This window comes from Triticum aestivum, chromosome 3D (assembly GCF_018294505.1).
Source record: "Triticum aestivum cultivar Chinese Spring chromosome 3D, IWGSC CS RefSeq v2.1, whole genome shotgun sequence".
In the NCBI taxonomy this organism is placed as follows: Eukaryota; Viridiplantae; Streptophyta; class Magnoliopsida; order Poales; family Poaceae; genus Triticum; species Triticum aestivum.
In genome coordinates, this window is record NC_057802.1 from 431,165,585 (window position 1) to 431,237,673 (window position 72,089).

The following is a 72,089-nucleotide window of genomic DNA, read 5'->3' on the forward strand; positions in this document are numbered from 1 at the left end:
TATCCTCGATGGCAACAATACAATACGTGTCATTTCCCTTACTGTCACTGGGATTGAGCACCGCAAGATTGAACCCAAAGCTAAGCACTTCTCCCATTGCAAGAAAGATCAATCTAGTAGGCCAAACCAAACTAATAATTCGAAGAGACTTGCAAAGATAACCAATCATACATAAAAGAATTCAGAGAAGATTCAGATATTGTTCATAGATAAACTTGATCATAAACCCACAATTCATCGGGTCTCGACAAACACACCACAAAAGAAGATTACATCGAATAGACCTCCAAGAGATCAAGGAGAACATTGTATTGAAATCCAAAGAGAGAGAAGAAGTCATCTAGCTAATAACTATGGACCCGAAGGTGGTAAACTACTCACACATCATCGGAGAGGCTATGGTGTTGATGTAGAAGCCCTCCGTGATCAATGCCCCCTCCGGCGGAGCGCCGGAAAAGGCCCCAAGATGGGATCTCACGGGTACAGAAGGTTGCGGCGGTGGAAATTAGGGTTTTCGTGGATGCCTCTGATGGTTTGGGGGTACGTAGGTATATATAGGAGGAAGAAGTACGTTGGTGGAGCAACATGGGCCCCACGAGGGTGGAGGGCGCGCCCAGGGGGGGGGGTAGGCGCGCCCCTGCCTCGTGCTCTCCTCGTTGAATTCTTGACGTGGACTCCAAGTCCTCTGGATCACGTTTGTTCCGGAAAATCACGTCCCGAAGGTTTCATTCCGTTTGGACTCCGTTTGATATCCTTTTCCTTCGAAACACTGAAATAGGCAAAAAACAAGCAATTTGGGCTGGGCCTCCGGTTAATAGGTTAGTCCCAAAAATAATATAAAGTGTATAATAAAGCCCATTAACATCCAAAAACAGAATATAATATAGCATGGAACAATCAAAATTATAGATACGTTGGAGACGTATCATAGCATATTTTTGGCACTGTTAAGTTTTACTAGCATAATAAGCATTAATATTTACAACTTGCTTTGTCCTAGAACTTCCAAAACATAATCACTAAGGGTACATCATTATCAAAGTAGGTTCAATTTGTTGAACAATAGTGCAGAGACTAAGCTTTCTAAGTATAAATGCTTCTACAAAATCATCATCAAAAAAATGGAAATCTTTCAAGAGATTAGTGAGGTCCAGAAATTTTAAGAAGTATTAAATAAAGTATTCGAAACCAGCATGACCAAGGAAACTTCTCATACCTTTGATATCTTTAGGACACGACATTTTTTCAGTAGTGTCAACTTTAATTAGCTCTGTCAACTTCAATACCTCTTTCGGAGACTTTATGCCCCAAGACAATACATTTAATAACCATAAAGTGACACTTCTCCCAATTCAAGACAAAATTAGTTTCTTCATATCTCTGCAAAACTCGATCAAGGTTGCTTAAGAATCATCAAAAGAAGTTTCGTAAATGGAGAAATCATCCACGAAAACCTCAACAATCTTTTCACAAAAGTCAGAGAATATAGTAGTCATACAAGGTTGCAGGTGCATTGCATAAACCAAAATGCATACGTCTATAAGCAAAGGTACCGAAAGGGCAAGTAAAAGTAGTTTTTTCTTGATCCTCTTGTGACACAGGTATTTGGGAAAAACCAGAATAACCATCTAGAAAGCAGAAGTGTCTATGTTTTGATAGTCTTTCTAGCATTTGATCAATAAAAGGTAGAGGATAAGACTTTCTTGTAATTTGCTTCACTAACCTAAACTAGTCATTCAAAGAGTATACTTACAATCTTGCAGAATCAATTTTTTTTCATGTTGAGCAGATGATTTGTGACAACCAAGTTTTTATTTGGATTTTTCAAAAGATTTTATTTGACTTGAGGGAGGTGATTTAAATTTTTCTTCAAAAGAACTCTCCCTTTCAAATATTTTTTTATGGCAAAAGTTTTATTTGGATTCACCCAAGATCTGTCTTTGGTCTTGGAGGTTCTTGCTTTTCATTTGGACTCAAGACAAAATACTTTTCACTTGGAAAATGCCTTTTGAAAATCTCTTTGAAATTTGCACTATGGCTTTTGGAATAATCCTTTACCACTTTCAACATTCCCTCTTGCCATGGCCTTAGTGCAAATCCTCTCTCCTAACCCTCCCCTCATCTTTGGATCATGTTTGGCATCTAATCCAGCAAGTTGAACCTCCCCTATGTTTATTTTCCATTTAAATCTTATTCAAATAAATTTCTGTCTTCTATTCTATCCATTGGTGATTTACAAAGGAACTCTACTTTCTGTTTTGATTTTTGCCCCCAAACCAACTCTCCTCCCTAGTCCTTTGAACCCTCAACCAAGATCCATGAAGATCCACTGGTCTTCAGTTCAAATTTTTCAAACTACACTTGCTGCAAGTTTGGACCAGATTTGTCAAATTTGGTGAAATTCATTCAAATCCTTCTCCAAAAATTCCAAGTAAAATCAGGCAGCCTCTGGGTGCATTGAGTGGTCACCTCACGAAGTTACAGCCCCAGAAAAATTTATCTCATAGCCAAATCTTTCTGTCGAACACCTGCAGTGCATTGTCATTGTCAAGTTCAGTTAAGTTCAGAGAACAGTTCAGTGGCTTACTGTCGTTTTCTTCAGAGATGGTTTCGATCTCACCAGTGCCACTGTGTCGCCTTGCTCCTCGTCCCCTCCCCCTTGTTCCTGCACCGCACGAACGCCTGGCACCTTGCGGACGTCGGCGACGAGCAGCAGAAGGTGCGCCGCCCCGTGACCGACGCCAGCGGCGGCTTTGCGGCCGCCAGCGGGAGGCACAGCGCTGACGGCGCCACCCAGCGCCGCCCAAACCACCGGAGCTCGCCGCGTGGCCTTCCACTCCCCCGAACGCGCTGCCGCTCTCGTCGTGAACCGCAGGGCGCGGAGCGCGCTCTCTGCCGCCGTCGAGCCCGTGCGGCCATCTCACCGTGGACCGACACCATTACGCCAAGACCAACTCCGTTTAGCTGTGGAATGACACCAGTAACCTCCACTGATGCTGCCTGGCCACTCAAACCTCCTGCCAATCCACTGCATCGCCGTAATCGCTCGCCGGAGATTCTCCGTTCACGGCCACCCCGTCGATCCGCCTATAAATAGAGGCCCCGAGCTTCAACTCGAGCACCCACCATCCCTGCACTCCACCTAGAGCACGCCTAGCCACTGGAAGAGCCCCGAGGAGGTCTCCTTCCTCGACTCCGGCCGCCGCGACCCGCCACGGGATCCAGCTCGATTCGCCCCCGTGTGTGCACCTCCGCCTCCCTTCTCTTGCCAGTAGCTTCACTATGCATCCCTCCTTCTGACCCGCGCTTCAATTCGAAGTTTGCAGCCCTCCACCGGAGTTCCCCACCATCACCCGAGCCGCCGTCCGCCGGAGATAGTGTCGCCGTCGACGTGGTGCTCCCCGTTGGTCGAGTCCACCACCCACCGACGCGGAAGAACACGCTGAAGCTCTTGGTACCCTCCGATCCTCCTAACTCGCCGTGGTTCGACGCCGGCGTCCACCGCAGTCTTCGGGCGCCGGCGAGCTTTTCAAACCTGACATGTGGACCCCGCATGTCAGCCTCTGTTATATTCTCCTCGAACCGTTTTCTGTTGGCGCCTTCGGGCAAATACGCTTTCCCTCTTGAGCTTGCGCATTTCCAATCGAACCGTTTTCTGTTTTCTCAGTTAAAACCCTGGAACTTTTCTGTTTCATTACAGATAAGTCCCTGGACAGAAACCTTTATAACTTTTTAATAAAAAGGGATTTTTGAGTGATTCTTTTTCTGACAATCTTCAAATTTTGTCTAGTTTTTTATGGGATTTATTTGAAAAATATTTGGAGAAGTTTCTGTGCACCCATTGGTTTTCACGTTAGTACCCGTTTTCGTGATTGCCGTAGGTTCCGGAAGAGGTGACGGAGCCGCGAACTTCGCCGAGCTAGACTCCGACTTCTCCGAACCAGGCAAGCATGTTTGAACATTTGATATGATAAGTGTTTTGCATGTTTGCTTGAAAGTTTGTGCGTGGCATATGAGTGTCGGTAAATACCTCGTTGCTTGTAAGGCAACTACCCGCATGTTCCAAAGTTGCGATGATCTCTGATGAGAGATGGCCTAATCATGTGGTGACATGAAGGGCAGCAAGGTGGTACTGTTGTAGCATACCAGCCTTGCGTCATCCGACTTTCTCCGACGTTAACGTGGACGGAGTCACGTTATCGTTCTTTTCCCCGCATGTTCCAAAGTTGCGATGATCTCTGATGAGAGATGGCCTAATCATGTGGTGACATGAAGGGCAGCAAGGTGGTACTGTTGTAGCATACCAGCCTTGCGTCATCCGACTTTCTCCGACGTTAACGTGGACGGAGTCACGTTATCGTTCTTTCCCCCTTCCGTGCTACCACATGTTTCATTTGCCAGGATGCGGTTTAGTAAGTTGGTAACCTCTTTCCGTGTACACACCAAACAGAGAGGCCGGGATGATGGTACCTTGGCCCAGGATTAAAGCCAGTCATCCGGTCAGGGGGCATGGGTGTTTCCGGTTGGGACCGAGAGGGGGGGCACCCCCTTAGAGCGCGCGTATAGAAATTTGATCCCATGCTACGCGAGGTTGTAGCCTCCCCGTCTCAAGGTTTTTCTTGAACGTTGCCGAGGGTGATCCCTGGCTTCGGAAGGTTGAATTGGGTGTGTACTGGTTAGACGTGTTTCTTCCAAAACACCGTAAACGGAACTAGTCCCCGTGACTACTGAAATCCGTTGGCTGTGGTTAAGTACAAACTCTGCAGAGTCAATTCCTTCCAAGTCATCGTATCCATGATCAAGTAGTGTAATCAGTATATCCATATCTATCCGCGTGGAAAACTTGTCCCCGGTGAACAAGCTCAAGTGGTAAATCCAGTTTAATTATTATTCCTGTGGATGGACTAAATTTTTATTCGTCTCGTACTTGTGATAATTTATGTTCCCGAACTATTAATTATTGAACTGCAATATAAGCCCTTTATGTGACGTCGCTCAGACGTCCGACTGCGGCGTGTCTTTTGTTTCTTACTTTAAATATAAGCCCTTTATGTGATGTCGCTCAGACGTCCGACTGTGGCACGCACTGCCTTTATTTTCTGTTATAAGCCCTTTATGTGGTGTCGCCCGACGCCCGACTGTGGCATTATTATTCTTGCAGTTTCCTCTCGAGGAGTCATTCAGACACTCGTTTGGCACCAGCATTATTATTCTCGCAGTTTCCTCTCGAGGAGTCATTCAGACCCTCGTTTGGCACCAGTATTACTATTCTGCAGTTTCCGCTCGAGGCGTCATTCAGACCCTCGCTTGGCACCCAGTATTTATTATCTCTATGTCTGAACGCACTGGATAAATTGTTCATATGCTTCATGTTTACATTTGTTATATCTTATGTCCGAACTGTCTTGCGAGTACTTTCATAGTACTCACCTGGCTTGTTGATTTGGCCAGATGTTGACGAAGGCGATCTCTTGGATGAAGAGTTTGATAGCGCGTCCGACGCCTAGAGGAGTCCCAGTCAGTCCTGCGCGATCCCGGATATTGGTCACTTGTATTATATACGCTTCCGCCACCCGCAATAAGTCTCCTCGAGCCTCACTCCGACGCTCGAAGAGCTGTAGTCTTCAGGAGTCATATCACTCGCTTCGCGGTGATATTTCCACCACCGTTATTATCGTGAGTTAGTAGTATGCCACCCTATCCGCCGTCTTGTTTTATCGGCGTGCATGTAATAAATTGTTGGGCAGTCTCCGCTCAACCTTGTATTATATTTAGTACTCCTGGTATTTTTCTTCTGTGACCAAGATATTGTCTACCAGTGAGAAGGAATTCTTCCTTACTGGTCCGTAAAAGGGATTGGTCTCTCAATAATTATTTTATTGAAAAACCGGTCGTGACAAGCTTGGTATCAGAGCCAGGCTGACTGTAGGAAGCCACTAGGTGCGATCGCTAATCGGTTATTAGCGTCTTTTGTGCTTTTTCAGCATTTTGCAATTGTAGCTATTTTCTGTTGGTCATCATAAATTTATGACATGACTACTCAGAATTTTTGCCTACTTTTGTAGATGGCTGGCAGCAGCTGTGAGAATCGAGTGTTCACGAACGTGCCCGAGGGGTTTGTCAAGCTCCTCGTCTCCATCACCAAGCTCGCGATCGGGCCAGCAGCTCGCCCGGAGTTCACACTCTACCAGCACAAGCTCAGTGACGACGTGTCTATGCACCAAGCTGTGGTGCAATTCAAGGGAGGACGTTCTGCAGCTCGCCACTTCCGTTTTGTGGGAAGGGCCATGCCTACGGAGAGGCATGCCATGCAGATGGCTGCCCGTGAGGCGATAGCTCGCCTTCGGGACATCCTTCCTACGATGAAGACTCGTCGCTACCGCTACCTCCCATGCCATGTGCCATACACCAGCCACTATGCATTCGCCTGCCATCGGGGAGAGCGAGATGAAGCCATCGAGATGGTTGTGGAGTATCTCAAGGCTCTGGAGGAGTCTTTCGACAACCTCGTGGACGATCTTGTGGCTGCCCGCATGGACTTAGTCCGGGGCGGTCCTGCCAGCAGGAAGGAGCTTCTCCACACGGCGCCGCCTCTGACATTCGTCTCGTCTTCAGCCTCGTATGCACCGGCCGTTTTGGCCACTGCTCGCCGTCTGCCTACCACTGAGGAGTTCGACCGAGTCATCGCTCCTACTCCAGTCAGAGCCGCACCGCCTGCCGCACCCGCTCTGCCACCCGTCGCTCCCGCACCATCACCGCAGCGCAGCGTTGCGCGCCAGGAGCCAGCTAGAGAGGAGGTGGAGGTGGATTCTCCTGGACCGCTGAGTCTTGCCATCGGCAAGGGAAAGGAAATCTTCACCATCTCCGACTGAGAGCACCGAGTAGCCGCGCGTTATGTCTGCTTGTATGATGTGCTGTTTTATCTGTACGCTAGTTTGTATTGGTGTGTTTGCTGCCTTCCGGAGTAGTACGCTAGTCTAAATAACATGTCAGGATGTGTACGCGCATCCTGAGTGCTGTATCGTGTGTTTGCTTTTCGCATGTAAGATAGTTGCTAAGCAGTTCTTCTCCATGCAAAATCGCTTATGTTTTCTTGAAAACCTTGAGATCTTTTAAATTTGTTGCCTTTGCAAGATTTTCCTTGTGCTGCACAGTTTTTCTCATGGGTTTTGCACAATAATACCCCAGACTGGAAAAATGTCTCGCCCGTGGACTCGCTCCATGCCCAATCAGCCAGAAGAGGTTTACGGGACACAGACTAGCAACAATTTCACTCAGGGTCAGTCCAGTCAACAAGACAGCGAAGCAGCCCTGTCTCAAGTATGCCGTCTCTTCGAGCAAAGCCAGCAACAGCACCAAGAGATGATGAACATGTCATCAATATGGGAAACCACCGTGAGCCCTATCAACAGCATTCCAAGTTATCTGAGTTACAGAAGACTCGCCCCTCAACTTTTGCTCACACCGATAGGCCGCTGGAAGCCGATGATTGGCTTCGTGACATTGAAAGGAAGCTGATCATTGCTCAGTGTTCAGATCATGAGAAGGTGCTTTATGCACCACACTACCTTACTGGAGCAGCTGCAGCATGGTGGGAAAATTTCCTACACATGCATCCCAGTGAACACAACATCACCTGGGAAGAGTTCAAGGAAGGCTTCCGTGGGGCACACATCCCCAGGAGCATCCTAAAGATCAAGAAGAGGGAGTTTGATGACCTGAAGCAGAGAGGCATGTCAGTAACAGAATACAATGGTCAGTTTACCCAGCTGTCTCGTTATGCCTACGACGAGCACATGACAGAAAGCAAGAAGATGGAAAAATTCCTGGACGGCCTGGCACCAGCACTAAGATGCCAACTGATTGTACACACCTTTCCGGATTTTAAGACTCTGGTGGACAAGGCCATTACCTTGGAGAATGAGCGCCGTAGTCTGGAAGATATCCGTAAGCGAAAGAGGGACAAGACGACTCTTGCTCGCAACAACCGAAGCAAGGCTGAGGTTCCACGAACAGAAGCAAGGAGATCCACGACTACTGATCCAAGGCCCGTCGGACGGTTTCATGCCAGGGATAAGGAGTACACGTACCGCCCAGGGGTCACCTGCTATGCTTGTGGTCAAGAAGGGCATTATGCTAAACAGTGCCCAAAGCCAAAGAACTCGGCACCCAAGCCAAACAATGGTGGAAACAATCCAGCCCCCAAGCGCAACAATTTCAACCCCAACAACAACCACAGGAAGGGTCACCTGAACCATGTGACCAGGGAAGAGGCGCAGAATGCCCCAGACATCGTGCTCGGTACGTTCCCTGTCAACACAGTACCTGCCACGGTTTTGTTTGATTCTGGAGCTTCCCATTCGTTCGTTTCGAAGAGTTTTGTTTTGCAACATGGTTTTCCGATACTTCCCTTGGAAAAATCTATGATCATCAAGTCCCCCGGAAATAAGCAAATCGCTCAGGGTTACTGCCAAGGAGTGGTCATTGAGTTCGAAGGACTACAATTCCACGCGAATCTCATCGTGTTGGAGAGTAAAGGACTGGATGTCATTTTAGGGATGGACTGGTTGACCACCAACAAAGGATTCATTGACTGTTTCAATCGGACAGTGATTCTCACTCACCATCACGGCAAGACAATAAGAGTTTCCGCTCAAGAAAGGCCACGATCACAGCAACCAAAACTGAACAAAATGGACATTGCAGAACTGAGAAAAGTTCCAGTGGTATGCGAGTTTCCTGATGTGTTCCCTGAAGAACTACCAGGCATGCCACCAGACCGAGAGATAGAATTCAGCATCGAACTAGCACCTGGCACCGCTCCCATCTATAAGAAGCCTTATAGAATGGCACCCTCAGAATTGGTGGAGTTGAAGAAGCAGATAAAGGAATTATTGGACAAAGGATTTATTCGAGCCAGCTCCTCACCATGGGGTTCGCCTGTGTTGTTCGCAAAGAAAAAGGATGGGACACTGAGACTGTGTATAGACTATCGAGCCCTCAATATGGTCACCATCAAAAACAAATATCCGATGCCACGGATAAATGATTTGTTTGACCAGCTCGCACAAGCCAAGGTATTCTCAAAGATTGATTTGAGATCGGGATATCACCAATTGAAGGTACGGACAGAAGATATCCCCAAGACAGCATTCACTTCCAGATATGGGTTATACGAGTTTACAGTGATGCCTTTTGGACTAACGAACGCCCCCGCATATTTCGTCCACCTCATGAACAAGGTGTTCATGAAATTCATGGACAAATTTGTTGTGGTGTTCATTGACGATATTCTGGTTTACTCAAGGACACCAGAAGAGCATGCTGAACACCTCAGAATTGTTTTGGGAGAATTGAGGAAACATCAGTTGTACGCCAAATTTAGCAAGTGCGAATTTTGGTTAAGACAAGTTGGTTTCTTAGGCCATATATTGAACCAAGAAGGCGTGGCCGTAGACCCAGAAAAAGTCAAGGCCATACTTGACTGGAAGCCACCCGCCAACGTTACAGATGTGCGGAGTTTCCTAGGAATGGCCGGATATTACAGAAGATTTATTGAAGGATTCTCCACTGTGGCAAAACCAATAACACAGTTGCTCAAGAAGGACAAGAAATTTGTATGGACGGAAGCATGCGAGCAGAGCTTCCAAGAACTAAAGAAGAAGCTGACAACCGCACCGGTATTAACTGTGCCAGACATTCACAAGAGTTTTGAAGTGTATTGTGACACATCCCGAAAAGGTCTCGGATGTGTACTAATGCAGGATGGCAAAGTAGTCGCATATGCCTCACGGCAGCTGCGAAAACATGAGGAAAATTACCCAACACATGACTTGGAGCTAGCAGCAGTTATTCATGCACTCAAGGAGTGGAGGCACTTTCTGTTGGGGAATCGCTGTGAAATATACACGGACCATAAGAGCCTCAAATATATCTTCACACAGCCAGAGCTAAATTTACGCCAACGACGCTGGTTGGAATTGGTCAAGGACTATGATGTCGGCATTCACTACCATCCAGGGAAAGCAAATGTAGTGGCAGATGCCCTTAGTCGAAACCCCAGCCCGGACAATGACGGTCCGCAAAACTTGAGGCCTGAGTTTCAGCAAGAGTTCACTAGGCTCAACATGATGTTAGTTTCTGAGGGCACCGTATCAAATCTAGAGATACAACCCACCCTGGTGGAACAAATTAAGAAGGCTCAACAGGGACATCCCAGCATCGAAGGCATAAAGAAGAAAATGAACCTTGGTAAGGCTTCAGAGTTCGTCACAGACAGTGAAGGAACTTATGGTACGGAGACAGACTTTGCGTACCTAACATTGAGGAACTCAAGCAACAGATCTTAACCGAAAGCCACACCGCTCCATACTCGATCCATCCTGGAGGAACCAAAATGTACAAGGACATTCAGGAAAGATTTTGGTGGCACGGTATGAAAAGAGATATAGCCACATTTATTGCTTGTTGCGATTCATGTCAGCGCATCAAGGCCGAGCATCAAAAGCCAGCAGGGCTACTCCAGCCAAACAGGATACCGGAGTGGAAATGGGATGAAATAGGAATGGATTTCATCGTCGGACTACCCCGATCACAACGTGGGAATGACGCCATATGGGTCATCACAGACCGACTAACCAAGGTTGCTCATTTCATTCCCGTGAAGACTACCTACTCCACACAAAGACTGGCCAAACTTTATCTCTCCCGTATAGTTTGCTTGCACGGAGTCCCAAAGACTATAATATCAGACCGAGGCACCCAATTCGTCTCCAAATTTTGGGATCACCTACAACAAGCCCTGGGCACGCAACTAGCTTTCAGTACAGCATACCACCCTCAGACTGATGGACAAACGGAACGTGTAAACCAAATCCTAGAGGATATGCTAAGAGCCTGTGTGCTCACCTATGGATCCAGTTGGGAAGAGAGTTTGCCGTATGCCGAATTTGCTTACAACAACAGTTACCAAGCCAGCTTACAAATGGCACCCTTTGAAGCATTGTACGGACGAAGGTGTCGTACCCCACTGAATTGGTCAGAAACAGGTGACAGCCGTATCTTCGGCCCAGACATGCTTAAAGAGGCCGAGGAGAAAGTTAAACAAATCAGGGACAGACTCAAGACAGCACAGAGCCGACAAAAGAGCTACTATGATCAGAAGCATCGTGAGGTCAGCTTTGAACCCGGTGATTCCGTATACCTCCGAGTATCTCCTATGAGGGGTCTACAACGGTTCAAAATTAAGGGGAAGCTAGCCCCAAGATTTATTGGGCCATTTTGTGTAAAGGCACGAAGAGGCACGGTAGCCTACCAACTAGACCTACCCAAGGAGCTGTCAGACGTCCATGACGTATTCCACGTCTCACAGTTGAGGAAATGTGTGAGTAACCCGGAGAAGCATGTACCTCATGAGAACATTGATATGCAGCCAGATCTCACCTACAGAGAAAGGCCAGTAAAAATATTGGAAGAGTCTGAACGGAGGACCCGTCAGAAAACGACAAAGTTTTTCAGAGTTCAGTGGAGCAACCACACTGAGGATGAAGCTACATGGGAAAGGGAAGATTTTCTCCGGGCAGAGTATCCATATCTATTTGAGGATCAGCAGAAATCTCGAGGACGAGATTTTTCCTAAGGGGGTAGGTGTTGTGACACCCAAGTTTTTAATTGGATTTTTTCAAAAGATTTTATTTGACTTGAGGGAGGTGATTTAAAATTTTCTTCAAAAGAACTCTCCCTTTCAAATATTTTTTTATGGCAAAAGTTTTATTTGGATTCACCCAAGATCTGTCTTTGGTCTTGGAGGTTCTTGCTTTTCATTTGGACTCAAGACAAAATACTTTTCACTTGGGAAAATGCCTTTTGAAAATCTCTTTGAAATTGCACTATGGCTTTTGGAATAATCCTTTGCCACTTTCAACAATTCCTTCTTGCCATGGCCTTAGTGCAAATCCTCTCTCCTAACCCTTCCCTCACCTTTGGATCATGATTTGCATCAAATCCAGCAAGTTGAACCTCCCCATGTGATTATTTCCATTTAAATCTTATTCAAACAAATTTCTGTCTTTTATTCTATCCAATGGTGGTTTACAAAGGAACTCCACTTTCTGTTTGGATTCTTGCCCCCAAACCAACTCCCCTCCCTAGTCCTTTGAACCCTCAACCAAGAGCCATGAAGATCCACTGGTCTTCAGTTCAAAATTTTCAAACTACACTTGCTGCAAGTTTGGACCAGATTTGTCAAATTTGGTGAAATTCATTCAAATCCTTTTCCAAAAATTCCAAGTAAAATCAGGCAGCCTCTGGGTGCATTGAGTGGTCACCTCACCAAGTTACAGCCCCAGAAAAATTTATCTCATAGCCAAATCTTTCTGTCGAACACCTGCAGTGCATTGTCAGTGTCAAGTTTCAGTTAAGTTCAGAGAACATTGCAGTGCACTGTCGTTTTCTTCAGAACCCGACGTCGATCTCACCAGTGCCACTGTGTCGCCTTGCTCCTCGTCCCCTCCCCCTTGTTCCTGCACCGCACGAACGCCTGGCACCTTGCGGACGTCGGCGACGAGCAGCAGAAGGTGCGCCGCCCCGTGACCGACGCCAGCGGCGGCTTTGCGGCCGCCAGCGGGAGGCACGGCGCTGACGGCGCCACCCAGCGCCGCCCAAACCACCGGAGCTCGCCGCGTGGCCTTCCACTCCCCCGAACGCGCTGCCGCTCTCGTCGTGAACCGCAGGGCGCGGAGCGCGCTCTCTGCCGCCGTCGAGCCCGTGCGGCCATCTCACCGTGGACCGACACCATTACGCCAAGACCAACTCCGTTTAGCTGTGGAATGACACCAGTAACCTCCACTGATGCTGCCTGGCCACTCAAACCTCCTGCCAATCCACTGCATCGCCGTAATCGCTCGCCGGAGATTCTCCGTTCACGGCCACCCCGTCGATCCGCCTATAAATAGAGGCCCCGAGCTTCAACTCGAGCACCCACCATCCCTGCACTCCACCTAGAGCACGCCTAGCCACTGGAAGAGCCCCGAGGAGGTCTCCTTCCTCGACTCCGGCCGCCGCGACCCGCCACGGGATCCAGCTCGATTCGCCCCCGTGTGTGCACCTCCGCCTCCCTTCTCTTGCCAGTAGCTTCACTATGCATCCCTCCCTCTGACCCGCGCTTCAATTCGAAGTTTGCAGCCCTCCACCGGAGTTCCCCACCATCACCCGAGCCGCCGTCCGCCGGAGATAGTGTCGCCGTCGACGTGGTGCTCCCCGTTGGTCGAGTCCACCACCCACCGACGCGGAAGAACACGCTGAAGCTCTTGGTACCCTCCGATCCTCCTAACTCGCCGTGGTTCGACGCCGGCGTCCACCGCAGTCTTCGGGCGCCGGCGAGCTTTTCAAACCTGACATGTGGACCCCGCATGTCAGCCTCTGTTATATTCTCCCTCGAACCGTTTTCTGTTGGCGCCTTCGGGCAAATACGCTTTCCCTCTTGAGCTTGCACATTTCCAATCGAACCGTTTTCTGTTTTCTCAGTTTAAACCCTGGAACTTTTCTGTTTCATTACAGATAAGTCCCTGGACAGAAACCTTTATAACTTTTTAATAAAAAGGGATTTTTGAGTGATTCTTTTTCTGACAATCTTCAAATTTTGTCTAGTTTTTTATGGGATTTATTTGAAAAATATTTGGAGAAGTTTCTGTGCACGCATTGGTTTTCACGTTAGTGCCCGTTTTCGTGATTGCCGTAGGTTCCGGAAGAGGTGACGGAGCCGCGAACTTCGCCGAGCTAGACTCCGACTTCTCCGAACCAGGCAAGCATGTTTGAACATTTGATATGATAAGTGTTTTGCATGTTTGCTTGAAAGTTTTGTGCGTGGCATATGAGTGTCGGTAAATACCTCGTTGCTTGTAAGGTAACTACCCGCATGTTCCAAAGTTGCGATGATCTCTGATGAGAGATGGCCTAATCATGTGGTGACATGAAGGGCAGCAAGGTGGTACAGTTGTAGCATACCAGCCTTGCGTCATCCGACTTTCTCCGACGTTAACGTGGACGGAGTCACGTTATCGTTCTTTTCCCCGCATGTTCCAAAGTTGCGATGATCTCTGATGAGAGATGGCCTAATCATGTGGTGACATGAAGGGCAGCAAGGTGGTACTGTTGTAGCATACCAGCCTTGCGTCATCCGACTTTCTCCGACGTTAACGTGGACGGAGTCACGTTATCGTTCCTTCCCCTTCCATGCTACCACATGTTTCATTTGCCAGGATGCGGTTTAGTAAGTTGGTAACCTCTTTCCGTGTACACACCAAACAGAGAGGCCGGGATGATGGTACCTTGGCCCAGGATTAAAGCCAGTCATCCGGTCAGGGGGCATGGGTGTTTCCGGTTGGGACCGAGAGGGGGGGCACCCCCTTAGAGCGCGCGTATAGAAATTTGATCCCATGCTACGCGAGGTTGTAGCCTCCCCGTCTCAAGGTTTTTCTTGAACGTTGCCGAGGGTGATCCCTGGCTTCGGAAGGTTGAATTGGGTGTGTACTGGTTAGACGTGTTTCTTCCAAAACACCGTAAACGGAACTAGTCCCTGTGACTACTGAAATCCATTGGCTCTGGTTAAGTACAAACTCTGCAGAGTCAATTCCTTCCAAGTCATCGTATCCATGATCAAGTAGTGTAATTAGTATATCCATATCTATCCGCGTGGAAAACTTGTCCCCGGTGAACAAGCTCAAGTGGTAAATCCAGTTAAATTATTATTCCTGTGGATGGACTAACTTTATATTTGTCTCGTACTTGTGATAATTTATATTCCCAAACTATTGTATTATTGAGCTACAATATAAGCCCTTTATGTGACGTAGCGCAGACGTCCGACTGTGGCGTGTTTTTTGTTTCTTACATTAAATATAAGCCCTTTAGGTGATGTCGCTCAGACGTCCGACTGTGGTATGTTAGTCTTTCATTTTCTGTTATAAGCCCTTTATGTGATGTCGCTCAGACGTCCGACTGTGGCATGTTCGTCTTTTATTTTCTGTTATAAGCCCTTTATGTGATGTCGCTCAGACGTCCGACTGTGGCATTATTATTATTCTTGCAGTTTCCTCTCGAGGAGTCATTCAGACACTCGTTTGGCACCAGCATTATTATTGTTGCAGTTTCCTCTCGAGGAGTCATTCAGACACTCCTTCGGCACCAGTATTACTATTCTGCAGTTTCCGCTCGAGGAGTCATTCAGACCCTCGCTTGGCACCCAGTATTTATTATCTCTATGTCTGAACGCACTGGATAAATTGTTCCATATGCTTCATGTTTACATTTGTTATATCTTATGTCCGAACTGTCTTGCGAGTACTTTCATAGTACTCACCTGGCTTGTTGATTTGGCCAGATGTTGACGAAGGCGATCTCTTGGATGAAGAGTTTGATAGCGCGTCCGACGCCTAGAGGAGTCCCAGTCAGTCCTGTGCGATCCCGGATATTGGTCACTTGTATTATATACGCTTCCGCCACCCGCAATAAGTCTCCTCGAGCCTCACTCCGACGCTCGAAGAGCTGTAGTCTTCAGGAGTCATATCACTCGCTTCGCGGTGATATTTCCACCACCGTTATTATCGTGAGTTAGTAGTATGCCACCCTATCCGCCGTCTTGTTTTATCGGCGTGCATGTAATAAATTGTTGGGCAGTCTCCGCTCAACCTTGTATTATATTTAGTACTCCTGGTATTTTTCTTCTGTGACCATGATATTGTCTACCAGTGAGAAGGAATTCTTCCTTACTTGGTCCATAAAAGGGATTGGTCTCTCAATAATTATTTTATTGAAAAACCGGTCGTGACACCTCCCTTCTTAGGGACACAATGAACAAGACTTACCCATCTACTATCAGCAATAGGATAGATTATACCTGCTTCCAAAAGCTTTAGTATCTCATTCCTTACCACTTCTTTCATTTTTGGATTCAACCATCGTTAATGATCAGCAATTGGTTTAGCATGAGGCTCCATATTAATTTTGTGCTGACATAGAGTGGGAATAATGCCCTTAAGATCATCCAGAGTATATCCAATAGCTGCACGGTGCTTCTTCAGAGTTTTCAATAATTTCTTTTCTTCATGCTCTGAAAGGTTAGCACTAATAATAACAGTATATATCTTTTTCTCATCGAGATAAGCATATTTCAAAGTGTCAGGTAATTGTTTAAGATCGAACACAGGATCACTCTTGGGTGGTAGAGGATCTCCCAGAGTCTCAACAGGAAAATTGTGTTTCAAAACATGCATTTTTTTGAAGAAAATCTCATCTAATTCTTTTCTTTCATTCATGAACATGTCATTTTCATGGTCTAGCTAATATTGTTCTAACGGATCAGTAGGAGGCACGACAGTAGAAGCAAGACCAATAATTTCATCTTTATTAGGCAATTCTTTATCATGGGGTTGTCTACGAAACTTGGAGAAATTAAAATCATGAGACACATTCCCAAAACTTACACTAATAGTGTCTTTCTCACAATCTAGTTTAGCATTAACAGTGTTCAAGAAAGGTCTACCATATATAATGGGACAAAAATCCTCTTGTGGGGAACCAAGAACTAGAAAATCAGCAGGGTATTTTATTTTCCCACACAAGACTTCAACATCTCTAACAATCCCAATTGGTGAGATAGTATCTCTATTGGCAAGCTTAATAGTAACATCAATATCTGTTGGGGAACGCAGTATTTCAAAAAATTTCCTACGATCACGCAAGATCTATCTAGGGGAAGCATAGAAACGAGCGGGGAGAGTGTGTCCACGTACCCTCGTAGACCGAAAGCGGAAGCGTTTAGTAACGCGGTTGATGTAGTCGAACGTCTTCGTGATCCAACCGATCAAGTACCGAACGCACGTCAACTCCATGATCTGCACACGTTCAGCTCGGTAACGTCCCTCGAACTCTAGATCCAGCTGAGGCCGAGGGAGAGTTTTGTCAGCATGACGGCGTGGTGACAATGATGATGAAGTTACCGACGCAGGGCTTCACCTAAGCACTACCACAATGTGACCGAGGTGGAAAACTGTGGAGGGGGGCACCGCACATGGCTAAGAAATCAACTTGTGTGTCTATGGGGTGCCCCCTCCCCCATATATAAAGGAGGGGAGGAGGAGGCCGACCGGCCTCAAGGGGCGCACCCAAGGGGTGGGAATCCTACTCCTACTAGGAGTAGGTTCCCCCCTTTCCTAGTCCAACAAGGAGGGGAAGGAAGGAGGAAGGGGAGAGAAGGAAGGAGGGGGGCGCCACCCCCACCCCTTGTCCAATTCGGACTGGGGGCGCCACCTCCTGGCCGGCCCTCTCTCCTCTAAGGCCCATGGTGGCCCACTAACTTCCCGAGGGGTTCTGGTAACCCTCCGACACTCCGGTTTTATCTGAAACTTTTCGGAACACTTCCGGTGTTCGAACAACATGGTCCAATATATCAATCTTTATGTCTTGACCATTTGTAGACTCGTAGTCATGTCCGTGATCTCATCCGGGACTCCGAACTACCTTCGGTACATCGAAACACATAAACTCATAATACCGATCATCATCAAACGTTAAGCATGCGGACCCTACGGGGTTCGAGAACTATATATGGAGACATGACCGAGACTCATCTCCGGTCAATAACCAATAGCGGAACCTGGATGCTCATATTGGCTCCCACATATTCTACGAAGATCTTTATCGGTCAAACCGCATAACAACATACGTTGTTCCCTTTGTCATCGGTATGTTACTTGCCCGAGATTCGATCATCGGTATCACCATACCTAGTTCAATCTCATTACCGGCAAGTCTCTCTAGTCGTTCCGTAATGCATCATCCTGCAACTAACTCATTAGTCACATTGCTTGGAAGGCTTATAGTGATGTGCATTACCGAGAGGGCCCAGAGATACCTCTCCGACAATCGGAGTGACAAATCCTAATATCGATCTATACCAACTCAACAAACACCATCGTAGACACCTGTAGAGCATCTTTATAATCACCCAGTTATGTTGTGACGTTTGATAGCACACAAGGTGTTCCTCCGGTATTCGGGAGTTGCATAATCTCATAGTCAGAGGAACATGTATAAGTCATGAAGAAAGCAATAGCAATAAAACTATACGATCATTATGCTAAGCTAACGGATGGGTCTTGTCCATCACATCATTCTCCTAATGATGTGATCCCGTTCATCAAATGACAACACATGTCTATGGTCAGGAAACTTAACCATCTTTGATTAACGAGCTAGTCTAGTAGAGGCATACTAGGGACACTTTGTTTTGTCTATGTATTCACACATGTATCAAGTTTTTGGTTAATACAATTCAAGCATGAATAATAAACATTTATCATGATATAAGGAAATATAAATAACAACTTTATTATTGCCTCTAGGGCATATTTCCTTCAGTTTCCCACTTGCACTAGAGTCAATAATCTAGTTCACATTGCCATGTGATTTAACACCAATAGTTCACATCACCATGTGATTAGTTCACATCGCCATGTGACTAATACCCAAAGGGTTTTACTAGAGTCAATAATCTAGTTCACATCGCTATGTGATTAACACCCAAAGAGTACTAAGGTGTGATCATGTTTTGCTTGTGAGAGAAGCTTAGTCAATGGGTCTGTCACTTTCAGAGTCGTATGTATTTTGCAAATTTTCTATGTCTACAATGCTCTGCATGGAGCTACTCCAGCTAATTTCTCCCACTTTCAATATGTATCCAGATTGAGACTCAGAGTCATCCGGATCGGTGTAAAAGCTTGCATCAACGTAACTCTTTACGACGAACTCTTTATCACCTCCATAACCGAGAAATATTTCCTTAGTCCTCTAAGGATAATTTTTGACCAATGTCCAGTGATCTACTCCTAGATCACTATTGTACTCCCTTGCCAAACTCAAGGCAGGGTATGCAATAGGTCTGGTACACAGCATGGCATACTTTATAGAACCTATGGCTGAGGCATAGGGAATGACTTTCATTCTCTCTCTATCTTCTGCCGTGGTCGGGCTTTGAGTCTTACTTAACTTCACACCTTGCAACACAGGCAAGAACTCCTTCTTTAACTGTTCCATTTTGAACTACTTCAAAATCTTATCAAGGTATGTATTCATTGAAAAATCTTATCAAGCGTCTTGATCTATCTCTATAGATCTTGATGCTCAATATGTAAGCAGCTTCACCAAGGTCTTTCTTTGAAAAACTCCTTTCAAACACTCCTTTATGCTTTCCAGAAAATTCTACATCATTTCCGATCAACAATATGTCATTCACATATACTTACCAGAAAGGCTGTAGTGCTCCCACTCACTTTCTTGTAAATACAGGCTTCATTACAAGTCCGTATAAAACCATATGCTTTGATCACACTATCAAAGCGTATATTCCAACTCCGAGAGGCTTGCACCAGTCCATAAATGGGTCGTTGGAGCTTGCACACTTTGTTAGCACCTTTAGGATCGACAAAACCTTCTGGTTGCATCATATACAATTCTTCTTTGAGATATCCATTAGGGAATGCGGTTTTAACATCCATTTGCTAAATTTCATAAAATGCAGCAATTGCTAACATGATTCGGACAAACTCTAAGCATCGATAAGAGTGAGAAAATCTCATCGTAGACAACACCTTGAACTTGTCGGAAACCTTTTGCGACAATTCGAGCTTTGTAGATAGTAACACTACTATCAGCCTTCGTCTTCCTCTTGAAGATCCATTTATTCTTATTGGCTCACCGATCATCGGGCAAGTCAATCAAAGTCCATACTTTGTTCTCATACATGGATCCCATCTCAGATTTCATGGCCTCAAACCATTTTGCGGAATCTGGGCTCATCATCGCTTCCTCATAGTTCATAGGTTCGTCATGGTCTAGTAACATGACTCCCAGAACAGGATTACCGTACCACTCTGGTGCGGAACATATTCTGTTTGACCTACGAGGTTCGGTAGTAACTTGATCTGAAGTTTCATGATCATCATCATTAACTTCCTCACTAATTGGTGTAGGCATCACTGGAACTGATTTCTGTGATGAACTACTTTCCAATTTGGGAGAAGGTACAATTACCTCATCAAGTTCTACTTTCCTCCCACTCACTTCTTTCGAGAGAAACTTCTTCTCTATAAAGGATCCATTCTTAGCAACAAATATCTTGCCTTCGGATCTGTGATAGAAGGTGTACCCAACATTTTCCTTTGGGTATCCTATGAAGACGCATTTCTCCGATTTGGGCTCGAGCTTATCAGGTTGAAACTTTTTCACATAAGCATCACAGCCCCAAACTTTAAGAAACGACAGCTTAGGTTTCTTGCTAAACCACAGTTCATATGGTGTCGTCTCAATGGATTTAGATGGTGCCCTATTTAACGTGAATGCAACTGTCTCTAATGCATAACCCCAAAACGATAGTGGTAAATCGGTAAGAGACATCATAAATCGCACCATATCTAATAAAGTACGGTTACGACGTTCGGACACACCATTGCGCTATGGTGTTCCAGGTGGCGTGAGTTGTGAAACTATTCCACAGTTTTAAATGAAGGCCAAACTCGTAACTCAAATATTTGCCTCCACGATCAAATCGTAGAAATTTTATTTTCTTGTTATGATGATTTTCCACTTCACTCTGATATTCTTTGAACTTTTCAAATGTTTCAGACTTGTGTTTCATCAAGTAGATATACCCATATCTGCTCAAATCATCTGTGAAGGTCCGAAAATAATGATACCCGCCGCGAGCCTCAACACTCATCGAACCACATACATCGGTATGTATTATTTCCAATAAGCCAGTGGCTCGCTCCATTGTTCTTGAGAACGGAGTCTTAGTCATCTTGACCATGAGGCATGGTTCACAAGCATCAAATGATTCATAATCAAGTGATTCCAAAAGTCCATCCACATGGAGTTTCTTCATGCGCTTTACACCAATATGACCTAAACGGCAGTGCCACAAATAAGTTGCACTATCATTATTAAACTTATATTTTTTTGGCATCAATATTATGTGTATCACTGTGATCGAGATTCAGTAAACCATTTACATTGGATATAAGACCATAGAAGGTTTTATTCATGTAAACAGAACAACAATTATTCTCTGACTTAAATGAATAATCGTATCGCTATAAACATGACCCAATCATATTTATGCTCAACGCAAACACCAAATAACACTTATTTAGTTCCAATACTAATCCCGAAGGAAAAAGGGAGTGTGTGATGGTGATCTTATCAACCTTGGAATCACTTCCAACACACATCGTCACCTTGCCCTCAGCTAGTCTCTGTTCATTTTGTAACTCTTGTTTCAAGTTACTAATCATAGCAACTGAACCAGTATGAAATACCCAGGGGCTACTATGAATACTAGTAAAGTACACATCAATAACATGAATATCATATATACTTTTTTTCACTTTGCCATCCTTCTTATCCGCTACGTATTTGATGCAGTTCCTTCTAGTGACCATTTCCTTTGCAGTAGAAGCACTCGGTTTCAGGCTTGGGTCTAGCTTTGGGCTTCTTCATGGGAGTGGCAACTTGCTTGTCATTCTTCTTGAAGTTCCCTTTCTTTCCCTTGCCCTTTTACTTGAAACTAGTGGTCTTGTCAACCATCAACACTTGATGCTTTCTTGATTTCTACCTTCGCCGATTTCAGCATCGCGAAGAGCTCGGGGAATCGTTTTCGTCATCCCTTGCATATTATAGTTCATCATGAAGTTCCAGTAACTTAGTGATAGTGACTAGAGAACTATGTCAATCACTATCTTATCTGGAAGATTAATGTGACACCCCAAAATTTTGACCTTGTTTTATTAATTAAAATTTTGCCAGGGAATTAAATTTTTCCATTTGTCTGGATTTATCTTTTGTATTCAGAACCCCTCTTCTCTTTAATATTGTGGGTTTTTGCCTTAAGTGGAAACTTTCCAAAAGTATTATTGGACCTGTATGCTCTCTCAACAAAACAATTCTTTATCATTGGATTTATTTGCATAATTGTTTTCCCTGAGCTTTATTCTTTTAAAATGATTTTTCATAAATTTGGAGCCTCTGTTGCACTGCAACCATTTGATGAATGCATTTAAAATTTTCACCAAAATTTGGGGATGTCATGTGATGTTTCCACATCACTTTTATGCAAAAATATCTTTTGGTCATTTGGAGATTTTGAGCTCTACACCAATTTTTCAAATCTGGTCCAGTAGGTACTTTTGCACTACAACCTATTTAATTATTCCTCTAAAAATTCTTCCAAGTGTTTGGAAATGTCAGTGGATGCACATAATTCAACCTTATGCAAAAACCCATTGATGTTCTTTGAAAAATTTGAGTGCATCAACCTCATTTTCATTCTGGTCCAGTTTGGTGATTTGTACTGCAACCATACTTTACCTTGCTCTTGTTGCCTTGGGGTTTATCCTTCTTATTGACCACTCTACCAAACCCTTAAGTCCAGGAGATTGGACCCATTGGAGGATTTTTAGTGCATGCTATGAAGCTTTGTTCTTGCTGCCCAAAACTGTAGTTTTGCAAAACTTGCACTAGCAAGTTTCTGGTTTTGCCCAAATGATCTTGCCATCATCACCTACATCTAGGGAGACCCTGATCTGGAGTTTTTGGCCACTCCAAGAGTTGCCTAGATGCACTTAGCATTCTGACGAACACCTTGAGTGCATGGGCAGATTTGGCATGATTATTAGTTTGCTTTGTGAACTTGATCCCCTGACCTAACCACCATGTCCATTAACCCCCTTGCTAGCTCTAACCTAGTCCTGTTAATTGCCAGCCTCGCTCTAGCACTCTAGGCTGCCCTGGCATTACGTCGAGCACGTAGCGTGCGTGCACTGGACGCGGCCAGAGCGCGCGTTTTGCACGTGCGTGTGCATGGGTCGCCGCGTCCCGTACCTGGCCCTTGCTCGCCTGCAGAGCCACGCCCTGCCCTCGCCCTCTCACCAGAACCCTCCAAGCCACCCTGGTGCCCTACAGCGCCGCCGTCAGGGCTCCCTTGGCGGCACGGCGGCGTCGGTAGCACGCTCTGCCACGGACGGCGCCGCCCAAGCCACCCACGCGCGCCAGCTGCCCCCTTGAACAGCCCGAGCTCATCCACAAGCTCGTCGACACGCGCTCGTCGCCGCCACGTCGCCCTGCGGCTACAGAACGACGGTCGCCGGCGATCTTATCCACGACCGCCACGGGACCAACCTCGAACGCCTATATAAGGGCCCCCAAGCTCCTCCGAGCACTCAGGCGACCTCAGGCAATCCCCCTAGTGCTCCCCTAGCCGCGGATTGACCGGAAGAGGCCATCTCTCCCACCTCCGGCAGGTTCGGCCGCCGCCGCCCTCCGGTCCCTCTAGTCGCCAACCGAGCCTCCCCAGCTCATCTGGCACCACCACCCGACTCCCCTTGACCGTACGGAGCCGCCCCACCTCTCTAGCCCGATCGGGAACCACCATAACCCCGGCCCCCAAAACCACCCGAAGTCATCTCCGCCGCGAAGCTCACCGCCGGCGGCTCCCTCCGTCCCCACCTGCCTAGCGCCCACCGGGAGGACCGCCCTGGGCTGGCGGATCCATCCCCGCCCTCAGGACCCCGCGGGGAGGCGCCGTTCGCCGACGGCGATCGCCGGAGTCCTGCCTCCGTTCGGGCAGAGGAAGAGGAGGGAGAAGAGACTAGTCAAACCTGACCAGTGGGCCCGCTGGACCCACTGTCAGTGACCCAGCCCTGCCACCACGTGTTTAAGTGGTCGCGTAAACCCCTGAAGTACGTCTCCTCTGCTTCGAAAGCGTATTTTTCCTCCGAAGCGTTTTCTTTTTCTGTCCTATTTTAAAACAAAACGTTGACTAGACTTTGACTGGCTATATCTTTTTAAATACAACTCCAAATGAATTGATTCTTTTTCCTACCTCTCTCAAATTTCATCTAGTTTATTTTAAGATTTATTTCAAAAATAATTAGGACAGATTTTTGTACTGTTTTTGAATTATATGTTATTTGAATATTTTTCAAAATAGGAAATGGAGAGAGAAGAAAACTTTCAAAAAGTTTTGGAATGCACACTTCCTCTCCACAACCTGAAGGCAAGCATTCTGAACTCTGGCATAATATTTTTGGGTGTCATTGATATGGTTACAACACCACCTTGACTTGGAGCATACGTTATTTTATGTGACGATAAAATCATACATATGAGTGCATAATGGAGATGCTTTGCTGTTAGTAATGGATATGCTGGCAATGGTAATCATCCTCGTAAGCTTCTCATGCATACCGGGAGGAAGCCGGGAAAGTCGCGGTCTTGGGTAGACACGAGCTTGTCCCTAGTTCCTCGTCGAGACGAGTATGTCCGGTATGGCATGGTGAGGCTTGATGAGTGGTGAGTTTATCTGTTAGTGATATTATATTTCTTTTGCTATTCATTCGGAGAATACTTGGACCTCCTGAGTCGGCCGTAGGTCGAGTCTTGTTCAGTAACCCCCCCCCATACTTGTTTCGTACTACCACTTGTCCCTGCCGCAAGAAGGGTACGGTTCAGTAAGTTGTCAACCCCGTCCTAGCACACACCGTACAGAGAGACCATGGTGGAAGATACCGGAGGCCTCCGGTAGGCATGCCACCTGGTCCGGGGGCATGGGTGTTTCCGGTTGGGACCGAGAGGGGGGCACCCCTTAGAGCGCGCGATATAAATTTGATCCCATGCTATGTCGAGGTTGTAGCCTCCCCACTTAGAGTTTTTCTTGACAGGTGTCGTGGGTGATTCCAGACACCGGTAAGTTAAGCTGGTGTGTGCGGTTCAGGTGTGTTTTCAATTAAAAGACCATAGGCGGAATTAGTCCCTAAGGACTAAATAAATCCGTTACTCGTGAGTAAAGAGTACACCCTCTGCAGAGGTTAAATCTACTCAGATAGCCATGGGTAAGGACTACAGTCAGAGATGGACCTAGTGACGGTTTTTGGATGGAGAAACGGCTAAACCAGAACATTGTTTATGACCTATGACATATGAGGATTATGATTATTATTATTGTGGACTAACCATTTCCATTTTTTGAACTATTGAGTATCCCTGGGATGGTTCTACCTCCTGGATACTCACTGCGATCTTTTTTTATAAGCCCTTTATGTGGCGTCGCTCAGACGCCCGACTGTGGCATGCTTGTTATTTCCTTTTATTCATAAGCCCTTTATGTGGTGTCACTCAGACGCCTGACTGCGGCATGCTCGCCATTTATTTATTCGTTATAAGCCCTTTATGTGGTGTCGCTCAGACGCCCGACTGAGGCATGATTTATCTTATTATCCTTTCGAGGCGTCGCTTCAGACAGTCGATCGGTGCATTCTATATTTCTACTCCCGTAATTGCATATTCATATTTTACCCGCATGCGTGTATCGTGGATTCCGTTTATTTCGTGACAGACGTTATGATCGTAGAATCTCTCGGAGCATGATCATCCACTATTGTATTATACCCGTGCTCATAATGTTTGCGAGTACATTCAATGTACTCACTGGCTTGTCCCTGGCTATTGTCTTGGCCAGATTTCTCGCATGGAGAGAGCATTGTGATGACAACCCCGAAACCTATGCAATGGAGATAGCAGCCTCGCGAAGATAGGAGTTATCCTGGTCAGCTGTTCCTGCGGGAAATGGAGTCCCATAGACGCAGATGAACCACAAACCGCTTTCGCCATCAACCACTAGAAAACCAAGTGTTATACTCATAGGCCACAATGGTCTTGTACTACGTATTTTTGTACTTTGCTTGGAATTTCTGTATCAAGTTGGTGCCTCATCAGCTAACAGTAATCCTGGGGCTGGTGAGCACAAGGGCCATTTTCTGGAAAATTAATATCCCGAAAAACCGGTCCTGACAGACTAGGTATCAGAGCCAGGCTGACCATTGGCTAATCCTATCTTAGCCAGGTCAATAAACCTAGGTTAACCAACCCACCAGACCCTAACCAAACCCCAGCCAAGCTTCTCGTGTAAGATAGCCCCACAGTGACCCGACGCCTTTCGGCAGTCGGTGCCCAACCTATCAGCCTAGCCTGTCGATCACACAGGAGTGACCGGCCCCTAAATAGTCCTTTTCGCGAGCGTGCGAAGGAAGACTCCGTCCCCTTTTTCTATAAAAAGGGCATGCTAGCCTCAACACAGCACAACACAGCCTGTTTCCCAAACCAAGCCACGATGCATGGCCCCATTGTTCACAATGAGACCACAGCCACCAACCTTGGAGGTTTCGTGACCGTGCTCGCAAACCTCACCCGCCGTGCCTATGCGTTAGAAGAGCCCCCAGAATATGTTGTGTACCAAGGACTCATGAGCGGTGAGAGCCGTCAGTTCTGGGCCACTTTACACATCTATGGTAGGGGACTATCGCCAGAACGCCCCTACAGGTTCACTGGAAGGACAACTTCCTTTGAGCCACAAGCCATCCAGCTAGCAGCTCGAGAAGCTATAGTTCAACTCCGGCACTTGTCGCCCCGAGTTAACTGTCGCTCGTTCTACTATTACCCTAGCCGTGAAGGGTATGGTAGGCCGCCCCAGGTTGCCAATGGAGATCATGAGACGGATCCTGCACTATTGCATCTGGTGCGCTATGTAAGTGCACTAGAGGAACTGTTCGATCAAATCACCCTTGATCTGATCGCAACTCGTGGAGAACTGGTTCGCCGAGCCCCGGTGAGAGGAGAAGATGAGTCCGACACCGACAACCCAGTCGTGCTGTTCGGACACCCGATCGAGTCCTTGAGGTCTACCCCATCCATCGACCATAATGCTTTGGTGTCCCCAGAAGCGCTTCGTCGCCTTTTGGGAACACGCTCCAACGGGATTGTGGCCAACAACCCCCGCGATGGTCATCATCGCTACCCCGACCCTGCAGGCCCTCAACCTCATCCGGCTAATCCCGACGGTGAAACCCGTGGAGAAGCCTCGGCGTCCGCAAGGCCAGCTCGCTTAGACATTAACGAAGTAGACTAAGTCACTCGAGTAGTACCGAGCCTTAGTATTTTTTTCTACGCCTTGTAATTGTGTGATCCTGTATCACCATTGTTAAATGATGTCTGCTTGTGCGCCCCTATTTTTTAATAGCAGCCATGCATAAGTACGTCAGCGTACAGTTACATTTTTTTATTCCGGACGCAGCTACCAAAACCACACCCGACAACGCCCACAACAATGTGTCACATTTTTGAGATATGTGTATCTGTGGCTTTGACCCCGACCCCATAGAACAGAACCGACATCTAGTTACCCTTCATCGCGGTAAATAACCCAGCCCCAATGCTATATAAAAGGCCACCTCGTGACCTTGCCAAGTACCTCTTACCTTGCGCACAACACTCACAGCCATTCCTTTGCCATGCCGACCCCCAGTATTTATCTGAGAACTCCAGACGCAACCCCGGGTAGTTTTGTTAAATTATTGTGGGACTTTACCCGCAGTACCATGAGTGCCATCCATCCACCCGAGTACGAGTTGCTCAAATCGAGGATCACCCCATCCACCTCGAAATATTGGGCAGTGGTGCACATCCCTCCCGCAAACCCAAACCAAGACCCAACGGAAGTCTCCTTCGTGGGGAAATCTATGCCGACTCCGCATATGGCCATAGAAGCTGCCGCGTACGAATCGCTTGCTCGTCTTCGATTTGCGGTACCCTATGCCAGCGAACGAGGATATTATTATTTTCCGAGTCGTGCAGCACCCGGAGAAGTAGCATCTTTTCCCGGTGGGCGAATTGAGAGAGATCCAGTACTGGCCAACCTTGCCCAGTGTGTTATCGCTCAGGAGCGTTTGACTCAACGGGTAATGGGTTATCTCCAGAGCCTCGCTGATTTAAATCCTCAGATCGCTATTGGCAGACCACTGAGGCCTGACCAGGAGAGGCACGTTCATCGACTGGTCAACCCGCTTCCCCCCATAGAAGAAGAGTGCGCCCCAGTACCAGAGACGTTTTCTCAGGACCCTGCCCGTTTACCGTTTTTATTGTAGACGTCACCGCTGTGTTTATTATCCCAGTATTTATTTGTGTGTTGTAACTCGTACGTGGTATCCAAAATCTGTGCGACGGATCAAATATTGGGTTTCAATTATGTGAGCAGTTTTACTGCTGTTAATTTGATTTATCTAATCTTCACTCGCGAAAAAAATTTGTGGTAAGATTTCTTTCCCTGAGTTGCTGCAGCATATATATATCTTCACGACAGAGATTTTTATTTATTTATTCGCGCAGCACCATAACGGCAGACTCACAACCGCAACCACTCGACCTCGTGCGCCAATGGCAAAGCCTCGTACACTTTTTGCACCTAACTGATCACACCTGAGGACACCACAGTCTCAGTAAGAGAGATTTGTGAGTAATCATTCGGACGCGAGTTGCCCCAGCACACCGACAGCGGTTAGCACTCGATGCTGCACCTAATCCTCGTGATCGCCGCCACCGCGAAGAGCTAACACTCGAGCGGCAGCATCACGACGATCGTCAAGGATCATCGCACACAGGAGCACGGAGAAGCCCAGCAACGTCGCCAAACCTCCGCACATCAGGACCACATACCAGTCCGGCATCACCTCCGCCATTAGAGCCTCGTCTCGAGCTCCTGCAAACAGATGGAGGAGAATGAAGGAGAAGAGGAAGCGAGGCCAGGTGTGAGGAAGAAGAAAGGAGCACCGCGGTCATTTTATAGCTCGAGATCGGTGTACGGTGGGCGAGGTCCACCAGCGCCGCTCGCCGCTCGATCGCCGGTGTTCGGAGGCGAATCCGCGAGCAGTGCCGACAGTGCACTGGCCCGCGAGGTGAGTGCACGCTGCACCGGCAGCTAGCACGCCGCGCACTATCGCAGTACGGCCTAGGTGCCCTACGCGCTAGGCGTCACCGGTGGAGAAAGCGCGGGGAAAGCCCGCGAGAGGGAGGAAGAAGAGAGAGCCAGGGGTAGAAGAAGAGGCCGACAGTGGGCCCCGGGTCCACCTGTCAGCCAGAGGGAGCACTGTACTCTCGGGTACGACCAGCGCATTTTAGTAATTTAGAATGTATTCTAAAATTACTGTATCCACGTAGAAATATCCCTTTTTTCCCCAACCTTGGATCTTTCCACGCAACGCCAGTATACCACACTGTAGTTTTACACCACTTATTGCCCTCTCACTGTAGCCTCATTTTATTGCATAGTAGAATGATTTCTATTGGTAAGAGGGATGTTTGTTCAAAACAGCTTTTAACAAATCTCGAGGACGAGATTTTTCTTAAGGGGGGTAGTGTTGTGACACCCCAAAATTTTGACCTTGTTTTATTAATTAAAATTTTGCCAGGGAATTAAATTTTTCCATTTGTCTGGATTTATCTTTTGTATTCAGAACCCCTCTTCTCTTTAATATTGTGGGTTTCTGCCTTAAGTGGAAACTTTCCAAAAGTATTATTGGACCTGTATGCTCTCTCAATAAAACAATTCTTTATCAGTGGATTTATTTGCATAATTGTTTTCCCTGATCTTTATTCTTTTAAAATGATTTTTCATAAATTTGGAGCCTCTGTTGCACTGCAACCATTTGATGAATGCATTTAAAATTTTCACCAAAATTTGGGGATGTCATGTGATGTTTCCACATCACTTTTATGCAAAAATATCTTTTGGTCATTTGGAGATTTTGAGCTCTACACCAATTTTTCAAATCTGGTCCAGTAGGTACTTTTGCACTACAACCTATTTAATTATTCCTCTAAAAATTCTTCCAAGTGTTTAGAAATGTCAGTGGATGCACATAATTCAACCTTATGCAAAAACCCATTGATGTTCTTTGAAAAATTTGAGTGAATCAACCTCATTTTCATTCTGGTCCAGTTTGGTGATTTGTACTGCAACCATACTTTACCTTGCTCTTGTTGCCTTGGGGTTTATCCTTCTTATTGACCACTCTACCAAACCCTTAAGTCCAGGAGATTGGACCCATTGGAGGATTTTTAGTGCATGCTATGAAGCTTTGTTCTTGCTGCCCAAAACTGTAGTTTTGCAAAACTTGCACTAGCAAGTTTCTGGTTTTGCCCAAATGATCTTGCCATCATCACCTACATCTAGGGAGACCCTGATCTAGAGTTTTTGGCCAGTCCAAGAGTTGCCTAGATGCACTTAGCATTCTGACGAACACCTTGAGTGCATGGGCAGATTTGGCATGATTATTAGTTTGCTTTGTGAACTTGATCCCCTGACCTAACCACCATGTCCATTAACCCCCTTGCTAGCTCTAACCTAGTCCTGTTAATTGCCAGCCTCGCTCTAGCACTCTAGGCTGCCCTGGCATTACGTCGAGCACGTAGCGTGCGTGCGCTGGACGCGGCCAGAGCGCGCGTTTTGCACGTGCGTGCGCACGGGTCGCCGCGTCCCGCCCGTGGCCCTTGCTCGCCTGCAGAGCCACGCCCTGCCCTCGCCCTCTCACCAGAACCCTCCAAGCCACCCTGGCGCCCTACAGCGCCACCGTCAGGGCTCCCTTGGTGGCACGCCGGCGTCGGCAGCAGGCTCTGCCACGGACGGCACCGCCCAAGCCACCCGCGCGCGCCAGCTGCCCCCTTGAACATCCCGAGCTCATCCACAAGCTCGTCGGCACGCGCTCGTCGCCGCCACGTCGCCCTGCGACTACAGAACGACGGTCGCCGGCGATCTTATCCACGGCCGCCGCGGGACCGACCTCGAATGCCTATATAAGGGGCCCCCGAGCTCCTCCGAGAACTCAGGCGACCTCAGGCAATCCCCCTAGTGCTCCCCTAGCCGCGGATTGACCGGAAGAGGCCATCTCTCCCACCTCCGGCAGGTTCGGCCGCCGCCGCCCTCCGGTCCCGCTAGTCGCCAACAGAGCCTCCCCAGCTCATCTGGCACCACCACCCGACTCCCCTTGACCGTGCGGAGCCGCCCCACCTCTCTAGCCCGATCGGGAACCATCGTAACCCCAGCCCGCAAAACCACCCGAAGTCATCTCTGCCTCGAAGCTCACCGCCGGCGGTTCCCTCCGTCCCCACCTGCCTAGCGCCCACCGGGAGGACCGCCCTGGCTGGCGGATCCATCCCCGCCCTCAGGACCCCGCGGGGAGGCGTCGTTCGCCGACGGCGATCGCCGGAGTCCTGCCTCCGTTCGGGCAGAGGAAGAGGAGGGAGAAGAGACTAGTCAAACCTGACCAGTGGGCCCGCTGGACCCACTGTCAGTGACCCAGCCCCGCCACCACGTGTTTAAGTGGTCGCGTAAACCCCTGAAGTACGTCTCCTCTGCTTCGAAAGCGTATTTTTCCTCCGAAGCGTTTTCTTTTTCTGTCCTATTTTAAAACAAAACGTTGACTAGACTTTGACTGGCTATATCTTTTTAAATACAACTCCAAATGAATCTATTCTTTTTCCTACCTCTCTCAAATTTCATCTAGTTTATTTTAAGATTTATTTCAAAAATAATTAGGACAGCTTTTGTAATTTTTTTGAATTATATGTTATTTGAATATTTTTCAAAATAGGAAATGGAGAGAGAAGAAAACTTTCAAAAAGTTTTGGAATGCACACTTCCTCTCCACAACCTGAAGGCAAGCATTCTAAACTCTGGCATAATATTTTTGTGTGTCGTTGATACGGTTACAACACCACCTTGACTTGGAGCATACGTTATTTTATGTGACGATAAAATCATACATATGAGTGCATAATGGAGATGCTTTGCTGTTAGTAATGGATATGCTGGCAATGGTAATCATCCTCGTAAGCTTCTCATGCATACCGGGAGGAAGCCGGGAAAGTCGCGGTCTTGGGTAGACACGAGCTTGTCCCTAGTTCCTCGTCGAGACGAGTATGTCCGGTATGGCATGGTGAGGCTTGATGAGTGGTGAGTTTATCTGTTAGTGATATTATATTTGTTATGCTATTCATTCGGAGAATACTTGGACCTCCTGAGTCGGCCGTAGGTCGAGTCTACCACTTGTCCCTGCCGCAAGTAGGGTACGGTTCAGTAAGTTGTCAACCCCGTCCTAGCACACACCGTACACAGAGACCATGGTGGAAGATACCGGAGGCCTCCGGTAGGCATGCCACCTGGTCCGGGGGCATGGGTGTTTCCGATTGGGACCGAGAGGGGGGCACCCCTTAGAGCGCGCGATATAAATTTGATCCCATGCTACGTCGAGGTTGTAGCCTCCCCACTTAGAGTTTTGCTTGACAGGTGTCGTGGGTGAATAGGAGACTACAAATTTTAATCTTTCTTGTCGTTTTTAAGGCTTAGCGGATAAAAGAGTTCACTAGATATGCAACTAGGTGAATGCAACCTATATGACAAGCAAGCTCCAAGATAAAAATGCTAGGCAACAAACTACTAAGCAAGCCAACAAGCAAACAACCACAAAGTAAGGTGCGGGAAAGGATTAACCACAAGTGAGACGAGGACGCGGATTTTAACCCGAAGTTCACCCTTCCTTGGGGAAGAGCTACTCTCTGTTTGGAGCAGTGCCGGAGCCAAAGCTTGCGGAATGCCACCCAAGGCTCACCGTATTCTCCTTCGAGTCACCCCCAACGGATGAGCCTCGAACCACTCGGGGTTCGTCTTGAAGGCGACCACCACACCTTTACAAACTTCTCCGGAGCACACCACAAGCAAGGAAGCTTCTGGAGGAACCTCTAACCGCCTAGGAGCCCAAGCTCCAAGAGTAACAAGTAAATGGGGAAGAAATGTTATGGGGAACGCGATTTGGTTTGGTCAAGTTGTAGATCGGGTCTTGCTCTCCGAATCCCCAAAGTTTCAACAGGGATTGAGAGTATTGAGCAAAATGGGGTGTAGCAATGGTGGAGCTCAACAAGACATTAGGGTTCAGGGTTGGAGGTGGAAGAAGGCCCTATATATAGTGTTCTTGAGCTGGTGGGGATTTCTGCCCGTTGGACCCCGTGCGGACGGGCTAAGTCAGCCCCGTGCGCACGGGGTACTCAGAGACTATCACACCACCCCGTGCGCACGGGGGTCAGAAGACCCCCTGTGCATGGGGTACTCAGAGAGTTACACAGTACCCCGTGCGCACGGGGGTCAAAAGACCCCGTGCGAACGGGGTACTCAGAGAGTTACACAGTACCCCGTGCGCACGGGGGTCAAAGGACCCCGTGCGCACGGGGTACCCAGTAACTTTCTGTTGCAAGTTTTCTGAGTACCACAGCACACACACTAGGTTCTTTAGGTGGTCGGAGTGGGAAGGATAAGAGAGTAAGGCTCGGCAATGGCATTCCCACATGACTTTCATCCACACAAACCCCTCTTAATAGTGCGGTCTTTCCTACGACTCGAAGCAAACCAAAACTAAAACCTTCGAAGCGTCGAAAGACCACGCCTTTGCCCTTTTTGAAATGGGGGGGGGGTCGCACATCTCCATCGTGGGCACTTAGAACCAATATCTTGAGATAAACTTAAGCAACCGATATTAGTTCAACTAACCACATTGTCATCACACCAAAATATAGTATAAGTGCCACTTGCACTTTCAATCTCCCCCTTTTTGGTGCATTGATGACAACGTGGTTAGAACATGGCATAGAGGATAAACAGATAAAAAGCCATGGGACAGATAATGATCATGATAGCTCCCCCTATATGTGAGCCCGAAAACAAGAGTGCATCTAGTACACACATAGGAGGCTCTACCAAGATCATTATAGATAAGTCATGAGATTAACCAAAATAAACCTATAACGGTGCCTAGATCTCATGACAAAGAGTGGTGAGCAAATAATGTGAGACCCAATATAAGCATAAGGAGATAATTTGCAATAGGTCCAATGATAAAGCTAGAGTCTCACAACCATAACTGAGAGGCTCACACAACCACACAAACAGAAAGTAAATAAGAGTATCTCAAGCCAACTAAAACCAACCAACAGCAAGAAACACGAGGCTTGAGATCTCAACGCACACACAAAACACCCCACGAACACACCACTTCTCCCCCTTTGTCATCAAGACAACAAAAAGGAGACTAATGGCGACACCCAGACCCACTAGACAAGAGGAGGAGCAGTCGAGGCATCATCATCATCATCAAAACGCCACCCGGCCATCGGGAAAGATCGAGCAGTGGCCTCACTGTCGTTGTCCTCTGAACCTGGACTGACCTCCTCACCAACAGCAGCCCTTGCTGCCTTCTGCTCACGCCAAACAAGCTTCTCCTTGTTGATTTCCTTGATCTGACGACGCTGAATCGACTAGCACATCTTGAGCATGTTGCTCAGGGTCTTCAACAGAGACTTCTTCTCTCCCCTGGCAAAGATGGCCTCAGAACCAACAGACTTGGCCTTACCACAAGGGATCCGTGCAGTAGAGGACATGCCTGGAGTATAAGTGGCACGATCCTCAGGCCTAGGGTTGCGCCCCTTCTTGATATGCACATAAGGAGCAGGAGCAGCCGGGGTCCAGTTGGAGTTGCGCTTAGGAACAGAGGTCTTGAAAGAGGCAATGTACTTTGCAGGACATACGGTCTCAATCAAAGCCTGTATGAATGGAGCATAGATCAAGGACTTGTTCTCTTACACACACTGACGAAGCTCATAGTACATGAAATCTAGAACATCCACTTTCTTCTTCTGATGAAGATACACAAAGACATCTAGCATGGAGCTCCGAATGTTATGGGAATCCCCGGCCTTTGGAGTGAGGGTATACCTCAGGATATGGCGCTTGGTGTCATAGAGGGGCAAGAGATCTTTGATTGACCCAGTGACAAATGACTTCTCTTGTTTGTAAGCAAAGGCAATCTCATCCTTAGTGCGTTGTCCACTTTCCCTAACAATGCCAAACTCATCAGAAACAGCCTCTGCATCCATAAATGGGTAGGGAATGATCTCAGAGAACTTTGCCATAGGAGTCGAGCACCGATGCGTTCCAGACATCCAAGTGAGGGTGCGAGCAGAGTCATAGGAGAAAAACAGAGTGGCAAAGAACTGCATCACTAGATCTTCATTATAGGGATGGTTGAAGGTGACAAACGGAATAAGACCCAATCTGCCAAGAGCGGAGTACACACGGGGATACAGATGATCATTGTCGCGCAAACTCTCAGTGTTGACTTGCTTGTGAGGAGCAAACTTCTTTGACTTGGTCATAAGAAGCTCATGATAGACCCTTTGCTGAAACTCGTTCTTGAAGCGAGGATCCACTCCCATACCAGTGGCATCTGCATAAGGATGGCTCTGTCTCTCAGCCCAGATCTCTGGCTTGGTCCACTTGGCAAGAGGCATATTCCGGAGGTCACGCCCACCCAGAATGGCTTGCTTGGGACTAGACACCACTTCCTCTTCTTCATTTTCCTCAACACGATCATCCTCTTCTTCTATCTCATCGTCAACATTGGGGTTGTCATAGTAAGCATCATCTTGCGAGTCATAATCTTCCTCAGAATTATCGGAGGTCTCAACAACGGGCCGCTTTGAGGCAGCACGGCGAACACGGCCCTGACCTGACCCAGACCCCTGACCCATGCCTTCAGACGGCTGACGACGAGCAATGGTGTAGTCCTTTGATCCTCCTTTTGCACGCTTGCGACGAAGCTCAGACCTCTTGTCAGCGGAGTCTGAAACACACGCAAACACCCAACAACACAAAGCACGAAACAAAAATGAGTACAAGTGCAAGATGGATGGCAAGGAGTTAGACAGAATCCAGGCAAAAAGTTCCTGGATAGCCCGTGCGCACGGGAGTTTAGACCCCGTGGGTACGGGGGTCCCGTGCGCACGGTACAGGACCGTGGACACGGGGCCCTGTGCGCACGGGGGTCAAACCCGCCGTGGACACGGGGGTCTCCCAGCGGCAGCCACTTCCAGATCGAAATCCGGGAGTGGGTGGAGCAGAGAGACCAAAGGACCTATGCACATCGAATTCTGTCTAAACAAAAGTCTAGGCCAAACGAAACTATGGAGGAAACCCTAAAGCTATAACCTAGATAGGAACTAATGGAGAGAAATCAAGAGGACAGGGCCAACCGGAGGAGGAACCCATCTGATGCAGATCCACGGAGGAAGAAGCCCGACGAAGCCCGGAGGAGCTCCGGCGAGCGGAGGCGACGGCGGCGGCGCTGGAGGTTTCCTGGGGAGTGGAGGGGGCGAATGGGTGGGAATGAACCCGAGCCCCCCCCCATGCCCTACCTCTTTAGGGCCAGAAACCGCGGAGCCCATGGGCACGGGGGCCCCGTGCGCACGGTACAGAGCCCGTGGGCACGGGGTATTCAGGAACTTTGACATGAGTGAATTCTTGAATACAGGGCTGAGTGTAGACTCTTACCCCTACTTCACAAAACACTTAGTCTATATTTCTGAATACGCCGCGAGGAAAGTCCTATCACTACGAGAAGGGTATATGTGGAGCACTTGTACCAAAAGAGAAGCGAGACACAAAAAGAGAGAAAAGACACGAAAAACAACACACCACACACGCGAAACAAACACGACACAACCCTCAAGAGAGGGCGGTGGCCGAGGCCACCATGTTTGAGTTTACTTGGTATGGCACCGCGAAGATATGAACCTTGGGCCCAAGACCAATACTCATCTTTGAAGCACAAGTACCACCTAAAGTGGCTTATGTGAAAGATTGTGTTTGTTTTATGCACTTCTAGGATAAGATTGCTCATGAGTTGAGCTAGCTCCCCCTAGACATGTGCCTACATCTAAGCAAGATAATACATGAGTATGTGTGTATGAGCAAGAATTTCATCCCAAGTTACTAATATCCACGATATTTAGCTCATGCCTTAACTCGCGGAATCTTGCTTCTTCAAGGGGCTTGGTGAAGATGTCGGCTAGTTGATTCTCGGTGTTGACATGGAGTAACTCAATGTTTCCCTTGGCCACATGATCTCTAATGAAATGATGGCGAATCTCAATATGCTTGGTCTTGCTATATTGAACCGGATTCTCGGCGATCTTGATGGCACTTTCATTGTCACACCAAAGAGGCACTTTGTCACATTTGACACCATAATCCATCAAAGTTTGCCTCATGCATAATAATTGAGCACAACAACTTCCGGTAGCAATGTGCTCGGCTTCGGCTGTGGAAAGAGATATACAATTTTGCTTCTTTGAAGACCAACTTACCAACGACCTCCCTAGGAATTGACATGAACCGGAAGTGGACTTGCGATCAACCTTGTCTCCGGCCCAATCCGAATCCGAGTAACCCATTAACTCAAATGATGATCCGTTGGGATACCAAAGGCCCAAGTTTGGGGTATGAACCAAATATCGAAGGATCATTTTCACTGCCGAATAGTGGCTCTCCTTAGGAGCGGATTGAAATCTTGCACACATACACACACTCAACATAATATCTGGCCTACATGCACAAAGGTAAAGCAAGGAACCGATCATAGAGCGATATACCTTTTGATCCACTTCTTTACCATTTGGATCAAGATGAAGTTGACCATTTGTGGGCATGGGTGTCTTCATTGGCTTGACATCTTGCATTTTGAATCCCTTGAGCATGTCTTGGATATAATGAGATTGATTGATGAAGGTTCTGCCTCTCAATTGCTTCACTTGAAAACCAAGAAAGAACTTCAACTCTCCCATCATGCTCATCGCAAATTCCTTAGTCATAAGATTATCAAACTCAACGTTAATAGCATGGTTAGTGGACCCAAAGATAATATCATCAACATATATTTGGCAGACAAACAACTCTCCTTTTACCCTCTTCGTAAAGAGAGTGGAATCTATTACCCCAATCTGGAACCCCTTCTCGCTTAGGAACACCGTAAGGTGATCATACCAAGCACGAGGTGCTTGTTTGAGTCCATAGAGTGTCTTATGGAGTTCATAAACGTGAGAGGGATGATCGGGGTCTTCAAAACCGGGAGGTTGCTTGACATACACCAACTCCTTAAGAGGACCATTAAGAAATGCGCTCTTAACATCCATTTGATATAATTTGAAATCATGATGAGAGGCATAAGCAAGCAAGATGCGAATGGATTCAAGACGGGCAACGGGGGCAAAAGTTTCACCAAAGTCCAAACCTTCAACTTGGGTGAAACCTTGTGCCACTAACCTTGCCTTGTTCCTTATTACTTGTCCATGTTCATCTTGTTTGTTCTTGAAAATCCACTTTGTTCCAATGACATTATGAAATTCCTTGGGTCTTTCTACAAGGGTCCACACTTTGTTGCGGGTGAAGTTATTGAGTTCTTCATGCATGGCATCTATCCAATCCGGATCGTCAAGTGCATCTTCCACCTTAAGGGGCTCAACACAAGAGACAAACGAGTGATGTTCACAAAAGTTTGCCAAACATCTACGAGTAGTTACCCCCTTTTTGATGCTTCCGTAGATGTTCTCGGTGAGGTGTTGAAGATGTTTTAGCTTGGCGGCCACTTTTTTCTCTTTGCGGTCAAGCTCTTCTTCACTTGGTTTTGGACTTGATGAAGAAGCTTGCCCTTGGGATTGTTTTAGCCTTGGAGACACTCTTCTCTTTGCAATCACAAGTTCTTGCTCAGTAGGAAGTGATGATGATGAAGACACTTGTGGTTGGGGTTGATCTTGATCTTGATCATGACCTTGAGCTCGATCTTGAGCCTCAATGATTGGTTCTTCATTATTTGGAAGAGTTTGCTCTTGATCTTGCTCAGGAATATGAGGGACTTGATCTTGTTCTTGGATAGGTTCATTATTTCCCGAAGCATCTTGTACAAGTGGTGTCGGTGATGGCTTCCCTTGTGGAAAATCCTCAAGAGGGGCTCTTACTCCTTCTTCTACTTGGACATGGGGTGTTTCTTGTGGAAGAATGTGACCTATCCCCATTGTCCTTATAGCTTGTGAAGGAGCCTCATCACCTACAACACTAGGAACAATTTTCTCCATACGGGAGCCGTTATCTTCATCAAACTCCACATTTACCGTTTCCTCAATGCACCCGGTGGATTTATTGAGAACTCGGTAAGCATGAGAGTTTGATGCATATCCAACAAATATGCCCTCATAAGTTCTAGACTCAAATTTAGCTAACCGGGATTTTTTGTTTAAAATGAAACACTTACAACCGAATACCTGAAAGTATTTGACATTGGGCTTTCTCCCGATTAGGAGCTCATAAGGTGTCTTGTTCTTGAGCTTGCGAAGATAAAGCCGGTTTGAAGCATGGCACGCGGTGTTGATGGCTTCTGCCCAAAGTTTGTATGGTGATTTGTACTCATCAAGCATGGTCCTATCCATCTCAATAAGAGTCCTATTCTTCCTCTCCGCACCATTTTGTTGGGGAGTATATGGTGCGGCATATTGGTGCTTTATCCCCTCTTCACTCAAGAATTCATCCATTGTATAGTTTTTGAACTCGGTGCCATTGTCACTTCGGATTGCCTTGATCTCACAGTTATGTTGACGTTGAGCTTCTTTGGCAAAGTTGATGAAGGTTTCTTGAGTTTCATCTTTAGTCTTGAGAAAGAACACCCAAGTATATCTTGTGAAGTCATCAACAATGACAAGGCAATACCTCCTCCCTCCCAAACTATCATGTGTTGGAGGCCCAAATAGATCCAAATGGATAAGCTCAAGGGGCCTCAAGGTGGTGATGATAGTCTTCACTTTATGAGCTTTTCCATGAAGCTTTCCTGCAATGCAAGCACTACAAGGACGATCTTTGGCAAAAGACACATTGGTTAGTCCAAGAATGTGCTCCCCCTTTAAGAGAGCTTGTAAATTTCTCATGCCCACGTGGGCTAGCCTACAGTGCCATAGCCACCCCACATCGGCCTTGGCCATGAGGCATGTTGCAAGATGAGTTTTCTCTTTCGAGAAATCAACCACGTAAAGGCTGTCTTCAACATGCCCAACGAAGACCACTTTGAGATTGCTTCTCTTAAAGACGGTCACATGGAATTCACCAAAATGTGAATCATATCCGGCACGAGCCAATTGAATAGTTGAAAGTAAATTGTAGTGAAGGGATTGGACAAGCATGACATTTGAAAGAGATGAATCATTAGAGATTACCACCTTGCCCAATCCCAATACCTTGCCCTTGCTATTGTCACCAAAGGAGATGTTCGAAGAGGCCTTGAGTGAATCAACGAACTCCACAAGCATCTCCCTTTCTCCGGTCATATGATTGGTGCATCCACTGTCGATCACCCATTGAGTTCCACCGGAGACATAGTCCTACAATAATCAAGCTTTGGTTATAGGTACCCATTTTGCAATGGGCCCTGGTGAGTTAGCAACAAGGGTCTTGGGAACCCAAATAGTCCAAGCATAATCATCATATTTAGTTCCAACAAATTTTGCAAAGGTATAGCCATCATCTCCTCTCATGAGAACATATGATGGATTGTTCTTGCCGGCAAAATTCTTGGGAATGGCCTTGTCCCTAATGACCTTTCCATTCCCAACACCCTTCGTTTCCTTCTCCTTCTCCTTGTGCCCTTCTTGCACAAACACTACCTTTTGGGGAGGGGAAGGAGTCGGACCGATCTTCTTCTTGTTGTTCTTCTTCTTTTTCTTACCACTCTTAGATGCGGGATTAAACCCAACTCCCTCCTTGGCAACACACTCCTTTTGGTTGCTCAAGAGGTCGTTTAGTTTTTTCTCCCCTTGGATGCATGATACAAGCCCTTTCTCAATTTGGGCTTTCAACTTCTTATTCTCCTCTTGAAGGGAGGTGCAATCATGAACAAAGTTAGCCGTACAAGCATCATCATTTAAATCTATATGAGGTACGGAAGTGAGAGCCTTAATGGTTGTAGCTTTTAGTTAGGCATAAGACTCGGTGAGGGCAATGTGGTCACCTTTGACAACCTTGGAGCTAATCACAAGGAACTCATGCTCCTCAACAAGTCTTGTATGGTCAACTAGAAGCTTTTCAACTCTAACGTTAAGAGCATCTTTGTTCTCAAGAGCAAGTTGCAAAGCATCGTTGGTTTTAACAAAGTCAATTTGATGAGCAGATAAGGCTTCCTCAAGTGATGCTCTCATGACACTCTCTTCATTAAGTTCGTGATCGAGGAGATCAACTCTCTCTTTTTCCTCTATAAGGAGGTTTTCAACGTTCTCAATAAAGTCATCGCGTTCGGCAAGTGACTTAAGGAGATCGCCAAAGCGAGCACGAGCTTCACCATGAAGAGTTTTCATGAAAGCCATTAAGGATTCCTCATCATTATCCACACCCTCCTCACACTCATCCTCCACTATCTCACATGAGACACTGGGAGTGTAGTTGTCGGGTTTCTTGGATTTGGACTTTGTTTTTACCTCTTTGGCCATGAGGCACCGATGAGTGAACGGCTTGTCCTCATTTGGAGAGTCGAAGAGGTCGGTGGTGGAGGAGGAGGTAGTGGCATGCATGGCAAAGGCGGCCGTGCCCACTTGATCATCATCACCATCATCTTCATCTCCAGACATGTATTCTTCATGAACAAGAGCCTTGTCATCCTTCCTCTTTGCAAACTTGGTGAACTTCTTCTTCTTAAGCACAAGCTTCTCGGACTTGTCTTCACGTCTCTCATACGGACAATCATGAACAAAGTGTCTTGGGCTATCACAATTGTACCATTTCCTTCTTCCAAAAGATCTTCCTTGAAGATTATTTTCCTTTGTTTGCCATGGTCCCGGAGTACTTCTTGACTAAGAGAGCCAAGTCTTCTGCAAAATCATTTGCCGGGCACGAGGTGTCATTATCCTCCTCACATATCTCTTCACTCACTTCTTCCTCCCTTGAGGGTTGGCTTATCACTTTCTTGGCCTTCAAAGCAAGATTGGAGTTCTTGGTTGCTTGAGCTATTGCAAATGATTTCTTGGACTTGGTTTCCAAAAGAACATGGGTAGAGAAGGTGGAAACAACTTGAGCCGCGGTCAACTTGTGATAGTCCGGACGTTGATGAACCATCATGACCATGGTATGTTCCATGAGAACCATAGCATCGATGAACTTGTCCTTGATGAAATCATCATTTGCCCAAGTGCACCCAAAGGTTCTCAAGTTGAGCACAAGGGACTTCAACCTTTGGTAAACCTCTTCTGCGGACTCACCCTCATTCCTCACAAAGAGATTGACTTCTTGCTTGAGCAAAGCCAACCGAGATCTTCGAATTGCTTCATCTCCTTCAAGAGCCTCCTCAAGGCAATCCCAAATTTCCTTTGTGGTTTTGAGAAGAGCAATGGAGTCACTATAGTCTTCAGTCACAGCGGTGCGAAGCATGTTGTGTGCGGTAGCATTGTGTTGGTCGTCAACTGCTTCCCTTGGAGTGAGATTCATTGGGTCCTTGGGGTTGAATCCATTGACCAAAATCCACCACAATTGAGTTGAAGCACTGCGCATGTGAGACTCCATATCTAGCTTCCACTTAGCAAATGCATTAGCTTTCAAAGGGGGCGGAGGCCCAACAGGATTAATGCGGGGATGTTGCAAGGGTTGAGGAGAGTAAAAGGGTTCCACGGCATTGTACTTGGGAACTTGAGTACAAGCCGGAGAAGCAAGAGGTTCCCTCGAGTCATCCGCATCATGAACCTCATTTGGATCAAATGAGTTTGATGCGGACGTTGATGGCTTTAAGCGAGCATCAATTTCCTCCTTGACCAAGGCCCGAACCTCTTTCAACATAGAGACTTTGAGGTCCGCAAACATTGAAAGAAGATCGGCCGCGGTCAAGGGGACACTCGGGGTAGTAGGAGCGGCGGGAGCAACGACAGGAGCACCAAGTGCCTCGGCCGTGGCGGGGGGTTGGTTTTGACCATCCTCCGCAACGGGTGTGCCACCTCCCTCATTCCCTAGATTGACCATATCCTCTAAGGTTGTAAAACCTTATATTAGAGCACGAGGCTCTGATACCAATTCAAAGGATCGATACGATCGACTAGAGGGGGGGTGAATAGGAGACTACAAATTTTAATCTTTCTTGTCGTTTTTAGGCTTAGCGGATAAAAGAGTTCACTAGATATGCAACTAGGTGAATGCAACCTATATGACAAGCAAGCTCCAAGATAAAAATGCTAGGCAACAAACTAATTAGCAAGCCAACAAGCAAACAACCACAAAGTAAGGTGCGGGAAAGGATTAACCACAAGTGAGACGAGGACGCGGATTTTAACCCGAAGTTCACCCTTCCTTGGGGAAGAGCTACTCTCCGTTTGGAGCGGTGCCGGAGACAAAGCTTGCGGAACGCCACCGAAGGCTCACCGTATTCTCCTTCGAGTCACCCCCAACGGAGGAGCCTCGAACCACTCGGGGTTGGTCTTGAAGGCGACCACCACACCTTTACAAACTTCTCCGGAGCACACCACAAGCAAGGAAGCTTCCGGAGGAACCTTTAACCGCCTAGGAGCCCAAGCTCCAAGAGTAACAAGTCAATGGGGAAGAAATGTTGCGGGGAACGCGATTTGGTTTGGTCAAGTTGTAGATCGGGTCTTGCTCTCCCAATCCCCAAAGTTTCAACAAGTTTGGGTGGAGGGATTGAGAGTATTGAGCAAAATGGGGTGTAGCAATGGTGGAGCTCAACAAGACATTAGGGTTCAAGGTTGGAGGTGGAAGAAGGCCCTATACATAGTGTTCTTGAGCTGGTGGGGATTTCTGCCCGTTGGACCCCGTGCGCACGGGCTAAGTCAGCCCCGTGCGCACGGGGTACTCAGAGACTATCACACCACCCCATGCACACGGGGGTCAGAAGACCCCGTGGGCACGGGGTACTCAGAGAGTTACGTAGTACCCCGTGCGCACGGGGGTCAAAAGACCCCGTGCGCACGGGGTACTCAGAGAGTTACGCAGTACCCCGTGCGCACGGGGGTCAAAGGACCCCGTGCGCACGGGGTACCCAGTAACTTTCTGTTGCAAGCTTTCTGAGTACCACAGCACACACACTAGGTTCTTTAGGTGGTCGGAGTGGTAAGGATAAGAGAGTAAGGCTCGGCAATGGCATTCCCACACGACTTTCATCCACACAAACCCCTCTTAATAGTGCGGTCTTTCCTACGACTCGAAGCAAACCAAAACTAAAACCTTCGAATCGTCGAAAGACCACGCCTTTGCCCTTTTTGAAATGGGGGGGTCGCACATCTCCATCGTGGGCACTTAGAACCAATATCCTGAGATAAACTTAAGCAACCGATATTAGTTCAACTAACCACATTGTCATCATACCAAAATATAGTATAAGTGCCACTTGCACTTTCACAAAGTACTTGTCAGAGGTCTCATACCTCTCGACTCGGGCATGAGTTTGAAATACTAATTTCTGCTCTTGGAACATCTCATATGCTCCGTGACATTTCAAAACATTTTTGAAGTCCCGGTTCTAAGCCGTAAAGCATGGTGCACTAAACTATCAAGTAGTCATCATACCGAGCTTGTCAAACGTTCATAATGTCTGCATTTGCTCCTGCAGTAATTCTGTCACCTAGCGGTGCATCAAGGACATAATTCTTCTGTGCAGCAATGAGGATAATCCTCAGATCACGGACCTAGTCCGCATCATTGCTACTATACAACTTTCAACTTAGTTTTCTCTAGGAACATATCATAAATAAAACGGGGAAGCTATACGTGAGCAATTGATCTACAACATAGATATGCAAATACTATCAGGACTAAGTTCATGATAAATTTAAAGTTCAATTAATCATATTACTTAAGAACTCCCACTCATGATAAATTTAAAGTTCAATTAGTAGTTTTCAATGGTGAACATCACTATGTTGATCATATCTACTATATGATTCACGTTCGACCTTTCAGTCTCAGTGTTCCGAGGCCATATCTGCATATGCTAGGCTGTCAAGTTTAAGCCAAGTATTTTGTGTGTGCAAAACTGGCTTGCACCCGTTGTATGTGAACGTAGAGCTTATCAAACCTTGAAGGGATATATATTGTAAGACATCATCATGAATAAAGCTAGTTGATTCATTCTTACGATTCTCTTCTAACACGTTATTAGCGCGTATCTCTCCGCTGAGAGAGAAAGGCCGGAGGCGCCCGACGAGGCGCAATGCGAGGCGGCCTCTCAACGACGGCTTCGGCACACCACGGCATCTGGCCTGATGCATCTTGCATGGAACGGTGCCGCCAGAAACCATGGCCTTTGGCCTGGTTCTTCCCGAGCAGAGGCGACGATCGGCGTCGTACCGGCGTACGGAGCGACAGCCATCCCAAACACGACGCACAGATGCCAACTTCGGGCGAGCACCATCTAGGTATCACGTCAGGCTGAGGCGAGGCAGTCAGGCCCAGGTTGAGGCTTTTCTCGACGGCGAACACTACATGCATCGGCATGGATGCATCCGTACATAAGAGAAAATCGATCAGGATTCAGGACTTCAAGAGATCGTCTATTTGGTTTCATCTTCTTCCGATCAATCATGGATGTAATTACTAATGCTTCTTTATTATGCATATGCAATCGCTTGCGAGCCTGGCAAGAAGGATTGATCGCCGTGGAACAGGCAACGGAGCACTCCTGTTGCGGCTTCATACGAAGCAGTACTTCAACTGCAGCGCACCGGTCAGCGGCAAGGCGCTCCGTGATGGAAGCCCACATACCCATGGCATGGCCTCACCGGCAATCGTCCAGGAGATTTTCATATCTGGTTTGTATTCCTTTGATTTGGAACCAATGATCTAACTCTTGATTGTTTTATCTCCATGCACTCACGCAAAGCACTTCCGTCGGACATGTCAACAAGAAAAGCAGAACTATGGTGGAGTCTTCCTTCTGAGCATCATTGATGGCGGCAAGGCATGACACTGAAGCCGCCCATGACGGTAGTGGCTGGACGGTTGGATTCATGAATCTCCTCGTACACGGCGACCGTCGCGGCCTCCTGGGGGATTGGCTCGACCAGAGGCATCCAACAGCGACGACACCTGCCGCGCAGTCAGGCGGCAAATGGTCGGGACGCCCTTAGGTCCACGTACGAATGTGTTTGAACTGGAGGTTCAGAAGATTATCAATTTGCAAAGTATCGCAAATAATCTACCAGTTGCATTTACTAGTATATAGGTGTCACAAAGTGAAATGTTCCCATGGTGAATGTGTTAGAGAGAGTGGATGTGACCCATAGGTCCACTCGGCCACCAAAGAGGGGGAGGAATCTTGACACAAGAGGACGAGGCTTCATGGAAGCGTCCAAGGGGAATGAGGAATCCTCAAACAGTAAATGCAGGTCAACTTCATGTTGATATTCAACCAAGGGTTGAATGACACCTGAAGGATGTTGGACACATCCAGGACCCAGCACGAGTGTGCACACAAATTTTTGTGCTGGGACATCGGAAGACCTTGACTCAACTATTGTGGGAAATCACAAAGAGTCAAAAGGTAATGATGAAATCTCCACTATGGATATGGATTCAGGAGAATCATATAATAAAGACTACATTATGTCGACATTTTTTTATCCTCACGAATTGCAAAATACCTTGGATTGGATCTAGAACCTAAGTCCAAGCATGACTGAGTGTCTAAAACACTCTAGTTGATCCAAAGGAAGGCAGCAATTGAGGATGCGCTCGCTCTCAAGAAGAGGGGGGTATTGACCTGATCAGTAATACCCACCCCTCTGAATTTGTTCCATGGGGGAGAAAATGGTTTTTTGTTCATGTGAGGAACGAAAACAATGAGGTGGTGAGACATGAAGCGAGGCTTGTAGCACAGGGGTTCACGCAGAGACCCGTCATCGTTTATGATGAAATATGTTATCCTATTATGAGTGGAATAACGTCCGATATTTGATATCACTGGCAGTGAATAATGCATTTGTTTATCAAACTAATGGATGTTGTGACTACATAGTTGTATGAGTCACTTGATTAGGATATCTCTATGATAATTCATGATGGAATGAAGATTCTGAATTTATTCACAACATGTATTGTGAAAGCTTCAAAAGTCGCTTTATGACTTGAAGTAGTCGGCAAGGATGTGGAATAACCGACTGAGTGAGTTCCTTTGCAAGAAGGGTAACTCAAACAATGATGATTGTTGTGTTATGTTCATCAAGAAATCGAAAGAGGGATTTCATACAATTTTTGTGTATGCTGATCATCTGAGTATCATTGGAGCTACACAACAAACACATGATACAATCATATCATCTTAAGACGGAGTGTAAGATGAAAGATTTGGTTGAGACCAAATTTTTCTCGAGCTTGGTACTTGAGCGTATTCCTTCGGGAATACTTGTTCATCAGTCTACATTTATCCAAAAGACTGTTGAAAAGTTCACCACGGATAAGTCATATCCCTCAAAGAACTATGGTGTGTGAGATCTCTTGAGTAATAGAGATAAATCCCCATTTGTACCTAATGGCGGTGATGAAGAGATATTGGGACCGAGTCTCCATATCACGGTGCAATTGAAGCAAGAATGTATCTAGAGAACTGCACCACGCCTGGTATATCATTTGCAGTAAATTTATCAACAAGATACAATACATCTCCGATGAAAGGTATTGGTTGTTTTGAAGAATATTTTTGATATCTTCTAGACACTATAATCTTGGTTTATTTTTATGAGAAAAATCAAGATATGACCACGGTTGGATATCGTGATGCTGGGTATATCATATCCCCAAAATCCCAGATCACCGACTGGTTTTGTCTTCTCGAATGGAGGTACGACCTTCTCTTGGAAGTCGAGAAAAAAAACTTTAGTGGTTGCATTCACTAATCATTCTGAATGTATGAAGCAACATCTGAATCTGTTTAGCTTCACGGAATGATGAACTTTGTTGAAAGTTCAGGCGGGTTTGATTGATAGGACTCCCCAACCATTATCCATGAAGATAATGTTGTTTGTATTACATAGATGCAGACAAGTTATAAAGAGCAATATTACAAAGTATATTACTCTGAAAGTATTTTCTTCCTCATGAGTTGAAAAGTGGGAAGATAAATAATTTGGAAGCAAATTCATATGTGATCTTTGTGATACGTTCACAAAGTCTTTACCAAGTTCTCCATTCCAAAAATAAGTTAATGGAGTTGGTATGAGATGACTTTGTTATTTGCAAGGTTCGGGGGGAGTGCACTCTTGAACGCTAACCTGTTCAAGATTTTTGAATCTTTTGTATTGCACTCTTTTCCTTTATGAGTTTTTCCTATATGGTTTCTCATAGCAGGTTTTTAATGAGGCAATAGTAATATAAGCATGGTGATATGTCATTTTCTCCTTATTTCCCACTGGATTTTTTAAGAAGTTTTTCATGGCATATTATATATATCTCCTCATATTTTCCCCACAGAGTTTTCGGAGGAGCATTTTTAAAGATGGTGATTCTACATAGTCAAATTGGAGATTAGGGGGAGTGTTAGGAATTAATTAATTTGTAATTAATTCTGTGGATAATCTCCATGTTGTAATTAGGAGACGGTTAGCATATGGCTAACCGATGCGTCTTATCTCCCGTCTTCCCGAGACGTCGCGTCCCTAGGATGCATCCCTTGAAGGGATATATATTGTAAGACATTATCAGGAATAAAGCTAGTTGATTCATTCTTACAATTCTCTTCTAACAAAATGGACCGAGCCCAGGAGGGGGTGCCTGCCAGGTTGCCAAAACAATAAAAAAGACGCATCAAGCGCTGTATAGGATTTGCATTGGCAAAAGGTCCAATCAACACTCATGGCGCCCGCTGTGCCAACCGGCGCTCACGCTCGCATTGGGCTGGCACAGCTACGCCTAGTTGACTGGAGGACTGGTTGCTGTCCACCAGTTGAGTAGTTGGCCATTTTTTTGCGGGTTAAAGGAAGATTTCATTAACTCAAGGAGGCTTCTAGGTCTCTCAAAGGTTTACAATGCAGTCTAAGCCCGATCGCAACCAGGGTTGGCCGTTGACTTTTGAAAAAAATGCTTTGAAGAAATTTGTAAAATTGGGGAAAATACTAAAAAGAAACATGGATTTGAAAAAAGTTCATAAACTTCAAAACAGTTCATGAACTTTGAAAATATTCATGAATATGGAAACGTTCAAAAAATTGAAAAAGTTCATGAATTTGAATAAAGTTCATGGATTTCAAAAAAATTATGGCTTTGAGAAAAGGTCATTGATTTTAAGAAATGATATATTCAAAAAAATTCATGTATTTGGAAAAATTTCACGGATTTGAAAATGATCACGAATTCAAAAAAAGTTGGTGGGTTTTGAAAAAAGGTTTAGGAATTTGTAAAAAGCACGAGTATTTCCGTTCGTCATTTTCAAAAAACTTCACGAATTTGAAAAAATGTTGACAAAAAAGTGAAAAGGTGACAAATATAAAGGAAAAAAGAAATCAAACGAAAAACGAAAAAGGAAGAGGAGAAAAAAGGGGAAGGAAAACCCAAAGAAAACAAACTAACAAACTGGAAGCATCTAGAAGCTTCTCAAAACGAAATGGACTAGCGACTCGCGCACGCTACGTACATTGGAATGAGAAGAAAAGCAAATTTAAATGGACCGAGCCCAGGATGGAGGGGGGTGTGCGCCAGGTTGCCAAAATATTAAAAAAAAACGGCATGTCAAGCGCTGAATAGGATTTATGGCATTTCTCTCCCTAAAAAAAATACTCTGAATTCAGTAAAAGAAATCCTGAAAACATTCCACACTTAACTAGTGCTATTTACGTCAGAATTTCCTATTCGCCGCGCGCTGCGGAAAAATGTCGCAGGTTCGCACAGGCGATCGACCGATCGGTCGGATTGGGCTGGCGTGTTTAAAAGCTTCCCCGGTTTTGGGAACCTTCTAGATGTTCCCAGCTGGTTTTTTCGGTTGTGGGAACCTTCTAGAAGGTTCCTGAGCCGGGATTTTTTCTATTCTGTTCATTTTTTATCTTTTATATTTTTCCTATTCTCTCTTTTTTTCCTTTTTCTGTTTTTTCTTTACTTATTTTTTTGTTTTTTCTCTCCTTTTTCTTTTCTTTTCATTTTCATTTTGCTTTCTCAGATTTATTTTTCATTTTGAAAATATGTTCGAATTCTACAAATTTTGTTCATTTTTACTGAAAATGTTTCAGTTTTCAAATTTTGTTCATAAATTTGAAAATTTGTTCGCTTCGTTTCAAAAAATGTTCTTTAATTAAAAAAATGTTCACCTTTTTAAATTTTGTTCACACACAAAAAACTATTTGTTACCAAAGGAGTTCCCATTTTGTAAAATTTGTTCAGAAATTTTAAAAAATGTTCACATGTTTAAATTTTGTTCAGAAATTAAAAAATATATGGGAATTTCTTCCTGTTTTGAAATTTTGTTCACAAATAAAAAAAATCTAGAACTTAAAAAATTGTTCCCGTTTTGCAAATTTGTTCAAAAATTCAAAACATATTTTCATTTTCAAAATTTGTTCACATGTTTAAAAAATGTTCATGTTTTAATTTGTTGTTCACAAATTCAAAAATGTTCACGTGTTCAATTTTTGTTCACAAATTTTGAAATATTTAGGAATTTAAAATATGCTCCTGTTTTCCAAATTTGTTCAGATATTGTAAAAATGCTATAGTTTTCAAATTTTGTCCACAAATTTTAAAAATGTTCATCTTTTTGAAATTTGTTCGCAAATAATGTTCATAATTTATAACATATTCTCATATTCAATTTTTTTTGTTCTTATTTTTTTAGTTCCTATATATTGTTTGCGTTTCAAAAAGATTTTCCTTTTAAAAAATTATGCTTCAAATTTTAAAACAAGTTCTAATCTGCCACGGGTTATAGTTCATATATATTGGGTTGCCTTTGTATGGACTAAACCTGTGTTACCACAGTGGCTATGGACTAGCTTCCCTGGCGTGAGGACAAGAGTTCGATATCTCGGCCACAAATTTAGTTTTATGGAATTTGGCGAACTTGTTTTATTTTCGAAGTTTTTTTTTTGCGGGGTTACCTATAGTTCTTTAAGTGTCGCGCTGCAATTCGTACAGAGTAGCTTGCCTGTCGCAGTGGCTTGCGCATCGCGGGCATCTATACATCGAGGGTTCGATTCCTAAGTAGCGCGCCTTTTATTTTGTGATTTTTTATTCCGCCAAATGCAGCGAATGGGCAGGCCCAGGTGACCCTTCTCCTGTGCGAACCTGCGACATTTTACCACAGTAAGTGGCACATAGGAGGTCCTATTTATGTCGTTTTAGAGTTCAGTGTTGGTAGCCTGAGACGGAAGCATTGAGCTGTCTACTTAAAGCATCGAGTACCCTGTGACAAAGGCCCGTCCTTTTTTGAGACAATCTCGCGAAGCTTTTATTTAACTCGTCACAATGTTTACAGGGACGAAAGAAAGGTCACCCGAATTGCCTAACCACACACGGCGGCCAATCCTAAATGATAGAGCATGCTTCGCTAAATTGTGAGCCTCGGTATTCAACCAAATGCAGCGAATGGGCAGGCCCAGGTGACCCTTCTCCTGTGCGAACCTGCGACATTTTGCCACAGTAAGTGGCACATAGGAGGTCCTATTTATGTCGTTTTAGAGTTCAGTGTTGGTAGCCTGAGACGGAAGCATTGAGCGGTCTACTTAAAGCATCGAGTACCCTGTGACAAAGGCCCGTCCTTTTTTGAGACAATCTCGCGAAGCTTTTATTTAACTCGTCACAATGTTTACAGGGACGAAAGAAAGGTCACCCGAATTGCCTAACCACACACGGCGGCCAATCCTAAATGATAGAGCATGCTTCGCTAAATTGTGAGCCTCGGTATTCAACCTCCTAAAGTCATGACGAAAGAAAGAACTAGAACTGTCTATTATCTCTCTGATTATAGCTCCATAGCTAGCCGCACTCTTATGCTTGATATCATCAATAACGATCTTGCAATCAGAAGCTACAAGGATCCTGCGCTCATATAGATCGCCTGCCAGTGCAAGTGCTTCCCACACTGCAAGAGCTTCTAGTGTTGTGGGTTCATTAGTTCCAATGAAGGTGACAGTGGAAGCGCCCATAAACACTCCATCGCGACCCCTGCAGACTGCTGCGACAGTGCCACCGGCCCTGTTTCTCAGATGTGCAACGTCCACATTTATTTTGACCAGGTTCTCAGATGGAGCTATCCGACGGGTCGGCCTTGCCTGGACAGCCACTTGCTCGCCTCGTGGCTTCGTCAACAACTGCAGCTCGTTGATGAAAGAGTTCACAAATGTATTGGTCGCAAAAGGAGTTTGGTATATATCCTCATATATCACTTTCCTTCTTCAACTCCAGATCGCCTAAAGAGTGACTCCCAGTCGAGTAAACTCAGTGTGGTTTAGCAAGCTTTGCATATTAAACAGCCATCTTCTTGCATCTGGGTTCACGTCGACTCATATGCCCATCCTTTCTGCTTGTGTGATTAAGCAGCCCACACCCAAAGATCACGGTCCATTTTGTTTCAGCGGACGATTTCGACAAAGGCCCATCATTTCTACTTCTGTGAATAAGCAGCCCACGCTCAAGATCACGGGCCATTTTGTTTCGTTAAGACTTTAGACCCTGTACGGAAGCACGAGAAAGCCACCCTAAACGGTTAAACCAAAGCAAATCTTGTATAAAAAAGCAAATCTTGTCTCGAAGAGAGAGAGAGAGAGAGAGAGAGAGAGAGAGAGAGAGAGAGAGAGAGAGAGAAGCAAATCGATCGGTTAGGCACTTCAGCAGCCAGAAATCATCTTCTTCGCTGTGCCCAGGTAACCATTTTTTAGAGAAAAGAAAAGGTAATGATCTAAACAGTTGCTTGACGCGACGCGAGCATCGTGTGCTCTACTCGTCACGCTGCGTTGTGCTTACATCAGTATCAATATCTCTAAGCATTTGTGACACCTGAAGTGAGTCGCATCATGAGAGGAGGACTAGGAGTAAAGATATGAATTCTTGTCAGGTCAATCACTTTCACAGTTCTGGAAACAGGCTTTCGCCCCGCTTTATAGATAAAGCATATGTCCATACAACCACATCTCAAGCACAGTCATAAAGGAGAAATGCTGGGGCCACATCATAAGGACGCCCAAATGAAATAAGAAGAAACACAAAGCCACCAGGGGCAAGCTACGAAGAAGAGACTGTAATCAGTTTCACAGTTACAAGTACTTTCTGGCAATAATGTTACGTGACTTAACGTTCAGCTAACATCGCCTGCTGCCAGCAGGGACTAGAATCATGAAAGTTTCCGTGTTCCTTAGGCGCCTTCATTCTCCAGCTTCGTCATGATGTAGCGCATTTTCCTTTCATGGGAGGATACCGAGCGCTCTCAGCGCCTCTTAGCGAGCGCAGTTTACTGCTGTCGGATCTTCATTTTCATTGATCTGGGACAATTGTTCGGACTGAACGAAATTACTGTCAAGTTGCCACCGAGCGCACTAAGGTTTTGTTTCTTCCCGTCTTCCATATTCCCCAATTACTAGATTTCTCTTCACATGCGTGCTTTCGTCCGATCAAAACTGTACAACATCAACATACTCATAAGTTACTTTTTGCATTAATCTATCCATTTAAGGCATGCGTGTCTTTTTTCGAATGTTTCAAGTTATGCATATCAGTCACACAAATTAACTTTTATGTGGTCATGGAGGGTACGTGTGTTGTACTCATGTAGCAAAAAATATATAATTCATCTGTCACATTTTTACTAAAAGATGGCATCGCATGAAGTTCAATTCAAAAGTGTTTCTCCTTTTGTACATAATTTTATCACACACTTCATAAATTCCTTTTTGAAATGTAAATTATTGATAGCCGTCTGATCAAATTTGTGCAGCGTCGACAGTCATGCATGTACTCAGAAGTTACTTTTTTGCAATCAAGTCAACATCGGGGGTGGGGGGTAAATCATCACAGGTAAAATTGCCTAGATTCTTATGTGCCCAGTGTTAGTATATATGTCGAGTGCTTGGAGCAAAAGTGTATATATACTTTTTTCGAGAAAACTTCCAATCTATTCACCATTAATCATGATAGTACAACAAATACCTAAAAAAATATTTAGATCCGTAGACCGCCTAGCGATGACTACAAGCACTAAAGCGAGCCAAAGGCATGCTGCCATCATCGCCCCTCCCTCCCTGGAGCTAGGAAAAACTTGTTGTAGTACACAGCTACGAAGTCGTCGTACTAAGACCCTATAGGACCAGCGCACCGGAACAACAACCGCCGCCGTTGAACAGAATCTTAGATTGAAAGGATCCAACCTGTAGAAATATGAACACACACGAACAAAGACCGGATCCACGTGGATCCACCGAAGATAAAAACAAATAAGATCCCGCGAGATCCACCGGCGACAAACCTCCACACGCGCTCTGATGACGCTAGAAGAACCACCGGAACAGGGGCTAGGTGGGGAGAACCTTATTTCATCTTTAGAGAGCCGCCGCCGCCTCATCTCTGTGAGCAGGACACAAACCTACGAAAACTCAAAAAAGCATTTAGAAATGAAGCCCTCCCACCGGTAAGGGCCGAGATTCACCACACCACCATGGTCCTAAGGCCACAGGAGACGAGGCAGACCAGCATAGGCACCGGCTGGAGGCAGGAGGAAACCTAGCAGCGCCTGGGTATGAGCGCTCTTTCCCTTGCGGCTCCTTGGACTTAAGTATATATATAGTTCATGCTTCACATCACCTCATGAAGTCATGCATTTTTTTCTAGGGAGGGCAAGTCATTTATGCCAGTTACAAGTTAATGTTTTCGTTATTTTGTGTGTGGTAATGAACAACACATGCATTGGACGCTTGGAGAAAAATATGTGGTACATGTTTCACATTCTTTTGCAAGATGGCGTCGAATTAAATTCAATTCAAAAGTGTTTCTATTTCTATAAATAATTTTATCACATACTTCATAGGTTTTATTTTTCTAAATGTAAACCAAAACTCTATTAAATTTCTATTTCCATTAATTTTAGATTTTTAAGAACCCATTTATGCATTTGTTTTAACATGGTTTCCGTGGCACACATGGAACATCATGTAGTTATACCCATTCTTGTTACAGTCGCGGGCCTTCCGCTCGGTCGTCGTTGCCCCTCCTCCCTCCATCATCTCCCTCGTCCTAGTTGTCACTCGTCCTTGTCGTTTCCAATCGTGGCCTTCCACGGTGCTATTGGTGTGGTGTAACATCCCAAAATTCTAAATTTTGGAATGTTATATTAAATAGATAGTTTTGATTGTTTGTTTGATTGATTGCTTGATTGCTTGTGTGAAACTGAGTGAAATTTGAAACTTTTTGAAAGTTAAATGAGAGGGAATAAAAGGACTTCCCCAAACTTTCACCTTTGCTTTCTGATCTCCGTGAAATTCAAATTCATTTCATCATAAAACCCTAGAGAGAAGATGACATGACTTCTTCCATTTAAATAAATAAAAAGGGTTTTGAAAAGATTTGAATTTTATTTGGAAATATTTCAAATTCAGAAACTTTAAGCAACTCAATGATTTTCATGAGAGAAGATAAAATGACTTCTTCAAAAACATATGAAATATGAGTGGGAAGTTTAAAATAATCAAATTTAAAGTTCTTTTGGAAATTATTTTCAATTTGGAGTTATTTGGATTTTATTCAAATTATTTTTCTCCAAAAATAAAATATATGGAAAATAGGGTAACATGATTCCCTACAGCAGAAAATTGGAGAGAAATAAATTTGAAATCATTTTGGTATTTTTAAAATGATTTTCATGAGGTTTTATTGCAACGGTAGCACTCTTTGCTTTATTTGATTTTTTGTATATTTTATTTGACGTTAGAAAAATGTTCATGTCGTATAAAATCTTTTCTTAAAGTTTTGATATATTATATGCCTATTTAGTATTTTTAGTTATTTTATTTTAGTTCTCTGAAAAAATGTTTTTTTAAAACTCTCTTCGCCGACTGGGCCGGCCCAGCTCCCTGCCAGGTCGCGGCCCAGCCCGCTCGTCTCCCGCCGTCCCCGAGCTTCGCTCGGTGTCCGCCGCCGCCACAGATGCGCCGCCGCCGCATCGACGTTCTTGTCCGCCCCGGACTCCTCCTCTGCCCCTTCTCCAAGTTGCCCCTCCCTCCATAAAAGCCACAACCGCCGCCCTGTTTCTTCTCCTCCTCCAACACCGCCGCCGCGTGCATCTCGCCCCGCCGCCGCCGCGCACATCTCGCCACCGCCGCCGCGCTGCATCACCGCCGCAGTCGCCCTGCGCCTCGCTCTCCACCCCGCGCTACCGACGCCCCGCCGCCGACGCCTTCGTCGCCGGAGTTACCGGAGCCAGCCGCCGGTCTTCACACCGAAAACCGCCCGAACCGGTAATAAGCCGCCCCGGTCCGGTTTATTCTTTTAGGTTTTCTTTGGTTTTCTTTTTAGATCGGTTTTATTTTTATTAGATCGTTTAAGTAGCATACGTTCTCTGTTTAGATTGTTTTAGCGAACGTTTTCGTTCATTAGCGCTCGGTAGCGAACGTTCATTATTTATTCTTTTTCCTTTTCTGTTTTAATTTCGGCCAGGGACCTAGATGTAATTATCTTTTCTTACCGATTAGTCCCTCATTTTTCAAACGGTCGCAACTTTTTACTCGTTAGTCCAAATTCAACAAAACCAACGCTCACTTCTTCGTTATGATTCCCTCTATCCAGTAAAACAACTTGAACATGTTTTTGAAACAGATTTTGAATTTGAATCTTGTTTTGATTGTAACTTGAGTTTCGTAGCTCCGTTTGAGTTGATTCTTTTTGCAAATCGAAGCTCTTGACCTAAAATTTCTGATAAGGCCAAATTCACTTAATTTTGGTACTGTTAGAAATTGTTTTATGTTGCAAGAGTTATTTGCTTGGTTTTAATGTTTTCTAAATTGTCTTCTTCGTTCTTTCCGATCTTTTGAGTGATTGCTTATGTGTAGTTACTATTGCTTGCTCTCGATAGATTGAACGCAGTGTGACGAATAGAACTATCAGGAGTTATGAGTGCGAATCATCTTCGTCAACAGTACATGCAAGTTCACACTTTGATCATATCCCTTTATTACCCAGTTTTATGCATTAGTTTCAACCCTCAAACATTGCATGAATAGGATCTGATTAACATGTGGGTATTGGGAAGTAGTTGATGAGGTAGGAACCTATTGTCCTGCATTCAAACCTTGGGAGTTACTTCTACGTTATGCTCATACTGCTCTGCTATGCTCGTAGACGTGGATTGGTTGAGTGTATCCATGACAGATGTGAGATTGTTTACTTAATGGTTCAACTTAAGGTGGCAACTTTAATACACATTTGGGTGGATTGGTAGGGGCACCCTGGGGATATACCAGTGGAATTGCCCAGACACCTGGGGATATACCAGTGTTGTCCTCGGAGATCCCGAGGATATACCGTGTGATCATCCTATGGTTCGCCACCCAGGCTCAAAGGGATCATAAGATTATTCATGCTAGAAACTTCCGTGTGCAGCCACAAGCTATTATGGGCTCTAGCATAGTTGAGTACGTTGCATGACCTCTTCCAGTGGTAGGCTAGCAGATGTAGGGGGTGTAGGTTGGTACTGTCTACCCGGGGTTAGAGTTAATGCTTCTGAAAGACTGTGTCTCGATCATCCGTTTCTCAAACACCATGTAGTGCGAGAAATCCAACGGAGGAGATTGAGTCTTGTGGGGAAAAATGCTCAAACCTCTGCAGAGTGTGCAAACGAATCATGATTAGCTGTGTCCCCGGTTATGGACATCTTGAGTATCTGGTTCTTGTATTATCATGTTGATCTCATCACTCTATATAATTAATTTGTTGGGTTGTTAACTTTTAATTTGGATTGAGTTGGGGATATACCTTCTCAATATTTTCAAACAACTTTGTAGTTAATAAAATATATTCCTTTGCAGTAGGGAAAAATTGGCTTTTCGCAAAAACATTATAACCATAGAGCCTCCACCAGCCAAATATGCATGTAGTGATAGCTATTATTCATCATTGCTCTATGGTGTGAATTTGCCAGTACATTCAATGTACTGACCCTTTGTGGCTGCAACGTCTCATGTTGCAGGAATCTTATGACGAGTAAGTGATACGTTAGGGTTACGATTTCTACACTCAACTTTGCCGTTGGTGTTGATGGGAATCCACGACCTTGTTGTTACTTCCGCTATTTGGATTGAGGTAATAGTATTTACGTTACTTTATACATGTGATTTACCTCTGTTATAAATCCTCGAGTACTGTGTGTGTCAGCATACCGATCCAGGGATGACACTTAAGCACAGAGACTTGACCGTCTGAGGTCGGGTCGCTACAAGATGGTATTAGAGCACATGTTGACTGTAGGATGTGACCCCTAGAAACTGGCAAGCCCATAGGAAAGATTTTTCTCTAGAACTTTCTTTTCAAAAAGATCTTTTACCTCTCTTCTCTTCTGAGCTTATTCAAATATTCCCTTTTAGTGAGACCATACCCCATTTCCCTTTTGACCACTCAAAGATTTCGACTGATGAGTCCACTCCAAGAAGTACAAGATATCAGACAACTAAGACCACTTCGGAATGAAGAGGATTTTACCGTGCATTATAATAATGGAAACTGCAAAGGTTGAAGACTCTGAAGACTCCAAAGACTAGGAGAATTTTAAGGCTTTGAAGAATTTCCAGATTGGACCAAGGAAGGTTAACCTTATGGAACTTGTCAGACTATTGAAGCTGTCAATACCCGAGATCAAGGTGTATCGGAGAAAGACCGGAACATGGAGCATGGAACTCAAAGTTTTTGTCAAGAAAACCCTATGGCAGGAGATATCAACTAAGCAATGATAGCTCATGGCAATGACAAGGGAAGAAACACAGCTAATCATGATGTTATCGACCGTTTGTGTTATCGTCACCGTACTAAGTTAAGCATGCATTTTCTTCGGAAGGATTGGATGGTAGAAGGCTGATGGAGCACCTATCAGCAAGAGAGGAAGTGTTAATCTTAGCTGGTGTATCACCAGGATCTGGAGTATTACTTCAAGAAGTTTAAGATGGACCTTTAGGAAGACATATTTGACAAGGAGGCATTTCGTGAAGAACTTAGGACCCAGAAGCTGAAGTAGCCAAACTGGAGGAACAAAACCTCAAGATACCGGAGATTCGTTAGGAACTGAAGGATAGTAGGACCATGGTTTATGCCAAGGATGTCGAAACCCAGAAGTTGGAACGCAATGCCAGAATATTAAAGGATGTCACGAGAGACTTCGCGTCAACAGAGATGATCTGGCAAAAGAACTTGAGAAGGACAAGCACGATCGGAAGAAGCCATCGGAGACATGAGCAAGGCTTGAAGAGTTTGACGACTTTGAAGATTTATTGACCTTTAGAAGACCAAACCCCTGTTATATGCTTACGTTAGATACGATGTTTGTGTGCTGTCATTTGTTTGATGTTTTTCCGACAGCCACAAATAAAATCTGTCTTTTCAAAACTTTTGTTTGCATTGTGTGCATCCCTCTCTATCTCTCTTATCTCACCCCAAACCCATGGGACCAATAGAGGATGAATGAAGATGAACTCATGTTTCCTGGACCGATAAGTCAACTGGAGACGGACCAATGGATTCAGAACATGGAGGATCACATGAAGAATAACCCTATAGTCGGAAAGGATATGACCCAACACGCTCTTCGGTACTTTGAAAGAGGTGCTGCTACTTGGTGGAGGATGTACCAAACCATCAATGGATGTCAAAGAGTAACCACTTGGAAAGAATTTAAGTTGACACTGCTAAAGTCTCAGCTTGTGTCCCAGAAGTTGAAGCCTGATGGAAGTGATATGAAGAAACCTTGTGCATGCAAGCTCTGTGGAGAAAAAGGACACAACCATAAAGAACACAAGGATGAATGCCCTCATTGTGAAGAAAGTCACCCAGCTGAAGAATGCCCAACTAGGCAGATTACATGTTTCTTGTGTGAAGGGACTACCCACTACCCTGCTCAGTGTCACATTTACCCCATGGTACAAAGAACCATCCAGCAGAAGAAAGAAGAAATGAAAGGAGCGCTCATGGGAATTTTAGAAGAACCTGTGATGAAGGAAGATGTGGAGGACACACCCGAAGAAGACCCAATTAAACCCTGCACCAAGTCATGCTATTCATGTGGAGAAGAAGGACACATCTCCCAGAATTGTCTGAATGGGGATCTAGTAGAATTCCCGACAGAGGAAGTAGAGTATGACCCACAGGAAATAGAAGCCCTGATTGGAACGGAAAAGTCCAGTAAGAGAAGTAGATTGGATTCCAAGAAGGATCTGAGTCATATCACCTGTTTTAGGTGCAAAAAGTCAGGGCACTACTTCAGCGGTTGCCCAAAAAGGAAGCCGATGACCCAAGGAGGCTATGTAATCACAAGGAAACCTCGAGACTTGTCAGAAGTAAAATGTTTCCATTGTGATGAAGCAGGGTACTTTGCGAGAGATTGTCCTAATGAGGATATTCGTGTTAAATAGTTGAGTCTGTTAGAAATATAGTAGTAGTAGTAGTAGTAGTAGTAGTAGTAGTAGTAGTAGTAGTAGTAGTAGTAGTAGTAGTAGTAGTAGTAGTAGTGGGAACAATTCTTTTATATTGAGGTGTTAAGTTGATGCATGTAATGGAAATGCAGGAGATTATAATGATCGGAGAATCAATAAAGTTAGCATCGTTGGTACCGATTTGGATTTTATGAGTGTTACTCTATGAAGAAAGATTTTGACCATTTTCGAGGATATGAGAAATATGGTCTATGGAAGATTGGAGCATTTTAAGGGTGGTAGTACCCTGTGAGGACCCTTGACCCCTGGAGAAGATAATGATATTCCACGGAGTGGACTACGGACAAAATACACATGAGTTTTATCTCGATATGTGGGATATCCCAAGAGTATAAAGGGATGGAGTACTATTGGATATAAAGGAGGTAGAATGTGGGTAATATGGAGCAAATTGTAACTCCATGATGAGTCTGAGTAATCACGTCTTAGTTTGGTACCCATAGAAGGAAGGGAGACAGTACAATTGGTTGGATTAAAGAATGCTAGGAAGTTGGATGTTGGAGTAATGATCAGTTGCCCCGATGATGAGTTCAAGGTTTACAAGTGATGAGATGGGCCATAACCCACAGGCCCCAGGACCTGCCAAGAAGAAAGCACATTCTTGCTGAAGGAAAAACCCTGGAAGAAGTTACGATTTTATCGACAGACGATTTTATAGGAGTAACGCAAAACCTGAGAGATGTGAAGGAACGATAGACGTTTGTTTGGCTTGCAGAATCAATGGATTTATCCGAGCCCATTTCGTGGACAAGAGAAATTCTGCAATGCTTGTGAGGATGACCGAGTGTTAGAATGCGAGATTCGCTAAACCGTATACAAGGTAATGATTTGGGTGCGGGATGGATTGATCACCATACCGACTTAATCTTATTATTCGCCTTGCTATATGGGATGGTAAATCTGAGTGACTTACCTATAGTAGAGTGATGACGATCAAAAACTTGTTTAAACCCTAGAATGGTATGACAATTTTCCCTTGTACAAGGCAGCTGCTGCCAATCGTAGGATATACGGTGAGGTTCAACCCAGACCCATTTCCTGCAGGAGAGACCATAAATTGTTGACCACCATGAGATATCGATAGTTGTTTAGTATTGGCGCCAGACCCGACAGCTAAGAAGACCCAGTCTTGGAATAACCTTACCAAGATGAAAGGACAGAAGAATTGAGGAAAAAGGTTATGCCGCTACCGGAAGAGCCCAGAGAAGGAATTATCATGAAGATCTGAGAAGACCGACACTATCAACAATAAGGATGGAGTATATGAGTATTGATGGAACCGTAACCATGCTTCTAAGGGTGGTAGCACCCCAGACCCCTGTGATGATTGATGGATTTTGAGAAGACCCCAAAACCTAACCAATTTCTTTCTAGCCTCTCCGAATCTCGAGGACGAGATTCATTTTAAGGGTGGTAAGTTTGTAACATCCCCAAATTCTAAATTTTGGAATGTTTAAATAGATAGTTTTGATTGTTTGTTTGATTGATTGCTTGATTGCTTGTGTGAAATTGAGTGAAATTTGAAACTTTTTGAAAGTTAAATGAGAGGGAATAAAAGGACATTCCCAAACTTTCACCTTTGCTTTCTGATCTCCGTGAAATTCAAATTCATTTCATCATAAAACCCTAGAGAGAAGATGACATGACTTCTTCCATTTAAATAAAGTTTTGAAAAGATTTGAATTTCATTTGAAAATATTTCAAATTCAGAAACTTTAAGCAACTCAATGATTTTCATGAGAGAAGATAAAATGACTTCTTCAAAAACATATGAAATATGAGTGGGAAGTTTAAAATAATCAAATTTAAAGTCCTTTTGGAATTATTTTCAATTTGGAGTTATTTGGATTTTATTCAAATTATTTTTCTCCAAAAATAAAATATATGGAAAATAGGGTAACATGATTCCCTACAGCAGAAAATTGGAGAGAAATAAATTGGAAATCATTTTGGTATTTTTTAAATGATTTTCATGAGGTTTTATTGCAACAGTAGCACTCTTTGCTTTATTTGATTTTTGTATATTTTATTTGACGTTAGAAAAATGTTCATGTCGTAGAAAATCTTTTTCTTAAAATTTTGATATATTATATGCCTATTTAGTATTTTTAGTTATTTAGTTTTTATTATTTTAGTTCTCTGAAAAATTGTTTTTTTTTAAATTCTCTTCGCCAACTGGGCCGGCCCAGCTCCCTGCCAGGCCGCGGCCCAGCCCGCTCGTCTCCCGCCGTCCCCGAGCTTCGCTCGGTGTCCGCCGCCGCCACGGATGCGCCGCCGCCTCGACATTCGTGTCCGCCCCGGACGCCTCCTCTGCCCCTTCTCCAAGTTGCCCCTCCCCTCCATAAAAGCCACAGCCGCCGCCCCGTTTCTTCTCCTCCTCCAACACCGCTGCCGCGCTGCATCACCGCCACAGTCGTCCCGCGCCTCGCTCTCCACCCCGCGCTACCGACGCCCCGCCGCCGACGCCTTCGTCGCCGGAGTTGCCGGAGCCAGCCGCTGCCCGACGCTAACCGCCGCCGCAGGTCTTCACGCCGAAAACCGCCCGAACCGGTAATAAACCGCCCCGCTGGTTTATTCTTTTAGGTTTTCTTCGGTTTTCTTTTTAGATCGGTTTTATTTTTATTAGATCGTTTAAGTAGCAAACGTTCTCTGTTTAGATAGTTTTAGTGAACGTTTTTGCTCATTAGCGTTCGGTAGCGAACGTTCGTTATTTATTCTTTTTCTTTTTCTGTTTTAATTTCGGCCAGGGACCTAGATGTAATTATCTTTTCTTACCAATTAGTCCCTGATTTTTCAAACGGTCGCAACTTTTTACTCGTTAGTCCAAATTCAACGAAACCAACGCTCAATTCTTCGTTATGATTCCTTCTATCCAGTAAAACAACTTGAACATGTTTTTGAAAATGATTTTGAATTTGAATCTTCTTTTGATCGTAACTTGAGTTTCGTAGCTCCGTTTGAGTTGATTCTTTTTGCAAATCGAAGCTCTTGACCTAAACTTTCTGATAAGCCCAAATTCACTTAATTTTGGTACTGTTAGAAATTGGTTTATGTTGCAAGAGTTATTTGCTTGGTTTTGATGTTTTCCAAATTGTCTTCTTCGTTCTTTCCGATCTTTTGAGTGATTGCTTATGTGTAGTTACTATTGCTTGCTCTCGATAGTTTGAACGGAGTGTGATGAATAGAACTATCAGGAGTTATGAGTGCGAATCATCTTCATCAACAGTACAGGCAAGTTCACACTTTGATCATATCCCTTTATTACCTAGTTTTTATGCATTAGTTCCAACCCTCAACATTGCATGAATAGGATCTGATTAACATGTGGGTATTGGGAAGTAGTTGATGAGGTAGGAACCTATTGTCCTGCATTCAAACCTTGGGAGTTACTTCTATGTTATGCTCATACTGCTCTGCTATGCTCGTAGACGTGGATTGGTTGAGTGTATCCATGACAGATGTGAGATTGTTTACTTAATGGTTCAACTTAAGGTGGCAACTTTAATACACATCTGGGTGGATTGGTAGGGCCACCCTGGGGATATACCAGTGGAATTGCCCGGACACCTGGGGATATACCAGTGTTGTCCTCGGAGATCCCGGGGAAATACCGTGTGATCATCCTATGGTTCGCCACCCAGGCTCAAAGGGATCATAAGATTATTCATGCTAGAAACTTCCGTGTGGAGCCACAAGCTATGATGGGCTCTAGCATAGTTGAGTACGTTGCATGACCTCTTCCAGTGGTAGGCTAGCAGATGTAGGGGATGTAGGTTGGTACTGTTTACCCGGGGTACTGTCTACCCGGGGTTAGAGTTAATGCTTCTGAAAAACTGTGTCTCGGTCATCCATTTCTCAAACACCATGTAGTGCGAGAAATCCAACGGAGGATATCGAGTTTGTGGGGAAAAGTGCACAAACCTTTGCAGAGTGTACAAAATAATCATGATTAGCCGTGTCCCCGGTTATGGACATCTTGAGTATCTGGTTCTTGGATTATCATGTTGATCTCATCACTCTATATAATGAATTTGTTGGGTTGTTAACTTTTAATTGGGATTGAGTTGGGGATATACCTTCTCAATATTTTCAAACAACTATGTAGTTAATAAAATATATTCCTTTGCAGTAGGGAAAAATTGGCTTTTCGCAAAAACATTATAACCATAGAGCCTCCACCAGCCAAATATGCATGTAGTGATAGCTATTATTCATCATTGCTCTATGGTGTGAATTTGCCAGTACATTCAATGTACTGACCCTTTGTGGCTGCAACGTCTCATGTTGCAGGAATCTTACGACGAGTAAGTGATACGTTAGGGTTACGATTTCTACACTCAACTTTGCCGTTGTTGTTGATGGGAATCCATGACCTTGTTGTTACATCCGCTATTTGGATTGAGGTAATAGTATTTACGTTACTTTATACATGTGATTTACCTCTGTTATAAATCCTTGAGTACTGTGTGTGTCAGCATACCGATCCAGGGATGACACTTAAGCACAGAGACTTGACCGTCCGAGGTCGGGTCGCTACATGTGGCCATCCACAAGGCCCCTACCTACAGCTGGAGAGGAGCATAGCGACTTGAGCATCAAGGAGGAAGGTATATTCTTTAATTTCTCTTTCGTTCTTAGCGTTTTATGGTACAATTTTGACTGATCAGTTATTTGTTCCGTTTTATAGCTATTCGGGTAAATTCGGTGCTCATGTATTTTGCTACGAAGAGTTGGGTATTGAAGAATTTAAAATACTTAAGCAAATGGGTATTGAATCAGTGCATCCATAGTTTTTTGCTGATCTTTTTTATTTCTCAACCTAGTGTAAACAAATACTGTGTGTAATTCAACAAAGAGGTTGCGACATCCATAACCCTAATGATATTAATTGATTTTCCAAATTATTCTACTTTAAGCTCTTAACTCTTGGTCAAAACGAGATAAATTCAGGCCCTAGAATGGTTTGACCAACTATAGGCTCCTTGTAGTGGAAGCAGCACACTAGGGTTCAAGTGCTAGACTTGGCATTGGTGCTTGCATTTTTCTAAGTTTATTTCAGGCTTTCCGGCAATGTCTGTTCAGTGGGACGAGACAGTTCTGTTGACTAGGAAGCGCATGTGGACTTCGTCAATCTCAAGATGTGATACCAGCTCAGTATCTCTTAGATGCTTATAGGGTTAGGGTGTGCATTGATACGTCCCCAACATATCTATAATTTTTTATTGTTCCATGCTATTAAAGTATCATTCTTGGATGTTTTATACTCATTACTAGCAACTTTATATCATTTTTTGGACTAACCTATTGACATAGTACCCAGTGCCAGTTGATGTTTTCTGCTTGTTTTTTACTTTGCAGAATATCAATACCAAACGAAGTCCAAATGCCACGAAACTTTTTGAAGTTTTTTTCTGGGCAGAAGACACCCAGGGAGCCAAAGAAGTGCACCAGAGGAGGCCCGAGGGGCCCACTAGGCACCAGGGCGCGCCCTGGTGGGTAGTGGGGCCCACGAGAGGCTTCTCCACAGACTATCAACTCTATAAATACTCTAAAATCCCAAAAACCCTAGGGGAGTCGATGAAACACAATTTCAGCCGCCGCAATTTCCAGAACCACGAGATCCAACCTAGAGACCTTTTCCGGCACTCTGCTGGAGGGGTCCACGATCACGGAGGAGTTCTTCATCAACACCCTTGCCCCTCCGATGAAGCGTGAGTAGTTTACCACAGACCTACAGGTCCGTAGGTAGTATCTAGATGGCTTCTTCTCTCTTTTTGATCTTCAATGCAATGTTCTCCTCGATGTTCTTGGAGATCTATTTGATGTAATGACTTTTTGCGGTGTGTTTGTTGGGATCCGATTAATTGTGAGTTTATGATCAGATCTATCTGTGAATATTATTCGAGTCTTTGCTGAACTCTTTTATGCATGATTGTTATATCCTCATATTTCTTCTCGGAAACTTTGGTTTGGTTTGGCAAACTAGATTGATTTTTTGGGAAGAGGTGCTTTGTGATGAGTTCGATCTTGCGTTGCTCAATCTATGCGACAGAAGGAGACATGACACGCATGTATTGTTGCCATTAAGGATAAAATGATGGGGTCTATTCCTACATGAATAGATATTGTCTACATCATGTCATCGTTCTTAATGCATTACTCCGATGGACTTAATACACTAGATGCATGCTAGATAGCGGTCAATGTGTGGAGTAATAGTAGTAGATGCAGGAAGGAGTCGGTCTACTAATCTTGGATGTGTATACATGATCATTTCCTTGGATATCATCATAATTATTTGCTCTTCTGTCAATTGCCCAACAGTAATTTGTTTACCCACCGTATGCTATTTTCTTGAGAAAAGCCTCTAGTGAAATCTACGGCCCCCGGATCTATTTCCTATCATAATATTTTCAGATCTATTAATCCAAAAATACCTTGCTGCACTTTTTCTTTACTTATTTTATTTGTGTTTTTGCTAAATCTATTTATCCAATCTCATACAATTTAATCTACCTCAATACCGAGGAGGGATTGACAACCCTTCTTATGCATTGGGTTACAAGTTTTTGTTATTTGTGTGCACGTACCGTTTACATAGTGTTGCTTGGTTCTCCTACTGGATTGATAACCTTGATTTCATAACTGAGGGAAATACTTACGGTTGTTGTGCTGCATCATCCTCTCCTCTTCGGGGAAATACCAACGCAGATACAAGCAATCATGAAGAATTTGTGGCGCCGTTGCCGGGGAGACATCATCAATATCTATCAGGTTCCTAACCGCAAATATTGTCTCCTTGCAATTTACTTCATTTGCCATTTGCCTCTCGTTTTCATCTCCCCCACTTCTAAAACGTTTCCAAGGAAACACAAAATATTTGCCTTTTTATTTGAATTCTTTTCTGATTGCCTTTTTCTCGTTCGTTCTTTTGTTTGCTTGTGATCTTGTTTGCATAGTCACAATGACTCGAAAACACCAAAATGTGTGATTTTTCCAATACTAATATTTTTTTAGTACTCAGATTTCTCCTCCCGCTGATACGTCTCCAACGTATCTATAATTTTTTATTGTTTCATGCTATTATATTATCTGTTTTGGATGTTTAATGGGCTCCATTATACCCTTTTATATCATTTTTGGGACTAACCTACTAACCCAAGGCCCAGTGCACATTGCTGTTTTTTGCCTATTTCGGTGTTTCGCAGAAAAGGAATATCAAACGGAGTCCAAATGGAATGAAACCATCGGGAGAGTTATTTTTGGAACAAACATGATCCAGAGGACTTGGAGTGGACGTCAAGAAACGAACGAGGAGGCCACGAGGCAGGGAGGCGCGCCCCCACCCTCGTGGGCCCCTCGTAGCTCCACCAACCTACTTCTTCCTCCTATATATACCTACGTACCCCGAAAACATCCAGGAGCACCACGAAACCCTATTTCCACTGCCGCAACCTTCTGTACCCGTGAGATCCCATCTTGGGGCCTTTTTCGGCGCTTCACCGGAGGGGGCATCGATCACGGAGGGCTTCTACATCAACACCATAGCCTCTCCGATGATGTGTGAGTAGTTTACCTCAGACCTTCGGGTCCATAGTTATTAGCTAGATGGCTTCTTCTCTCTCTTTGGATCTCAATACAAAGTTCTCCTCGATGTTCTTGGAGATCTATTCGATGTAACTCTTTTTGCGGTGTGTTTGTCGAGATCCGATGAATTGTGGGTTTATGATCAATATTATCTATGAACAATATTTGAATCTCCTCTGAATTCTTTTATGTATGATTGGTTATCTTTGCAAGTATCTTCGAATTATCAGTTTGGTTTGGCGTACTAGATCGATCTTTCTTGCAATGGGAGAAGTGCTTAGCTTTGGGTTCAATCATGCGGTGCTCGATCCCAGTGACAGAAGGGGAAACGACACGTATTGTATTGTTGCCATCGACGATAAAAACATGGGGTTTATATCATATTGCTTGAGTTTATCCCTCTACATCATGTCATCTTGCTTAATGCGTTACTCTGTTCTTGTGAATTTAATACTCTAGATGCATGCTGGATAGAGGTCGATGTGTGGAGTAATAGTAGTAGATGCAGGCAGGAGTCGGTCTACTTGTCGCGGACGTGATGCCTATACACATGATCATGCCTAGATATTCTCAGAACTATGCACTTTTCTATCAATTGCTCGACAGTAATTTGTTCACCCACCGTAATACTTATGCTATCTTGAGAGAAGCCACTAGTGAAACCTATGGCCCCCGGGTCTATTTTCCATCATATAAGTTTCCAATCTATTTTTATTTTGCAATCTTTACTTTTAGTCTTTATCATAAAAATACCAAAAATATTATCTTATCATCACTATCAGATCTCACTTTTGCAAGTGGCCATGAAGGGATTGACAACCCCTTTATCGCGTTGGTTGCAAGGTTCTTATTTGTTTGTGTAGGTACGAGGGACTTGCGTGTGGCCTCCTACTGGATTGATACCTTGGTTCTCAAAAACTGAGGGAAATACTTACACTACTTTGCTGCATCACCCTTTCCTCTTCAAGGGAAAGCCAACACATGCTCAAGAGGTAGCAAGAAGGATTTCTGGCGCCGTTGCCGGGGAATCTACGCACAAGTCAAGACATACCAAGTACCCATCTCAAACTCTTATCCCTCGCATTATATTATTTGCCATTTGCCTCTCGTTTTCCTCTCCCCCACTTCACCCTTGCCATTTTCTTCGCGTCTTCCTCGTTTGCCTTGATCTCTTACTTGGCTCGTTTGCTCATTTGGTTGGAATAGTTGTGTATTTATTGCTAAACAGAGAACCTAAGATCTATGGATCCTCATCCGCTTGCCAATATTTTTAAGAGATCCAATTATGATGAACCAATTGCTAGTGAGTTTTGTGCACTAGATTATCTTTATGAAGTTTTGCTTGAAATTCGTGAATCCGAAAATTGTGATGAAGTACTTTATGAAGTGATTCATGATAGATCTTTGAATAAAAAGCATGATTGCAATGATGATATTATAAATCCTATTAATGTCAATTGTGCTAATAATATGCAAAACCCTAAGCTTGGGGATGCTAGTTTTGCTATGTCTACTACTTGTTGTAATGATCATGATTGGGGTGATTCTTCTTATGATCTTGAAAATTTATTTAAGTCCCATGATGAATATGAGATTGATAATAGTGTTTGCAATAATTTTGAAAGTGGGTTTGGAAGAGTGTCAACTTTAGATCCCACATATTTGAATAATGTTCAATCTTATGAAGTTTTTGATAAAAGTGGGTTTGGAGAGGTCATGACTTTAGTTAATGATAATCCCACTATTTTGGAAGAGTGTCAACTTCTCATGCATGTGAATCGTGTTAAGAATATGTTATGTGATAGCTATTTTGTTGAATTTGCCTATGATCCTACATGTAATTATTATGAGAGAGGAAAATATGGTTGTAGAAATTTTTATCTTACTAAATTACCTCTCGTCATGTTGAGATTGCTTTTGTTTCTTTCTTCTTCCTTGCATATGCTAGAGTTTGCTCGCCTTGATAATTTGTTTTCTTATAAAATACCTATGCATAGGAAGTATGTTAGACTTAAGTGTGTTTGTCATATGTTTTATGATGCTCTCTTTGTGCTTCAATTTCTGTCTTTCATGTGAGCATCATTAAAATTATCATTGCCTAGCTAAAAAGTTTTAAAGAAAAGCGCTTGTTGGGAGACAACCCAATATTTTTCCTTGCTGTTATTCAATAAATAATTGATCTAGCCTCTGGTTAGATGTGGTTTTATGTTTTAATTAGTGTTTGTGCTAAGTAAAACCTATAGGATCTTCTTGGATGATAGTTATTTGATCTTGCTGAAAAAGTCAGAAACTTTCTTCTCACAAAAACAATTGTTGAAAATCACCAGAACGTGATAAAATACTGATTCCAATTGCAGTAGATCAATAAACAAATTATCTAGGTAGTCCTATTTTGGTAGATTTTTCTGAGTTCCAGAAGTTTGCGTTAGATACAGATTACTACAGGCTGTTCTGTTTTTGACAGATTCTGTTTTTCGTTTGTTGTTTGCTTATTTTGATGAATCTATGGCTAGTATCGGAGGTTATGAACCATAGAGAAGTTGGAATACAGTAGGTTTAACACCAATATAAATAAATAATGAGTTCATTACAGTACCTTGAAGTGGTGTTTTGTTTCATTTCGCTAACAGAGCTCATGAGATTTTCTGTTGAGTTTTGTGTTGTGAAGTTTTCAAGTTTTGGGTAAAGATTTGATGGATTATGGAACAAGGAGTGGCAAGAGCCTAAGCTTGGGGATGCCCAAGGCACCCCAAGGTAAAATCCAAGGACAACCAAAAGCCTAAGCTTGGGGATTTCCCGAAAGGCATCCCCTCTTTTGTCTTCGTCCATCGGTAACTTTACTTGGAGCTATATTTTTATTCACCACATGATATGTGTTTTGCTTGGAGCGTCTTGTGTGATTTGAGTCTTTGCTTTTTAGTTCACCACAATCATCCTTGCTGTACACACCTTTTGGGAGAGACACACATTAATCGGAATTTATTAGAATACTCTATGTGCTTCACTTATATCTTTTGAGCTAGAAATTTTTGCTCTAGTGCTTCACTTATATCTTTTAGAGCACGCCGGTGGTTTATTTTTATAGAAATTATTGATCTCTCATGCTTCACTTATATTATTTTGAGAGTCTTTTAGAACAGCATGGTAGTTTTCTTTGGTTAAAATTTTAGTCCTAAAGTGATGAGCATCCAAGATAGGTATAATAAAAACTTTCATATAGAGTGCATTGAATACTATGAGAAGTTTGATACTTGATAGTTGTTTTGAGATATGAAGATGGTGATAGTAGAGTCATGCTAGTTGAGTAGTTCTGAACTTGAGAAATACTTGTGTTAAAGTTTATGATTCCCGTAGCATGCACGTATGGTGAACCGTTATGTGATGAAGTCGGAGCATGATTTATTTATTGATTGTCTTCCTTATGAGTGGCGGTCGGGGACGAGCGATGGTTTTTTCCTACCAATCTATCCCCCTAGGAGCATGCGTGTAGTACTTCGTTTCGATAACTAATATATTTTTGCAATAAGTATGTGAGTTCTTTATGACTAATGTTGAGACCATGGATTATACGCACTCTCACCCTTCCACCATTGCTAGCCTCTCTAGTATCGTGCAACTTTCGCCGGTACCATACACCCACCATCACCTTCCTCAAAACAGCCACCATACCTACCTATTATGGTATTTCCATAGCCATTCCGAGATATATTGCCATGCAACTTTCCACCGTTCTATTTATTATGACACGCTCCATCATTGTCATACTGCTTTGCATGATCATGTAGTTGACATCGTATTTGTGGCAAAGCCACCTTCATAATTCTTCCATATATACATGTCACTCTTGATTCATTGCATATCCTGGTACCCCGCCGGAGGCATTCACATAGAGTCATATTTTGTTCTAAATATTGAGTTGTAATTTTTTGAGTTGTAAGTAAATAAAAGTGTGATGATCATCATTATTAGAGCATTGTCCCAAGTGAGGAAAGGATGATGGAGACTATGATTCCCCCACAAGTCGGGATGAGACTCTGGACGAAAAAAAGAAGAAAAAA